Genomic DNA, 72,089 nt, shown 5'->3' with positions numbered 1-72,089 from the left:
CGAAATTGTCATGGATCTAATCCTTCCTTTCGAGTGATCGACTTGGGGTACTATTAGTTGCGTCTAGCCACACACTAGCTTAATCAGCAGGATTTCATGCTCGAGAAACAAGGCCTTGCACAAGGAAGATCCCCTTCTCGAGACAATAGAGCCCGAACACAATTTCACACCTTTTCGAAGAGCACAAAACATAGTACGCACACCTGCACTTCCCACAAGGCTTGCCTGAGGGAGACAGCTAGAACATAAATGTAATTGCCAATTTAATCACATGTGGTGCAATGACAACAAGATGCAAGTGAAGAAAATTATCAACATAAACTAACTGCAGAACTAAATAAGCATGCAGGACATGGCGACCACAAGAAACATGTAATTTCAAAGAAATAAAGACAAGTAAAGAACAAGCCATCACAAGTCATAATCATTTATATGTACGCATGCATGAAAATATCAGTTATTCTTATCTTAGGATTCAACTACTTTATTTAATTTATCCAAAGTCCCTCGTGCAACTTTTCCCTACCTCGGGAGGTTTCGTCACTGCATGCGCATACGCGTGTAGGTGATGCAAGGCTCAGGCCGCAGAGCACGAACGGGATCCATTGCACGAACTGCAAAAGTGTGAACACTATTATGCCATAGTTGTATAAAGAACAGATAGGGCAGTGGTAGGGGTTGCCCTGTCGGCGAAAAGCATGAGCGGCAGGGGTCGAGGCCTCTGTCATACGAAATTTGATAAGTAGTAGGGTCCAAGGCCTCTGTCTAACGAAAAATATTGAAAAAAAACATCAAATGGCAGGGCCCGAGGCCCCTGCCGGATGAACCTCGAATGGAAAGGGATGAGGCCCCTGCCAAAAAGAACTAAACAAATGGCAGAGGCCAAGGCCTCTGCTTGACAATATAGCAAACAGCAGGGGCTGAGGCCCCTTCCTGACAAAGCTACTCCAACAACAGGGGCCAAGGCCTCTGCCTGACAGACTTTAGATGGTAGGGGCCTCGACCCATGCTTGACAAACTTCAAATAGCAGGGGTCTCGGCTTCTGCCTAACAATATCTTGATCGACAGGGGTCATGGCCCCTGCTTGCCTGAATAAAACGAATGGCAGGGGTCAAGGCCCCTGCTGTCGGACATCGAATGGCAGGGGCTGAGGCCCTGCCTGTCAAGAACAGTGAAGAAGAGGGAGGGAGAGCATGACATGGGCCATTGACCTCCTGTCAGCCTTCCGCCAGAGTAGAGAAGAGGGGGAAGGCGCGGCAGGGAGCCGTTAGCCTCCTCTCGGCCTTCCGACAATGCCAAGAAGAGGGGAAAGGTGCGGCAGTGGGTCGTCAGTCCCTTGCCGACCTTTCGGTAGGCACAAAGGGAGAGGGAGGGCATGACAGGGGTTGTCGACCTCTTGTCGGCCCTCTAGTCAATAGAAAAAAATGGAGGGGGGAAAATACAAGGGGAGAAGGAGGAGGGGGAGGTGCGACAGGGCCGTTGGCCTTTCGGCGAACACAAAGAGCGAGGGGGAGGCGCGGCAGGGGGGCGACGACCTCTTGTCGGCCTTTCGACAAACAAAAGAAGAAGAACCTGAGAGGGGGACGGTGGCGTCGATCGGCATCGTCGATGTTGTCGCACGCCATGAGCGAGAGAGGAAGAGAGAAGGAGGAGCGTAGGGAGGTGAGGGTGTCCCCTCCCCTTGCGTGCTCTTAAAGGCATGGGGGAGCGCCAAATCGAAAAACCCCAAAGGGGTTTCCATTCTTGTAGAGGGGGAAGGTGCGGAGGCTCGCGGCTGCATGGGAAGAGAGACGACAAAAAACAAGTTTTAAAGGGAAAACCCTTAGGGTTTTCCTTGGACTCGGTTCGGGTCCAGGTCCCGTCCTGGTCGAGCCCAAATCCTACCCGAATCCGGATCTTTTTTTTTAAACGTGGGTTTTACACTCTGATTGTAACCAGATGTGGTTCCAATATCAGCATCTCAAATCAAGTATGAGTCTAATTTTACCAGAATCCGAACCAAAGCCGACCCATTGACACCCCTACCCAAACTCATCTCTATCTTCATACCTAGGGCTAGGGTGGGCAACAGGCCGGAGCAGCCCAATCAAAGTGTGCCTATTAGTTGACGGACGGGGCCAACAACCCGGTTCGGACTGGCCCGTTGGGAAAACCCCATCCCACAGACCACCTGTTAGGCTTGTGGGCCTAATAAGGTCGGGTTGGGCCCATTATATAATATATAATATGTATTATATTATGTATAATGATATATTATATACATAATGTATATTATTTATAATGTATTACATTATATATAATGTATTATAAATTTATAATATATAGAGAGAGAGGTTGAACCAAGCCAGTCTGACCTGTGTCAGCCTGGTTCGGACTGATATTGGGCATAATTTATAGGCCCGATCCCACCCCTACCTAGGGCTGCACAATGGATGGTTTGGCAAGCCTGACCCGTTTAGTGGGCGAGCTTGACCTGGCCGGTGGTCAAGCCTGACCCATTGACCAACTGGTTTAGTCTCGAGTCTAATGCAAAACCCACAGCCTGCCCAGGGCCTAATTCGGTCTGGTTGGGTCAGGTTGCAAGTTATAGTATATTCACAACATTTCCTTGAATACATACTTCTTTTAATGGAAGTTTGAAAAAATGCAAAAGAATATATGGAGTCCAAGATGGATCGATTTTTTGAATCATATACATGACCCTATTATATATATATATATATATATATATATATATATATATATATATATATATATATATATATATATATATATATATATATATATATATATATATATATATATATATATTGTGGGTAGCTCGTTAGTCTACTACTCGACCTGTTTGGGCTGGGCCACTCAAGCTTGTTGTCCAGCCCTATTGGTAGCCCTCCTTGGGATTGCATTGATTATTTTAATCAAATTGGACTCTGCAAATGTGACCTACACCATTAATTTAGCGAAGATCAACATTTAAAGAGCCAAAATCCATCATGTGTGCATGCTTTTTGGTGATTCAAAAACCAACATATAACACATCACAAAATTTTATCATTTAAAAAACATATTTTTTAGTTGAAAAATAAGATCCAAGGGCCGCCTATTATTACATCAGTCATGTTGATCCATCTATAGTGTCACATTTGATCAAAACAACCTGCATCATAAGTAGGGGTGGCAAAATCTGACCTGACCCGCCAACCCGCTTCTTAGCCGGGTTAGGGTTTGGCTTAAACGGGTTTGTGCCGTAAACGGGTCGACCCGCCTAACTCGTTTATTAAATGGATCATGTTCGTGCTAGGGGTATGCCAACCCGCCAACCCGTTTGACCCGTTTAATAAACGAGTTAGGCGGGTGGGTCAACTTGTTTACATGAACCCGTCAACCCACAACCCATTTATATATATATTAACTTATCTAACCCTAACTCCTAACTTTACACTTTAGTCACCCACCTAACTCCTTCCTACCCTGCCGCAGCCGAGAGCCTGAGATCTCTCCTCTCCAGTGGTGGTGTGCGCATGTGCGGTTATCGTGTCTATGTTATCGGTTTGACCCATTTAATAAACGGGTCGCCGTGTCATGTAATCATGTCATGTCAACCCGACCCATTTATTAAACGGGTTAACTGTGTCGTGTCGGGTTACCTGCTTAATAAATGGGTCATGTTTGTGTTTGCCACATCTGACCCATTTAATAAACGGGTCGTGTTTGTGTTGAGGTATTCTGACCCGCCGACCTGACCCGATTGCCACCCCTAATCATAAGACACCTACTTGTGTCGCCAGAGTGGTAGCGGGCTTTGGGAGAAGTTGCTAAGCCTCTCTTCCCAAGTTTGTCATCACCGATTGTATAGGTGCCTTTCACTGGTGGGTTCTGTAAGGGCTTAGGTGTCGGTGACCCCACCCAGAGATTATCTGCTTCGACAGAAAACTTCTTCATAAAAAAATACATCATAAGATTTAAGGATTTAAGCTGTGGTGTATGGAGATAAGGGATAACTAGAACGGAACTAAATCCAAATTGGTTTCACTCATCCCTATCTTCATACCCCTCCTTAGGATTTCATTCATAACTTTTGATCAAATCAGACTCTAAGATATTATGTACACCATTCATTTAGTGAATATCAACATTTAAATAGTCAAAATCTGAGTTGTGTGAAGGATTTTTTGGCGACTCAAAAATCAAGTGTTGACAAAATACAAAATTTTGTTATTTAAAAAAAACATATTTTTCATGAAAAAATACAATCCAAAGATTTTTATTAAATCAACCATGTTCAATCCATCTATAAGGTCAGATTTGATCAAAACAACTTGCATTATAAGACTTGAGAGGATTATGAAGATGGGGGATGAATGGAATCCAAAACTATTCCAATACTCGACCCATATGTCATTCATATTCTCACACCCTTGGGATTTTATTGATTCAAGTTGTTTTTATCAAGTAGGATTCTACATGTGTGATTTATATCATTCATTTAGTAAAGATCTAAATCGCCAAAACCCAACTTGTGTGCAGGAAGTTTTGGTGATTCAAAAATCAATGGTTGACAAAACACAATTTTGTGATTTGAAGTTGTATTTTTTTTTGTCAAAAAAATACAATCCAAGGGTTGATGTTTTTTAAATCGACCAAATCTATCTATAGTTTCAGATTTATTCTAAACTACTTGCATTATAAGATTTAAGAGGACTATGAAGATGGGGGGTGGCATAGGGGATGAGTGAAACCAAATTGAATCCAAAAAGGTTCCTCATCCCCTATGCTATCCCTATCTTTATACCCCTCCTTGAGATTCCATTGATATAAGTTGTTTTGAATAAATTGGACTCTAAGTATGTGATCTACATCATTCATTTAGTGAAGATCCATAATTAAATCACCAAAGTCTAACTTGTGTTCAGGATTTTTTAGCGAATAAAAAATTAATGGTTGACAAAACACATAATTTTGTGATTTAGAAAAACATATTTTTTGTTAAAAAATATGAAGCAAGAGTGGATCCTTATTAAATCAACCATGATAAATCCATCAATAGGGTCAAAATTGATCAAAACCACTTGCACCATAAGATTTAAGAGCATGAAGAGGAGGGTGACCTAGGAGATGAGTGGAACCAAACTAAATCAGATCCTATCCTCTATCTTTTTTTTCTTTTCATGCAATTTACATATATGTGCTTGGTGTATGGTGAATTTATGTTTAACTGCATAAAAAGACTTTTTTTTTCAAAAATGGTTCAAATGACCTCCTTGTTCTACTTTTACATTTGAAAGTATTTATTTAACCTATTGTAGCTAAAAAAGTGAGGAATACAGAAATGGCATTCTTTATATAACTTAAAGAAAAGAAATGCTTAAAACTGCCATTTTAAAGAGCTAACAAATGATATAAAAAAATTACTCAAGCGGTTGTCTAAGCAATTTCTTGAAAATATAAGCATTTATCTTAAATATTTGCTTATTTGGAATCTGAACTAATTAAACGTAATATTTGCCAATTACCCTTTTATTTTTATTTTTTGCCTTTGGTTGGTTTGGAAATGAATGGGAATTTCATAGGTAAAGAAAAGGAATGTATTTGTAAAATAGGGAGACGTCTAGTGGGTCCGGAAACATGCTACTTGGGGAGTTGCCAATTATATCCATTAGAAAAAAAATTGTATGGAGACCCAACTCTTACTACTTATTTGATGAGAATACCTATGTTTCAAAAATAGTGGTTTGCTCAATTTTTTAAAGGAAATAGACATAAAAGATCAGGAATGAATTTCACTAATAAGGCTTTATGTGTTTTAACCTTTTGTTTCGAAAAACAAAGGTTTTTATCTTTTAAAAATGATGTAGATACTATTGGATCTGATCAAGATACAAATGATGTGCAAAATCATTTGTCCAGCTCATCAAATGATATGCGGGATCATTTGTCCAGCTCAACCACCTTATCTCAATCCATTCAAAATAGTAACAGTGTGAATATGAATAGCAAGCAAGATCAATTGGCCAACTCACCTTATCCTACAGAATTCTATCAAAGGAAGAAAACAATTAATCAGGGAAGGAAATATATGTATATATGTAACAATACAAAATCCTATCAAAAAAAGAAAATGGTTAGCCAAGCAAGAAAAGATAAGCATATCCGTAACAGTAAAGATGACCTTATAAGATGCAAACATAAAGAGATAAAAAAGTGAGAAACAAAGGTTATCGTTACCGTGAGAGTGTCAAACCATGTATCTCTTGTGTTACTCTCATTGCTCTCTCTTTTCCTCATATTTACTTTTGGTTTATGATATCAGAGCTTTCAACCAGTTTTTTTTAATGGCCACCCAATCCAACTAACCAAGTATCCTTACATTGCTACACTCAATGTGGCAAATTTCATCTTCATTAAACTATCCCATACCAATTACCTGATATGGAGAACCCAGTTACTTAGCCTAATTGAGAGTCAGGATCTACAGGGTTCACAAACGACAAATTTTTGGTACCTTTGCAATTCGTCATTGACAGCGATGTGAACCAAGTCCAAAACCCAGATTGTATAGCTTGGAGAAAGTCTGACAGGCTACTACGTGGATGGATAATGGGAACATTGTTCGAAGAGGTACTTGGATTCCTTGAATCTGCAAGTCAAGTATGGTCAATACTTGAGGAAACATTTGCTTTAGATTCCCAAGAAATGGAATGTTACCTTAATTTGAAGATGCAAACCCATCGTAAGGGAAATCAAAGCATATCTAAAGTCATTCCATCGCTAAAAAATATATGTGATAAGTTCAAGGCAGTGAGTGATGAAAAAAGGGTTTTCTCACTGTTAAATGGACTCTAAAGTAACTACGAGTCATTTGTTACTGCTATGATGAAACCTCGCATCCCTTCCTATAATCAACTTGTTTCACTTCTTCAAAGTCATGAAACAAGGAAATCTTTGCAAATGGTGGAAAACACTGGTCATGTTGATCAAAACATCGCCTTTTTTAACCAAAAACAAGGAAGAGGCTATAACAAAAGGGGTGGACATCATAATCAATTCACATTAAGAGGACATGGGTTTACCCAACTTGGGCAACAATCTTCTTGACAGATGCATCAAAATAATCAAAAAGCTGAAAATCAAAACAATCACAACAATCAAGGAGGTGGACGACAAAATTCTGGACAAAATAATAATAAGAAAGCCAAAGGAGTTACATGTCAAATATGTTTCAAACCGAATCACACTGCTCTTAAGTGTTACCATAAGTTCAATCAAATGTATCAATTTGGAGACATCCCACAAGTTCTCGCCACGATGTCCATCTCTGACAACCAAGACAACTCATGGTTTCTCGACACCGATGTGAGTTCTCACATAAGAGCTGATCAAGGTAATCTCAATCAAATCATTTCCTATTTTGGGTCAGAAAAAATTATGGTTGGTGACGGCAATAAACTCAAAATAACCCATATTGGGTCAATGTCTATAGTGTAAAGGAAAAATATAACTTGATAATGTTTTAGTTGTGCCGAAAATAAAAAAGAACCTCATATCTGTAAGTTAGTTGGCTACCGATCAGGATCTAACCTTTGAATTTTGTGTTGATCATTTCATGATAAAGGATAGGAGAACTCAGAATCTACTAGCATTCGGTCATAGAAGAGGTGATCTATATGTCCTAGATCAAAGAAATAAGGAGGTGTTCTTCTCCAATCATCAACGTGTTGTGAACCTTGATACGTGGCATCGACATTTGGGACATCCCAGTATGAAAATAGTTGAGGTTTTGCAAAGAAAAAAGTTTATTCCAAGTTCAGTTAATAAAAGCAATGACATATTCCTTAGTTGTGTCATTGCTAAGTCTTGTCGTCTTCCCTTCTCTGAGTCTACATCTATTTGTAGCGAACCATTTGAAAAGGTGCATTGTGATCTATGGGGTCCAGCCCCAGTTATTTTTGTTCAAGGTTTTAAGTACTATGATGTTTTTGTTTATGATTAATGAAGATTCTCATGGATTTATCCTTTGAAATCAAAATCCAAATTCTTTGCTCAGTTTTGTGAATTTCATAAGATGATTATTAACCGTTTTCAGAAAAATGTCAAAAATCTTTCAATCAGACAGTGAGGGTGAATTTATTGGTGTTAATTTTCAAAGATATTTAAGAGAACACGACATTCATCATTGAATGTATTGTCCTAATACTCCCAAACAAAATGGCTGGGCCAAAAGGAAACATCGAAGCATTGTTGAACTTGGCCTCTCTATGATGTTTTACACAGGGATCCCTCTTAAATTTTGGGTTGAAGCATGTTTCTCCGCCACTTAGCTTTTAAATAGACTCCCTACAACAACTCTATGAATGATCTCTCTTTTTGAAAAAAAAATAATCAGCGACCTTACTACTCATACATGCACATTTTTGGATCTCGTACCTTCGAGATTATGCTAAACATAAATTTGAACCAAGGTCATTACCTTGTGTCATCATGGGATTTAGAAAAACCTATAAGGGTTATCACTGCTTACATCTTGAAACTGGACGCATGTATATCAATAGACATGTCCTATTTGATGAATTCCATCTGCCATTTTGAAAGGATAATCAAGGCTCAAGTAATAATGGTGAACCAACTGTGTTTTCTAAATGGGTTTCAAGTCTTGAGAATGCTGATAATCTGAACCAATCATAGTACCAGTCCCCTACCGTCAGTATTGATTATTGAAGCCAAACCTCTATTGACTCTAATCTCATATCCTTTACCACCCAGGATGATAGGAAACAAGGGGAACTTGTTCAAGGAGATCAAAATGATGTTGTCGATGGTCTCGAACAACATATCAGTTGTACTGGGCAACACGGTCCTACTCAAATCGATCCAAACATTATCGAATTCAATGTTGTTTCAAATGGTATTACTACCTCACCCTCTAATATTCATAACATGGTGACTCGTGAGAAGCTTGGGATCATGAAGCCCAATCCCAAATATTTCTTGGCCAAGCTTGACATTCTCACTGAACCTAGGAGTGTCAAAATTGCATTACAACATCCTGGTTAGCGTCAAGCAATGCAAGATTAAATGTCTGCTTTGTAGCAAATGCATACTTAGGAGCTTGTTATGAAAGGTCCTCACATGAACATTGTCGGATGGAAATGGGTTTTTAAGACCAAGTTACCATCTAAAATTCTGCCTTGTCACAAAGGGCTTCACCCAGTTGCCTGGCATAGATTTTCTTGAGACATTCTCACCGGTCATTAAACCCACCACCATCAGAATTATTATCTCCATAGCTCTAGCTAAAGGGTGGAAAATCCGACAACTTGATATAAAAAATACATTCCTGCATGGCTCTTTAGATGGACCCTTTTTGATGGAACAACCACCCGGTTTTCGAGACCTGAATCATCAAGATCATGTGTACCAACTGAGACGTGCCCTTTATGATCTTCAACAATCTTCCAGAACTCTGTTTGACAGATTTAGTATATTCTTATTGGCTATGGGATTCTAACGTAGTGTTGATGATTCATTCTTTTTCATCTTGATGAAGTTGTTAAAAAACTCAATCACGAGTTTGCTATGACAGATTTGAGAATCATTCACCATTTCCTTAGCATCCAAGTTCAGAAATTCAACAAAGGTCTCTTTCTGAATCAAACTAGATATGCCTATGAAATTTTAGAAAAAACGCATGCATGATTGTTTATCCATATTTACACCTATGGTTGGACGGCCCCACTCACCTCCACACGATGAGCCATTTGAAGATGTTAAGTTTTATCAAAGCCTTGCTGGGAGTCTTTAATATTTGACCTTCACACGGCCAGACCTCTCCTACAGTGTTAACTTCGCCTGCCAATTCATGCATGCTCCCATAAAATATCATTTTCAATTGATTAAGCGGATTCTACGTTGCATCAAGGAAACTATTCACCATGGCATTTGATTTCTTGCTCGCAATCTTTTGATCTTGTATAGATTTTCTGATGAAGACTGGGCTGGCTGTTCTATTACTTGATGATGCACTATTGGTTATTGTATCTATCTCGGAGGAAATTATATTTCATGGAGCACAAAGAAGCAACCTATGGTTGCTCGATCCAGCTATAAAGTTGAATATCGTGCTTTGACATCTACTACAACTGAACTAACTTGGATTACATTCATTCAACAGGACTTCGGTCTATCCATACCGCATGCCCCCACCATCTTCTGCGACAACATGTCAACCCTTCACATGATTGTTAATCCTATTTTTCATAATCGATCCAAACATATTGAGATTGATTATCATTTTGTTTGCGAAAAAGTGGCATAATGACAATTAGAAACTCGGTTTGTTCCTTCTAATGCTCAAGTCACAGGCATTCTCACAAAACCCTTCTCTAAGGCTGTTTTCCATAGGCTGTTTTCCATTCTCTAAGAACCAAGCTTAGGTTGTGGATTTCCCTCACCCTCAGCTTGAAGGGGGTTATTATGGGATCTGATCAAGATACAAATGATGTGAATGATCATTTGTCAACTTATCTCAATCCATTTAAAACTGTAACAACATGAATATGACAAGCAAGATAATGGGGCCAACTCACCTTATCCTACAGAATTCTATCAAAGAAAGAAAATGATTAATCAGGGAAGGAAAGATAGGTATATATGTAACAGTACATAATCCTATCAAAAAAAGAAAATGGTTAGTCAAGCAAGGAAAGATAAACACATATGTAACAGTAAAAGTGGCCTTATAAAATGTAAACAGAAAGAGATGAAAAAGTGAGAAACAATGGTTATCATTACCGTGGATGTAGGCTGAGAGTGTTGAACCACGTATCTCGTGTTACTCTCATTGCTCTCTCTTTTCCTCGTATTTACTTTTGGTTTAGTAGATGGTACTCACTTTTGACACCATTATTTGTTTTGGGAGAGTAGAGAAATATGTCAAAACATGGCCAATTCACTACCCAAAATATGCCAAACATGGTCACTTGACCTTGTTTGTTGACAGTTTACTGTTTTTATCACCTAACAAGCTAGACGCCTTGGTCATGTAATTGTCACCTGAAAAAATCAGGCGCCATGTAATTGTTGCCTGAAAAAACTAAGCACCATGTAAGTTGCCTGAAAAAATCAGGTGCTATGTATGTTGTCGCCTGAAAAATCAGACGCCTAAATTTTTAAGGGACAAAGTAAAAGTTGTTAAGTAAACAGTAAATTGTTCATGTTCGTTATATTTTCCAACATGCAGTTAGCAATGATATTTTCAATAAAACCACCGCTACATGTCGGGTATGCAGTTTTGCTTCTGAAGTTCTCTCTACATGAACACCAAGCCTATCACTAGGACAGAACACTAGTCAGGTTCGAGCTGAGCTTGGGCTGGTTCGGATCGGCTCAGCTCATTAAGAAAAACTGGTTGTCCAAGCTTAGCTCGAGCCAAGCTCGAACAACCTTTGTTCATGATCGCCCAAGCAAAGCTCAACTTGACTCGAGCTTAACACCTTTAGCTAAAAAACTTTTTGAAATCTGTGTAAAAAGCCTGTGGAACAATTGAAAAAAAGTGGGATTCAAACCCACTCCATTTCCTAGGCGACCAATGACTGTACCATTAAGGTAATACCTCTTTTTGTGTATATGAAGTCGACACACACACACACACACACACACACACACACACATATATATATATATATATATATATATATATATATACACACACAAAGTCTAATATCTTTACATATATGACTCCAGCTTAATTAGGTTTATCAAACTTATCCAAGCTAGATTGCCTATTCAAGCTCGGCTCGTCTATATGTACTGAACATGTGCCCTTGCTCAAGCTCGGCTCATTTATTTTCTCGGATGAGTTTGAGCTGATTTTAAATGGGTTGAACGCGAGCCGTTGTGCAAACCCTACCCGTCACCAGCAATGTTATGATTAATGACTGTTAAAAAAGTGGTCTTTAGTTGTATACTGGTAGGGGTCTGCCTAACCCCAGCTTGCCTTTCAAAAAATAAAGCATATAAAAAGAATGAAAATTTCCATTTGAGGGCTAACCTTTTGCATTTATTTCTAAATATGGGCCAACCTTTTTGAAATTTCTAATATGGGCCACAGTTCTCTTTAAAACTACCAAACATGGAGCTCAGTTTAACATCCATCAATTTAAAAAATGTGATGTATTTTGGTTTTGCATTCTGTCTTGCAGATTTTAGTACTCGTTCATCTTCAATCACATTTTGAACATTTGATTGTAAAGGTTATTATAGCAGTTTTACTTGTACTTTAGCGAAAGTTAGTAAATGATAATAAAGCTAAGCCACTTGTTTGTCAATTTTCCAGAAAACAGAGGCTCACATCAGTATTTATAGAAACGTGAGACCCATATATGAAATTAAGGGCAAAACTTGACCCCTAAATAGGCTGGTAAAGCAAGCTTTATGAGACGAGCTTGACTTGTTCAAGCTTGGCTCGTTCTTATGGTGAGCCCAGCCAAGTTCGAGCTCAAAATCAGCTTGAGTTAAACGAGCCGAGTTCGAGTCAGCTTGTTTATAGGAAAAATACATTGTTTTCTAGCTGAAAGGAATATGATTACAAAATAATGCATGTAACTTATATTTAAAAGCTCTTAAATTCTTACTGCCTAACGAGCTTATTCGAGTAGAGCTGAGCTGAGTACCTACTGTTTATATTCAGCTTGACTAGCCTACTTTACGAGTTTGAACGAGTTTTTATGAGCCAAATATAATTTTTTGGGGTCTATAATAGTTTGGATTGAGTTTACATTCAAATTGTGTTGACGGCTGATAAGGAAGCACTGCGCTCAAACTCAATTGAGAGAGTTAAGCTTGACACACTATAAATTTTAAGTAACTAGGGTTATAAAATTTTCAGAAAGATTTCGATATAAGCTTCATAAAATTAAGGCATACACGTATATTTATGAATTATGAGGTAATTACCGTTATAAAAAATTCTGGAGGTTCATAATAAGGCATACTTATATATCCGGAGAGTTTAAATCTGCGTGGGCATAAATTTATCTGTTGTTTAAGCCTTTTTATATATATATATATATATATATATATATATATATATATATATATATATATATATATATTACTGTTCAACCAAAGGAAGGTCCAAATCTACAACCGATGAGTTCCATCTCTAATGATCGAGTTTTTCATCGATGGGACTTTATATGTTGGATTTTTATCATTCATTTAGTGAGCAACATGTTTTGAATTATGAATTTTCGATGTGGCCCACAATGTATTGTGAAGTTTTAAATGCATTGTGAGCCAAGGTTGTTAAATGTGATGAGGCGAAGCGAGGCATTGAGCCTGCGCTTCGCCTCAGAGGCGTACGCCTCTCACAACTGGTATGGAAGTGAAGCAGTGGGAGGGGAGGTAGGGAGCGGCGGAGGAGCAGTTGGCCGGCACGTGGCGGTGGATCCACCGGCACTTGGGTTTAGCACAGCCGGCGAATCGGGCGGAGGAGGAAGACTTGGGGATGAAGGAGGGGATTCTGGAGGTTGATGAGGGGCAATTTGCGCATCACAGTGCGCCTCGCCTCTGAGGCATACGCTCCAGGTACTGAGCATACGCCTCTCACAACACTGTTGTGAGCTGTTGATTTTTCATGTTTCAAAAAACATGCCTATATGTGGTAACGTCTCGGTGTAAAGCATATTTCTTATTAAATAAACTATAAAGAATAAATATATGAGGTCTGATCGATGAGATGCTCAAGGATAGGAATCGTCATACAAATTACATCCATACATATGTTTGCAACACCTAGCTCAGTTAAGAAAGATTTTTTTGTTTTCATTTCTTTGATCAGATACTTAGATATTAAAGGATTAAGAAGAAGCCAGTAAACAAAACCAAGATGAGCAATACAAAAGTTTAAATAAAAAATCATAAAAGTAAAAAGAATTTAAGAAATAAAAAGACCTTTTCAATTGCAATGTAATTAGAATAAGTGAAGAAGTGAATTTACTGCAGTTTATATCATGAAGATTTCAATTTATTGTCAGTATTTGTGACAATGGGCCAAACGAAAACATTAGAGACAAGAGGGAAAAATAAAAATAGACAAAACATAAGAATCAAGAACCCTGGTCAGAATTAACATAACACAAGCTTGCACATGGAAAACAAAAATAACAAACATAACGGCTAAAAGATGAGTTACCTATTATTCTATTATAAATGGAAATGTTAGAATTCACAAAAACTACAACTATGTTCTTTATCAACCCTCAACTATTAGGCCTCCGTAGCAGAGACTGCTGGACTTGAGCCAAATTGAGCCTATTCAACTAGAATCCAATTATGGACTAGCAACTCAAGACCCTGAGAAAGCAACCTTTGTCATCAAGCTCAAACATGGAACCGTCATGGTAAACTGTCTTGGCCAATTTAAGATCATTTTTCTCAGTTCTTGCTTTCCTCAACATGCACACCTCCTTTTCAGTCAGATACAGCTCCCTCATTTCAAACTTTGCTTCTTAGCAGACGTGCTACGTCCTCTGAACCCTACAACCTGAAGTTTAGATGGTGTCGAACTGGGTTTCTTTGTTACCATGCTCTTCTTCACTTTTGGCAGCTGATGCTTCACACCACCTGAAGAAGCCTTTTTTGTTGCCACACTTGATGCAGTTTTCTTGGCTTTGGCGGCTACAATCTTCTGATTTCGAGACTGGATCCCCTTATTTTTTCCTTTTGATGACTTGGCCAAGGAGGCATTACCTTTCTGTTTTGTGCTTTCTGCATTTTTGGTTATCTTGCCTTTGTGAACGTTGGGTCGCTGAGTTGAAATCTCCCTTTTAATGCTAACCAGTGACAGTGATTCCAAGCTTTCATTCTTCCTAATTGCATCCTCAATTCTGCTTGCTAAAATCAAATCCTTCTTTGCAACAAGGCTTGTCACTTTTCCTAGAAAATAGAGAGTGAATCATTGTCTACACATCATATTAGGAATACTCCATATACTTACAAAACCATATTCCTATTTAGTACTAGTTCAAAAGCTCCAGCGGATTAAGCAATGTAAAGCAGAAGATGATCATAAGAAAAGAAAAGATCAAGAAATTGAAAACCAAACCTTTTGCTCCCATTCTGGCTGTTCTCCCTGTGCGATGAAGGTAATCGATCTACAGAAAAGTAGATATATGATCTTACTTCTTAGTTTACTCAGAAAACATAGCACATCACAGAAAGGGAGTGGAGAAGGGAGGGAAAACGCACTATCGCTCATTTCAGGAAAAGCTACAGTAAAGGAAAAAGTGGCAAACTTACAGAGTTTGAAGGGAAGTCAAACATGATAACATGATCAACATCCAAGTCCAGTCCTCGGGCAGCCAAATCAGTGCAAACTAGTGTGGGGCAATCTCCATCATCGCTCTTGAACTTTTTCAGATTTTCCACTCTGCAATGAAAAGGTTAATCAGAAGTATCAATAATCAACAGAATTAGAAAACACATATCAAAGCAGAAGAACAAGAAAAACTGCCTATACATGCAATCAGAAACTGATTGTAAGGAAAGATCATAGGACCAGAGATGAGAACCCATGCCTTCCAACTCAAAAGATCTGGCACAGACTTGGCATATTATGAACTTCAACTAGTGACCTACTACACTCAAGCAATTGGTCATAATTAGGAATGTAAAATGAATTAGTTTGAACACATATTTTTCAAGCTCTAACCACAACGGTGGATTCTATAAATCCAGAACCTAGAAGGATGAACTTTTGGCATTCAGTCAGTTAATGGAGACCCATGCATGGAAGCACAGGAAGCCATTCATGGGTAGCAGATCATTACTCCTATCAAATCCATGTCTAGCAGCAGAATGGAATTTCAAAAGCAATGAAGATTACCAGCAAGGTGTTTTTCTGAGGGAAGCAGCACTTTCATCAATATGAGCATTGATAGTGTGTGTGTGTGTATATGTGTGTGTGCATGCTCTTTTTCTAAAGCATCTGAACTCTCTATGTGTACATGACACATAGATTCAAAGAAAAGAGCTTCCCTACATCAGTAACACGGCTCATCATTGCTCACGAGTTACTAATGCAGTTGAACTCCTTCCACAAGATATTCTTATTAAAATGCCCCACATAGGTATTTTAGTTTTGTGAGATTAGCAAAATACCACCAAATCAAGGATGTCTTATTTGAAAAGTTCACAACAAAAAAGGTTTCCACTCTGGATGTACATAACAAAGACAAGGGTTATGCTTACAATAAAGGTGCAATCCTTTAGGGTGTGTTTGAGAGCTTCAGTTCTCAAATCCCAGGGATCGTACTCTGAGATCCTCGGATTTGAAAACTGAGAATTTCTAGCCCGAAACCCCCAGGTCAGGCCACATAACCCTGTATTTCCCTTTATATTGTGCATCTCAGATCCTCAGTTGGTATTTGAGATAAGTTGTTTGTTAAACCTCAGATCTGAGCATGGGCCCCATGCCACATCAGCAGCCACAAATGCCATGTCAGATCCAGGGCTTTCAAATGCAACGTTGAAAAGTTTTACCTCCTGGTAGTCCTGAAAGCTATAGAAAATTACATCACAGAGGAGATGATGATGGAGTAAAAGATATCCTTAAACTATAATTACATGGAGATATGACGCTAAATAATTATACTTCGGACCCATGGTTTTTTTAGATGAAAGTCTCCAACCAATTACAACTTATCATGTTGCAACTGAAAATTGAGGGGGCAACCTATGTTTACAACTAAAATAATGGGCATTAAGTTGTTTTGCAGACAATTCTTAGCTACAAGTGGCACATTCCAATCCATTGACAGACTCAAAGGCACAAATTAGCCGCTTATTTGAGTCATGACATGTTTCTTGACAATTTCATTGTGAGCTTTGTAAACTAAGAAAATTGTCTCTAGAATGAGTGAAGAATACCATACCTTTGTTCTGCTGGCACCTCCCCATGGTAGTTAACTGTATAGATTTGATTTTCACTAAGAAAGTGGTCCACAGCTCGACTGGAGTTTAAGGTATTACAGAAAACCATCACACGGTTCCCTTTTGCAAGACTTGGCTCGAGAACCTGCTATGAAAAGAACAAAGCATGTTTAATATAATTTCAAGGATGAGTAGGACAAATCAGTTCTTTCCCAGGATTTGATACATTATTTTTTACTTCAATTTTGGAAATCAACATTCTTTTGCATATTTTATATAATAAAATAAATTAAAATTTATTTTCATACTTCCTGCAAATATTTGTTCACTTGAAAAGGTAGATTCTGATCATTTTCACTATTTTCAAACCCAAAAACTTTCAAGAAAGTTGCAATAAATACATGAATGACAAATAGAAAATCATCCAAAAGGCCCATCAAAGCAATCAGGAATTCACCTGCAACAGTGCCTCTAGCTTGTTTTCAGAACCAGATAACTTGATGAAATCATGTCGTGCAGATGCAATCTTCTTATGAAATGATGATGTCCGCAGATGAACTATCCCTTGAAACTCCTCATCAATCAGCTTCTGAACTGCCTGCAATTATTTTTAACTGTCACATATAAAATCCCAAAATAGGACTTAAAAGGGGGGGAAAACTCCATTGATGTGACATCCTCTTCATGTCCAAAATCTTGATTAAATATAATGATATATTGGATAAACCACCATTTTACTTCTCTATGAGAAATATGCACATACAACTTCTTAACTGGAAGAAGACAATGCTGGAGCAAGTTAACCAGGCAAATAATCTTTCTAACTTAGCTCATAGCTGAACATATATAGCACCTAGGTGTACAGTTCAGATGAAATGGCCAATATCATACCTTTGTCAAGGTTGCAGTTACCAAAACCGTTTGGTACCCCTGATCATTGGGCTTGGCTGCACGATTCTTCAGTGGGCTGAGAAACTTGTGAATGTCAGGACCGAACCCATGATCAAACATGGTATCAGCCTCGTCCAAAACCTGACATGAATGAAAATAGTTAAAAAAATAAGGATATTGATGAATAATAAACAGGACATAAAGAAATATGGTGCATAAAACCATCAAACTCTTTAATTTTAAAGAAAACTTTACGAACTGAAAGTTAAACCCTACCAAATATTTAATATCACCATAGACCATATTGCCCTCTTCTATATGTTGCAGAATCCTCCCTGGAGTCCCAACCACCATGTCAATTGGCACATTTAAGGAATCCTCTTGGGGCCTTATCCGTCCACCACCACTTATCATGGTTGAACGAAATCGCGCATGATGACTGATGGATTTTGCCACACGAAAGACCTACACATACCCTCTGAATGGTCACAATAAGAGGCAAAGGAAAAAAGAATAGCAGAAAGATAAAGATTTTAATCATTCCAACTACAGCTTTGTATAGAAAGAAAACCTGATCAGAGAGCTCTCTTGTGGGACACATAACAACTGCTCGAGGACGCCTAGGCTTCATTAGCATACCCAAAGTAGTCTCATCTTGCCGCAACAACTGTGGAACAATCAACTCTTTTGTAAAACCTTTTTAGATTATAAACGATAAAATGCTTGTTTAGATCAGATGGAAACATGAATGACCAACTAAGCAAAACATCCCCTATTCCCTAACATAGGAAACTTCAATCAGAAACATAAGAATCAATTCGTTTCGAGTCCCATAGAAGCATGTGAACAGTGTCTTCGTTGTTCATTTATACAAATGTGAATGTGAACACCGAATCATATAGTTGGTCTGGAAAGAACTGAAAGATCAGTTAGCGTTTCCACATGTAAGTACATAAGCACATAAGCATGTACTCATGGAAGTAGCAACTACATAATTATTTACACGACACAAAAAATTCAATAAATCCAACATACGTCATAAATGACAAGATAATATCAGAACAATCACGCCAAGAATCCAAAATTTTCTCCTTCCTGTTCTCTTCCTAGAGCCTTCTAAGAATGAAAAAGAAAGACAAAAAAAACTTTATCTTTCAACTACATGGTACATAGAGAAAACACGCATTCCATGCATATGAAGCCACAATTAGCTCAGAGCAGACGGTCAACAAGAATACAATAAAAATTGACAAACAATTCAGAAACAACAGTATCAGAAAAAAAAACCAAAAAATACAAAAAATCTTTTCCTTTATGTATTTTAATTAATTGGTACCTGAACCAGGGGAAGCATGTAAACCAAGGTCTTCCCAGAGCCAGTATGAGAGCCCAGCACCACACTTTTCCTCTCCAGTACAGCAGGTATTCCAATGCACTGGATCTCAGTGGGAACCGAAATCCCCATCTCATTAACAGCACCCATAACCTCCTCACTCAGACCCAACTCTGCAAAAGAAGAAACAGCAATACTCCCACCATCCTTCCCCTTCTTGGTCTCTTCCACAGGGAGAGATGGCCTCTTTGGTGGCGTCTTGGACGCATCCTTGAGGTGTCTGATCCTCAGTTTCTCAAGAAGAGAGTGGCGCTCGGTTTGCAGAAGCTCGTATGATGGTTCTGCGGTGGGAGCGGCGGTGGTGGTGGAGCAGAGAGACCTAAACCCTAGAAAAACCCCAGTTTTTGATGGCTGATACCTTCGAATCTTGGATTGGAGAAATGGGTAGGTGAGAAAATATCGGGAGGATGAGAGATTGATGAAGGCTCTACTTGCACCAACCATGGCTGCCGGCCCCGTGCCTACTTTGCTGTACTGGAAGAATGAAAGGCTTATCGGAACCATCTTTTTCGTGGGGTGGGCTTCTACGCCTGCTTCCCATCTCACAATGACACGCCACTTTTACTTGTCATAGAGACACGATCCGGACACGATATGACATGCCAACACGTTCCTATCCCATGCAAATAATAAGTTAACTTTTTTAATAATCAATAAAGTACATTTATATATATAATACCAAAAATTATTATTATTGATTAAGCAAGCAGTATGATCTGATTTGAATTTGAAGTGTGTCTTCCAACTCTGAATCCGAATCCAAAACAGAATAAGATTCAATGAGCCAGGATTTGGTACGGATCTGATATATGTGGTAATACTGGATCAGGTGAAAGAAGAGTGAAAAGTCTAAACAAACAATTCACACGTAATAAAAAGTGCAAACAGATCAGACTTCAATAGAATCCAAACATGGATCCATCATAAAATATCCATATGAATCTGATCCAAATGTACATGGGGTTCATGTTTCAAGAATCTATATTCAAAAGTAAAGTGTCAGATTAGGATCGGTAGCTCAGGCCGATTGGGTTTCAGCCCGCTAACGGGTCAGGACCTAAAACCTTAACCCAAACCCGACTCATGACAGGCTGCCGGCCCATTGCCCTCCCCTACACCCAATCATGTGGGTGCGTGTTTCTATATACACACACATGCAAAGTTGATACATGTTAAATGGGTTGGTCTGTCCTTCCGGTGTTGTTTTGGCAGTTTCAACCCCATAAATGTGTTGGGCATGATCAATTTACAAGGAATCCACCTAGATCATATGTTTTCAATGAAAAAAATGATATTTGGAACCTACAATTTTTTTAAAGATTTTAGACCGTTGATTTTTTCAAACCTTTTAAAAACCCACCCATGTTTCAAAATCACTTCAAGAGCTGATCCCTATAAAATCAAATACATATATCACATCTGAATGGTCAAAATTTAAAAATAAAACAAAAAAACTTTGAAAAGCTCATTTAGCACCTATCGTTTCACACCTACCCATTAATCTCTCTCTCTCTCTCTCTCTCTCTCTCTCTCTCTCTCTCTCTCTCTCTCTATATATATATATATATATATATATATATATATATATATATATATATATAGAGAGAGAGAGAGAGAGAGAGAGAGAGAGAGAGAGAGAGAGTCTCTCATAAGCTGGGCTGAACACCCCTATGTTCGGAATTTACTCGTTTAAGCTGGATGAGTTGCGCTCTTGACGAGCTTAGTCACGAGCTGCTCAGTTCCTTTACCAGTCTTAGTTGTGGAAAAATACTTTTTATTTTTAAAGCGAGGAATGGCTCATTGCTACCCAAACCATTTTGCAAAAATGTTTGCATCTGCATTGATTCTCAAAACCAGTATTAAGAGCGTCATCTAAATCAACCACAAAGGGTTGCGATTCCACTTACTATTAGACTCGTGACTGCATCTTACATCTAACAACATTTCATAACATTACATCCCAATAAAAGGTGCCCCAAAGGTGGTCACAGAAAGTTTGAACGAACGTATCCAAAATTTAAATTCGAACTTCCCCTCATGATGACAAAGCCCTAGTGCTTGATTGAAAGCTAAATATAACATGATTAATGTCAATCAGAGCAGGACATGAGCAGTGGATTGAAGATGGAGCAATAAAAGATTCTGTCCAATGTCGCAACTCTATAGAAAATTTTGCCAAGGATCACCAATTTATTGTTCCAGAATGGGACTTAAGATGCCACCATAATGTGCGATAATTTATTTCTTTAGCGGACAAGGCCATCAACAGAGGAGCCAAAAGTACAACCCTCCGAAAATTACACAGAAAGGATCACTTCAGGAATCATCAACTCCTAATCTTGCTAAGCCTGGAACTTGCTGCTCACAGAATCATAACTGGGGACATTGATTACTGCAAAATGATTTTACAGAATCAGAAAAAACAATGAACATAAATGTATAGAAGAGCAGATAAATGCTCAGTTCAGTAATTACCGTCTCCCCATGAGGCCATTGTCAGAGGTGATGAGACGATCTTCTCTGAAAGGGTGGAGATATCTTTCAAGGTAACTGCGTCAACAGCCTTAAGAAAATGATCTACGGGCTTCCTGCAATGAAGTCATGAAGTTCCTGTTTATTAAGTGTAATTTCCATAAATTAATATTTGGTGAATCAACAAACCAAGCGCATAAGCAACCATCACCCAAGCTGCTGATAACGCATGCAGTAGATGATTTTGACTCAAATAAGTGAGCAAGCAAGATCACACGCATGCACGTGTTTCCACAGTCCAGACCTGACTACTTCAAAACTTCCCTCAGGTTAAAAGCACAAGCACAATATAGGATTTTCACTATATTGAACGAAAAAATTCCATTTTGGGATACAAATGATAATTCTGAGGTTCTTGCAAGACCATGACAATTTTCACGCACACATACATATGATGTCTAATATAAACTCTGAAAGCTCTGTTATATTCTCATAAAGTCTATGTTTTATTTATCCAACCAGTGAGAGCTGGGTTCATGTTAAACAGGAAGCACATTGATCCCATCCTCAATGACGAGTACAATTTGAAAGAGACGTGATTCTTATTACCTACTAAAATATCAAATGACAAGGCAGAACCTAAAGCATTAGCATAGAGATAACTTGTAGATGTGAAGCAATAAGATTTCTAGAATATGTAAAAGGCATTAAACATAGTGATTGTACGACTAAATTGTGCTCACAAATAAGAAAAACATGTGATAACTCATGTGATTGATCCTCGAGGGAGCCCAACACTGCATGCAAGACATGATGGTGATTATCCGTGACAACCCGTTGAGATGCATGATTGCCAACGTCTATAAGAATAGTAGAAAAACTAAATTGCCAGAGAATACACTACAATCATTATGAAATTGGTCATCTGTAAGCACTCAATACATTGAAGAAAATTATGTACTGTTCTCTCTAAGGGTGCAAGAAGATCAGGTTTTGGTCAGACCTATCCAAACCAAACTTTATTTCTGGATACAGATCCTTAAAGTAAGATCAAAAAGAGTATTCGGAGTTTACAGATTTGGTTCGGATTCAGATAAACGTTTTAGATTGGATTTGAGATAGGATTCAACCGATCTTTTTTTTTCCGATGAGATATGCTGGGGGAGTGGGGCCCCATCCCTTTATTGATCATTTGTACAACTGTACAGAAAACAACAGAAAAATATGTACAAATCAATAATCAATGATCAAAGCCTCCCTCAAAGGCCCTAAACTCTCTAAAAGTCCATCCTAGTCCGGAGGCTTATACTCTCAACTATACGAATGATTTCCCCCTCATAGGGAAAAGAAGTAAACCAATCTCAAGGGAACTACCATAAGGGCATATGCTCAAGACTTCTAAGTGAGAAGCAATAGAAGAAAACTGGGCGCCAAGTCTTCTCCTCCCCAAGAGCACAGCCTTCATCCAATCCACCCATCCTCTATTGTTAGACGTCACTCAACACCGGCAATTACCAATATTGACCAACTGCAGCAATTGATCCAACACTAGAGTTTCAATCGTAAGTCCCTCTCAAATAATCGCACACCAATTCAAATAAATCTCCCACTTCCACCTTGAACCTCAAAAGCCAGCTTAGTATGCACTCCCCTAGATCAGATCACAAGCTGAATCAAAAGACCATCCAAAGGCAAAGCAGGACCAGAAGTCAGATAATATCTAGTTAAAGCCCATAGCTTAATTAGCCTTCTCCAATCCCTTGGCCATTCCAACTTTAAAAAAAATTCTGCACACGCATGTCACACTTCATTTTTAAGCTTCTGAATCGAAACACTTTCCATATCATAAGCAACCTGATTCTGAAAACCCCAAACTTTCCAGATGACAGTATGAAAAGTCTGCTACCGACATTTCAGCATCCAGTCGTCTCTAAAAGTCATTCCAAACAACGATTTTAATTCTTGAATCACATTTGTGCAAGGACTTCATCGCTATCTAAATTTCGCAACAACAAATCTCCAAACTGAACTGACTACAGAACAGGATATAAACAGATGTTGACAGTTCTCTTCCTCCCTGCAGCAGAGAAAACATCTATTAGCTAACGCTACTCCAAATGGCTGCAATCGGTTCAGGGTTAGAATTTTGTCTTCACACACCAAACACAGCATCCAAGCTGCTCTGGGCAAGCAGTGACTTCCCCAAATGAACTTTCTCCACTGCTAAACATTATCTCTGCATCTTAATGCATTCCAAAACACCTTCCTCGACACAGGAAATGGTTTTCTTTCATTCCAAAACAGAGTATTCTTATTTTGAGAAAAACAGAACTGCATGACATTCATAGTACTTGGAAGAAAAAGCTGAATCTGAGGGATATGTTGAATAGCCTCCTAAACTTGCTTAACAGAAAAACTCAATAAACTTTCAATGGCTCCAAAAACCTCTCCTTGCACATTAGATAGCAGATTAGAGTGCCCCCACCAGTCTGTCCAAACACGTACTCTATTCCCATCCTCCACTTTCAAAGAGACAAGGTGTTGTATGGTTCCCAACCCCACCGAATACCCTTCCATACCCAAGAAGGCAAGAACCCTTCGAACTATAGCCAAGAGTCCATAGACTATTCCTTCAAAGACATTTATACCTCATGAACTGACCCCATAGTGAATCACACTGAAGAAGAGAGCATGCCAAATCAGCCAAATTTTCTCTATTACTCTCTTCCAAAACCCAAATACCCACACCACCCTCTTCATGGTCGGCATAAATTCCCCCACTTAATCGAGGATAGAATTGCTCATCAGGACTATTCCAAAGGAATCGGGCAAAACATTTCTCCACAACGCATAGTACCTGTTTTGGAAGCCGAAAAATCAACACCAATAAGTCAGCATACCTGATAAAACATATTTAATCAAACACAAATGACCCGTATATGAAAGGTTGCTATCTTTCCATCCTGCCAACTTGTTGGAGATCTTCAACACAGGGTCTTGAGTCTTGACAATATTGAGAGAACAATTTCCCTTGAAAAAGCGGAGCCCTCAAATATTTAATAGGCAAAGAACCTGCTGCCAACCAAGAATAACACATAATACACAGCCATATTGATCATCAATACATAAAGGAATGAATAACGATTTATCAGCATTCACCAACATTTCAGCATGGGCCTCAAATTCCAGAAGTACTCTTTTGATGGATACAATAGAGCACATCGTAGCCCTAGACACCACTAAAGCATCATCGGCAAACAAGTAGGATACACTTGGACATTGACGATTAAGAAACTTAGGAACACCAATATTACCTTTATCCACCTCAACCTGAATTCTTCTTGTTAAGCACTCCATCACAAGTAAGAAGAGATAAGGAGAAATGGGATTTCCTTGACAAATGCCCCTCAAACTCTTAAAATGCCTTCCCGAAGAACCATTCACAAGGACGGAAAAAAGAGGCCGTTGAAACACATAACATAACTTTTTGAACCCAAGAAACATGAAATTCAAACCTTAATAAAGCCTTTTTCCAAAAACCCCAAATCAACTCTATCATAGGGTTTGAAAAGATCAATCTTCAAACAAACCGACGGCTTATGATATCTAATAATAGAATCAATTACCTCATGAGCAATAAGAATGCTATCATATATGGTCCTTCCTTGCAAAAATGCTCCTTGATTATGTGAAACTATCCGAGAACGAATATGCCTCATCCTATTAACCATCACTTCAGTGATGATTTTAAAAAGGAAATTACAAATGGATATTGGCCCCAAATCACTCAAGGAAGTAACACCAACAACTTTGGGAATAAGAATATGATTTATACTATGGACTATGGACAATCTCACCTTTCACGAAGAAATCTTTGATAGCCTTAGAGACACCTCTACCCACAATCTCCCAATAATGTTGGTAAAAAAACCCGGAAATCGATCTGGCCCCAGAGCCTTCTCACCACTGCATTGAAATACTGCAACTCTAACCACATAATCCATAACTGTTCTACACAATACCTCATTCTCAGCTGAACTAACAAGAGGACCTTCACTAAGCTCTTGGAACATGTCTCCGTCAGCTCCTTCGCTTGACAAGAGATGCAAAAAAAATTACAACCGATTTGTTCAAACATTTTACATGTAAAAACATTGATTTCAATCTTATTTTACCACATCTAGTATTACCATACATGTTTCAGATCTGGATTCAACTTTACATCATTGGATCTTGATCTGGACTTGTATCCTGATGTACCGTACAAAACAGACTCATATTCGGATCAGGTTGCATCTGGCCTGTATCTGATCCATTTGCAACCCTATTTCTCTTTCAAAGCTACCAAATGGAAAAGCTTAAAAATGATGATGAATAGATGTAAATACTTTCCCAACTTCTGCCTAAAATAAGCCAAACAAAATTAAAATTTTGTGGAAGTAATTAGAATTGCATTTCTTGAACCTGTAAATGAATGATAAATTCATCAAACAGTATTACAAAAAGCATAAAGCAAAAGGATCATGAGTTCAAGAAAGTATTGAAGACACTAAATGTGTGGAAGAAAAGACACACAAGAAATCAAACAATAATATCACCTTTCTCCGTATGTCAAGATCTGGCGACCAATATCTTCAGCAGCTACAATCTATAAAAGAATAAGTATACCATCTGTAATTGGCAGGGAAAACGAGATGTGATTAGTAGAACACATACCCTTGATTCCAGGTTCATCAAAACTGCAGACTTTGTGGAGGTTTTGGCACGATCAAGCTGTACCTGATCAACTGCCAAAAGAAAAATCAAAGAGAAGTATAAACATGCAATTTCTAGGTCCCCAAGGAGCAATTACTTGAGAAGTTTCACATACCTTCTCCAGGAGTTGCTATTGCTAACAACTCTCTTGCAGCTAAATCAACAGCCTTGGATACAAAGTCTGAACTCTGTATGAGAGAAAAGAAGTCAGAAGCCTGAATTATGACAAATTTTAAGAAACTAAAAGCATGCACTAACGTCCAGGAAGAAGAAAAATTTCCAAAATGTTTTTGTAAATAATGAGCAACAGCTATAATTTCCATAGACATAATGACAGCCATGGAATACCATGCATGACCTTGAACTTTGCAAAACAAACACAAACAAGAAATTAAATGAACATCTGCCACATTCAGGCAATTTTCAACCATTCTTTTCTGGGAAAGCAAGAATCATGCCACAAGACAATGTTTGGACTAATGACATTTGTAGACACCCATTTTTTTTTACGATGCCCAAGTGCTAATATTTTGGAAAAACACTTTCTCAGGTTCTAAGGCAGAAATCCCGAAAACCTAGTCGTTTCCTATCCTAGTTTAAGGAAAACCCCAAAAAAGTTAGGTATAAACCTTAGAATTTTAGGAAAATCCCACCAAAATAAAGCAAATTCTCCAATTTTCAGGCTTTGCCGTCCAGCAAAGGTTTGCCATCCGGCATGTTTGTTGTCTAGTGTGTGGGACGGCAAACCACGTTTGTCGTCCAACATCAGCCCTCAAGTGTGGGACGGCAAACGTGGTTTGATATCCACAGTTGGGACGGTAAACCTGGCTTGCCATCCATTGTTGGGACGGCCGTCCAATCTCATGACATGTTGTGACGGCTAACCAGGTTGGTCGTCCAATGTTGGAACGACAAACTAAGTAGTGTCGGGAGTCGGGACGATAAAAGGTTTTTGTCATCGCATGTTGGGACGGCAAACCATTTTGGCGTCCAGTGTTGGGATGACAAAATGTCTTTGTCATCCATGCCATCGAATGGAGGTACTCAAAGAGGCGTGTCCCTGTCGCATCCAAACTCCTTCTGCGAGTTTCCAAGCAGGACTCTTCGTGGATGAGCCTTATTCCCCCATTGGGATAAGCACAGATCCGTTTGGGTTGAATTCAAATCCAAAAAAACTATGATCCGTATCCCATCCATGATTCTTATAAATAGAGAATTAACCTCTAGAACCTGAATATCTGGAAATCCCACGTCTGACTGTTGGCCCTAGAGAGAACGCCTATCCTAGCCTTGACCTCACTTTGCCCCTCTTTCAATCCTTAAATTGTCATACCCTAAGCGGAGGTGTTGCTGATCGGGAAAAGCCGGCCGAAGCCCTAAAGAACTAACAGACTCCAAAGTCCGAAAAAGGTGATTTTTAGATTGATTTGCTTGTTTATTCTTTTATTCATTTTCTTTTATTATTTGTTTTGTAAGGTCTTATATGTTCCTTCTTAATTTGATCCGCATATCTCATATGGCAGGGAATTGGAATCCAAACCCGGGCGGCTTTCTCGATAGTAAGTTTCGAGTCGCAGAGATCAAAACCTTCCCCTGCTTTACCTTCTCATGGAGGATGGTCGAGGCTTGAAACGACTGTCTCCCATCTTTAAAAGAATTTGGAAAAGGTTTTGCGAAATCCAGGTGAGTCCATATATCTTTTATCGCAAAATTTTTGTTAACACTATTAAGAGTCCATGGCAGATCATATGTTACTTTAATAAAGGGTAATAATGCATGGTTACATTTTTTTTTAACAAACACTAATGATGCATGGTTGGACAGAATGAAAGTGAACAGCAGATCAACCAAAAACATCAGGAAAAAAAGAAGTGCAAAGATGAGGAACATCATTTAGAAGAACATTGGGACTCATAAGCAGAAATCTTGTCCATGCACCAAGTTTATACCACACATCTCAACACTATCTGAACATGGCAAAGTACAAAAGAGATTAAACTTACAGGCTCAGAAGAGTTAACCAAAAGTACATGAAAATATATAAGAAAAGGTCCACAGGAAAAACTTCAAAGGATAACCACAAAACATGGATTCTAGCTACTTCTGTATAAAAAGTATGTCACTCTTGTATTACTCGCCGATTGTGAATGGTTCAGCATGTATGCATCTCTTTTTAGCATAACTCAAGAAATTGCATTGGCACTAGATCTGATACAGATCTTGTGCCCTTTATAAGACAAAGAGTAGCACATGGACCTCAAATAAACTCAGACACAAAACCACCCCATGCATTCTGCAGGGATATGCTTTAAGCAAGCGGTCCTTAAAAGATAAGATGACCTAACCAACAGTAATATGGCACCGAGAACTTCTGAACAGATCTACTAGGATATGTAAATTATGATCTCATTTTTATTTGACTTTAATAAATCAATTACTTTAGGATGAAGCTTCCTTCTAAATGTAGTTAGCTGCTTTGCCCAAGAAAAAAGAGAAAAGTAATGAAAACAGACTTGGATGGACATATATATACAGGGCCACTAGAATATGTTAACTGACAATATGTGTACTGGAGTATGAACCGAGATTTTCAAGGGTTTTTTTTGTTTTTTGTTTTTCTTAAATTTCACCATAAGAATGTGATCTAAAAGATTGGTTTTATAGAAACCGACTCTTGGATCATTTGATTATGAAGCATAAGAAGGATCTTTTAAGGGTTGAAGATCAACGGCTCAGAATTTTCGTAAATATTCAAGCATCCAAAAATCACATTTTTCATCGAAAATCAAGGTTGCCAGACTAGGAAGCGGAAGTGGGAAACGATATGGGAAGCGGAAATGAGATGCGATGCATTTTAAAATGTATAGGAAGCAGGAAGCGATAAATAAAAAAAAGCAATATAAGAATTGAATGTGAATTGGAATAAAACACAAATAAAAACTAAAATAAAAGTGATTATTCTTAAATTTCATGATTTTTTAGTGTAAGAATTAAATTTTTAAAAAAATCTACAAATGATGACTACCAAGTTAGAGAAAGCACATGAAAGTGAGTGAGAAGTGCGAGAGGAAACACATAAAATACATGAAATGTAAAGAGAGAACATATAAGAAGAATAGATGAACTATGTGGAAAGCATAGGAGAAGTGTGAAAGAATCGAGATTCTCATCAAGTTTCGAAAACAAGGAATATCGCGCTTCTGAAGCGGACTTCCCACCTATCTAAGAAGCTTCTGGTAACTCTATCAAAAATACATGATCCAACAGTTGATTCCTAGCAAATGGACCATGTTGAATGCATCTGCAGGGTTGGATTTGCAAAAAAAGCATCAGAAAAGTCTAGTTCACACTCTGATTCACATATTTCAAGTTAACATATTCTCGTCCGATATCGGTCAGATGCACCTGGCGCATTTGATCTTTTTTTGTTTTGTGCTATTTTGACCTTTAACGGTGGTAATGACTGCCACTAAAGGTCTGGGCGGAAAACCCGCCTTTAACGGCAGTCCACAAACGCCGATAAAGGTTGTTTTTTACAAAAAAAATGACTTTTCCGCCACTGATCTTGCACGATCAGCGGCAGAAACGTGTTTGATGATACTCCCTTTCTCTCTCTCTCCATATATATATATATATATATATATATATATATATATATATATATATATATATATATATATATATATATATATATATATATATATATATATATATATATATATATATATATATATATATATATATATATATATATATACATACAAACTTGACCTACGTGGTCATAGTTGACATGGCCCATCAAACCGAACTAAGTAGTTCTGGTAGCTTATCTATCAGAACTACTCAGTTCGGTTTGATGGGTCACGTCAAATATGACCACATAAATCAGGTTAAGTTTGGTAACAAACTTTAAGGTCCAATAAAATCTCTCTCTCTCTCTCTCTCTCTCTCTCTCTCTCTCTCTCTCTCTCTCTCTCTCTCTCTCTCTCTATATATATATATATATATATATATATATATATATATATATATATATAGTAACCCGGTGGACGGGAAAATTGTCCACTGTTGGGTCGGATGCACGCCCGCAGCTGATCACGCGCGCGATCAGCGGGGGGTGTACGTTAAGCAAAAATGCAGGCTTTAGCAGAGGTCGTGACCGCTACTAAAGCCTGTTTTTCTGCCCAGCGCATTAGCAGCAGTCAAGGACCGCCGCTAATTTCTTGTTTTTGTGCAAAATCAATGAACAAGCACCATTCGACGAAAACCCATCCACTGTTATAGGTTTTCGTGTGTGTGTGTGTGTGTGTATATATATATATATATATATATATATATATATATATATATATATATATATATATATAACAACAACAACATACAAGAATGTAAAGGCAATCTTTTATGCACCTCAAAGATGGACAAAAATGATCCCACATAACAGGTGACAGGTCAGGTCTGTGGACAAGGCCAGATCTGAAACTGATCTGACCTGTACCCAAGAAGTACCAGTACCTGTGTCTGACATAGTTGACACAGAACACACCTTTCCAGAAGTGTGCATGGTACATAGTGAGAACATAGATGAGGCAAATTTTCAATAAATCAGCATTTAAAAATTTTAGAAGCACAAAGCATGCACCATCCATTAAGAAAAATAGAAAAAAAAAAGCAAGAAACAATATATATATATAGAAATAGATGAAAAAATCAAGCAAAAAACCTTGATTTTTTCATCAAAATAAAATCCTAAGGCATAGAAGCAATACAACAAGTTCACAAAGTATCAAGATTTTCTCTACCATCATGTCATAGGAAGTCACATACCGTGGTTGCATGAATACCGAAAATGCCAGTATTATTGTAAATGCTGTTGAAGGCAGAAAATGACTGAATTTGCTGGAACTGATTTAAGATCCGGAGATCTGTAGAGCGCATAAAGAAAAATAATCAATTCATCTAGACAGATACACAATACATAAAAAATGAGAAAGGTGCAGGTAAGAGAATTAAATAAATAGAAAAAATTAGGACATTAATCTTGTAATTCCACAACTCACAGAAAATATATGGATGAGCGACAGACATGAAAATTTTAAGGGAATGTAAAGCATGCAACTTACACAGCCGAGAATACATCCCTTTCCCAGGTCCACCTGCAGAGAAAGAACCCCCTCCTCCCATAAGCATCTGAAAGAAGAAGATCAAACATGTGTATGTCACTAACTCTAATCCACATAAATGATGAAAGCGCAAGTAAACAAAAGGAAGCAGAATGATCATCATCGAAGTTGAAAATGATGAAACATCCTGGAAGGGCAAGCACACGCTGCAGCACCTGAAGCACTGTCAATGTGATGGCTTCCTTCTCCTTATGCCAGCCACCAGGAACTTCAAAAGCAAGAGCAACATGGGTGTTCTGCTTCCAAACATGCAATACAAAATGAGTATAATTGAAGCAAATTAAAGAAGGGATGAAACAGTTTGCAAACAATAGATACCCAAATAAATGGTACATACTGGTGAATCTGCTTGACACCGAAAATCACCTCCAACATATACGGACTTTGGAGCCTCAGGTGGAGGAACCTTTCGCATATCAGACAAAAGAGGCTCTGCAACAGCTAACAATTCTTCATGGTCCACACCAGATGCTGCCAACACCATCCGTGGAGCAGTATAATTTTCCTACATGTTCAGTATAAACAACTGATGACTCCAGGGTTCAGGCATAAACTAAAAAATGTATAGCAAAAAGGAAGCAAATTTAGCAAGTAAACAGTCTTTACAGAAACAAATTCTTCCAAAATTGAACTATTCAATCGGTTTATTGCAGATTCAGGAGCCAATAGAGGATTTGCCAAAGCACCAGAATACCCAGCTGAATGAATTGCCTCCAACAGCAAACCCTGCGGGTTGTTAGAAATTTCAGCAATCTCCGCCTTCACCTTCTGCAACTGCAGCATGAAACACAATACCACATTAACTCATTTGGCTATAATACCTAAGGACGGGGTTCCTCAAAATACTCCAAAGATGTACCTGCTCATCAACCTCCCAATCAAGGAACACTGGATTTCTGACACTATCTATTAACAATTCAACCATCTCAGGTACATAAGTTTTCAGAGCATCATAAGAATATCCCATCTGCTCTCGAGAAGCAGAAGTCGTAACATTGCCCCCTATCGCCTCAACCTCCCGAACAGTTCGTAGATGGCTGCGGTTGGTTGTGCTCTTGAAAGCCATCCTTTCTAGGAGGTGTGTAGCCCCAAATGAAATAGGTGTTTCATAAATAGAACCACAATCAACATAGAGGCCAATGGAGGCTGCAGGACTCTGCTTGATAAACCACCAAATAAAAACCAATGCAAGAAGAAAATAAGGCCATTTCATAGAAAAAAGAAGGAATTAATCAATTTTGAAACAATCATACTGCAGATGTCTCTGAAGCAATCTTGACACCATTTGAGAGAGTGGTTATTTTTGTCTTTCCTGGTTCTACATAGTCTGGCAAAGGAGAAGGAAGTGTAACACCAGGAAGAGGAACATTCAGGGGAGGAAGAGGATTTGACCGTTCCCCAGTAAGCCAGCTAAAAAGGCCTCCAGATGAGGACTTCTTTGCTATGCTGGTACTAGCATATCTCGCTGCAATTGCACCATGAGCCCCTGAACCACCAGCGCAACTCTGGAAATGACCAAAAATAGATGTCAATCACATTAATGATGTTTAACATGCAAAATTAAAGCAGGAACACAATAGCAGTGACACTCGTTATCCAAAGATGTTGAAATCACTGAGCAGATGATCACAAGCCCTCATGGGCTGAGAAATTGGCTTCAGAGGACATGTAAATCTTGTGGGAAAATTTCAATGTAGATGAATGGAGAACAAGAGAATCAGCTACAAGAGAAAAAACTAAAAACCTGCAGAAAAAAAAAGTGACAATTCTTTTGGAAAATTAAAAGAGGTACTACATGTTCTGGAGAACTTTGGCAGGCCAGGTTATAAGCTCTACCTAACCAATGAAAAGTATGGTTGGAGTTCCCAAACTCCAAGAGAGTACCGTAACAGGTCAAGTATTCCAACTTTCAAGATCAGTGTTGTTAAAAATGTGCCTCAAGAAGCAAAAAGTGTGTCTCACCTCAAGGCGAGGGCCTTTGTGCCTTGAGGCTCAACAAAAAAGCGTATATGTCATGAGGCATACGCCTCAAGACGAGGAGTGCCCCTTTAATTAATGGGTCAAATGAGGGTCAAAGCCCCTATTTGACAAAAAATTGGGGCTAATTATCAAGCCCCGACCCTAATTAGGGTTGAGGGCCTCCCTTAGTCTCGCTCTCTCGTCTCACCCTTTTCTCTCGCTCTCTCGTCTCACCCTTTTCTCTCGTCTCCATGGTCTCTCACTCTCCCAGATCTCTCTCTCTCTCTCTCTCTCTCTCTCTCTCTCTCTCTCTCTCTCTGCCGAAAGGAAGAAGAAGAAGAATCAACCCAAGGTAAGCATTTTTTTTCCTTTTTTCCTCTTTTTTTACATAAAGTCTATGCCTAACCCCCATGGTCTCTCGTCTCCATGGTCTCTCTCTCTCTCTCTCTCTCTCTCTCTCTCTCTCTGCTGAAAGGAAGAAGAAGAAGAATCAACCCAAGGTAAGCATTTTTTTTCCTTTTTTCCTCTTTTTTTACATAAAGTCTATGCCTAACCCCAGCTTGCCTTTCAAGACAAAAAGGCTATCCTCTCTGTGCACCCTTTTAAAGATTATCTTCAGACTTCAGAGGGAATTCAACACATTAATATTTGTCCTCTTGGCTTTTTCCTCGCTAGTTCAATGTGCTAGCTGGGCTCATTATTGTCATATTTAAAAATTTTATTTTATTTTTAACTAAAGGTCCCAAAGATAACGCAAACCACATCATTCACCAAGCTCATTAAATATAAAACCCCAAACCCTTTTTCCTCAGTCTTTTTTTTTTTTTGAAAGGCAAGCTGGGGTTAGGCAGACCCCTACCAGATATCTCTTAAGCCCCATCTGGCAGAGGGATTCGAACCTGGGCCTTCAGCTTGGCACAGGACCCCGCTTACCACATGGGATACCACCTCGGTACTTGGCTTCAGTCTTGCGACAAAGGATACACACCCCTGGGTTTTGAATTCGTAATGTCCATCTAACTTCTTGGAATGCATTGCTGCAGCCCATTAAGGGCCTACTTTGCGAGCGTGTTGTGCTCAAATGGCCCGGAACATACTTCAGCTGGGTTGAGCCGGATCAACTGCATGGTGGACCTACTTTTGGCGACTGCTCGTCACCTGTTCCTACCTCTTGTTACTGTTCATTGTTCTACAAATGTAGTTGCATTTTCTCTCAAAAAAAACTTGGTGACATTCAACCAAGTCGCCCCTACCAGATGAGTGGAGACATCATGGTACCTAAGTTGATGGGGCCAAAGAAACATGTTATTTCCAACTTTATCAAATCCACTAACACTAGTGTCTAGGCCCAAGCCCGAGGAGAATTGAGCTCGAGGTCCATTGGATAATTGGCTAGGACACCACAGACCCTGGACATTATGAGTTTGATGTCATCTGAGATCAAACTGTGACAGGTATAGAGCATCACTGTGGAGCTGGTCTCCTGTCTCAATACAAGATCAGGTCAGGCACCTCTAATGGTAAACAGTGAGGCGCCTTGGATGTTGTCCATCCACGTGATGAATGGCAGTCAGAACACCATCACATTTGCTTTATTTTTAGCCATTCATCCACGCGGGGCCTGCAATGCTGTCATGTGATTGACTGCGTAGTCGGGGTATTTAAGCGCTCCCTCGATCTCCTCGGTCATCTGAGCAATTTCTTAAAAGGGTAGGCGTTCATAAAAAAAATTGAAACCTGAGCATTTAAACTTAAATCACCGTGCATCAGGGTTAGTAATACTAGCATGATTCTCGTTTAGTGGGGGTGGGCCTTGGCTGTCAGACGAGCTGTCAAGGTTCGATTCCTACAGGCATCAACTCCTGCAAGCCGATGCATAGCATAGGCCCTGGGAGTGAGGGTCCTAGCCTTGGAGTTCTATGCTCCTAAGAAGGCGACCTGAATGTGGTTTCTCTGAGTAATAAATAAAAAAAAGCGCCTATACATAAGCTCTTTAAATCATATCTTAATGATTCAACTTGCAAAGGACTTACATAAAAGCACTCCAGCAACTGCCTAACTGGGTCATATTCCAATCTTTTTATTTTCTTCCCCCAGGAGGAACATAGCTTGCATGCCTAAAGTTTGACTTGTAGACCAGGTAGAGGAATCATAGATTTAAATAATTTCAGAAAAGAAAAAGTAACATGTCAAATGCCCACCAAATTTTTACTAATAAGATCCACCTAAAGAAAATTTAAATACATGTGCAGTTATAAATGAACACATATTGAATTAAACTTAACAAAATTAAAATCCCTAACCTTGGGAGGGTGCCCTAGCATTTTGGGTTCGAACACTAGCATGATTCTGGTTGAGAAAAGGATTACCAACATATTCACTACAAGTTGCTGGCCATAATCTCTTACAGTAGCATGCTAAATACGAGATCCCACATTTGTTGACTTTGGAGTTGCATTTAACTATCCACGACTCTGAGGACGTGTTAAGGTTAAATTGAGACATTCGCAGTTTTTTTGCAAATCTAACACTGCAGATGCATTCGGTGTGGTCCATTTGCTAGGAATCGGTCGTTGGATCATCATAATCGGATCAAGAAATATGATTTTGTATGCTTGAATATTTATGAAAATTCTAAGCCATTGATTTTCAACCCTTAAAAGATCCTTCTTATACTTCGTAATTGAATGATCCAAGAGTCTGTTTCTATAAAACCAAGAGTCTAGATCACAGCTGGTAAATTTTTTGAAAAAAAGTAAAAAAACCTATGAAAATCTTGGTTCATACTAATAAACATATTTGGTTGGTAAACATATTTTAGTTACCCTATATATATAAGATTTAATGAAATATATATGTGTGTGTGTGTGACCATATAGATGCATTAAACATAGTTCATTTTCTAAACATCAAACCTCGGATCATGCTATATACAAATATGATATTTTGAGTATTGAAATTTTAGTGCATTGTTGGCAGTTGACTTTTGAAGTCCTTAAAAAGTATAGTTGCATGTCGCAGTCACAAGATTCAAAACTTCTTTTATACTGAACAAATATTATAAATCACATCCATAAGGTTTGATCTAAAAAAAATTAACAATATGAAAAGGCGATTTATATTTTTATACTCAACAGAACTAATTTTCAAAATTAAAAACAACCCTTTAGATCATGTTCAACATTGTTTTTACTACTTTCATGTGAACACATCGACACTAAACCATCCTTATCTTTACATTGTGACCCCTCTATTTTTCACCATCTTGGTGCATGTGGCTCATGGACTAGGTTGTAATAACTAGATTTGTGGCAATGATTTGGAGCATAATGGAAAAAAACTTAGAGCCAAAAATTTCCAACCATGAATATCTCATGAGATTTTGAAACTTTATATTTTTTTCATGTTTTTATCAAAAATCTGCAAAATATAGAACAATAAAATACATAAATAAATATAAAAACCAAAATAAACACTTTTAACATATTTTAAGCAAAAATATCACTGTCTCCTTGTGATGGGACGTTGTAGGTTCAAAACCCAGTGGTACGTTGAATAATAACGAGTGGGGTCTGCCTAACCCAGCTTGCCTTTCAACAAAAAAATGCATTACTACAACCAATCACCACAGTTCAACGTGCGCAATGGGCCTTACTAAACTGATGATGAAGATCTTCATTTCACATTTCCCAAAAGAAAGAAAAAATACAACTGCCATAAGGTGGCCTATAATTCTATAAAAGAACTATTTCCGCTCAGGTGGCTAGGCACAACAAGGGATTGGGGCGGGGCAGGGGACAAGGTCTCTACCCCCACCCCGTCTCAAAATTTTGCCCTCCATCCCCGTCTCAAAATAGTTGTTTATCCCCATCTTCATCACCGTCCTCGTCGCCATCCTCATCTCTTTCTCCTTACCTTTTATTTTTATTCCTGTTATTTTTTTCCTCTTCTGAGCTCTCGCCCAGCACTCTCTTTGTTTTTCTTCTTCTTCTTCTTCTTCTTTTCCATTTTTAGTTTTTGTTTTTCAATTATATACATACATATTTTGTGTTTGGACAGGTGTATATTACATATATATTATATAATTTGTTTTTTCTGTCAATCTTATTATGCTTATAATATGTTTCTAAATCATATAATTAGTTTCTCAATCATATAATCAGCTTCTCAGTTATATAATTAGTTTCTTAGTCATTTGTATGTTATATATTTAATTAATTATATAAATTTGTGTGTATTTATTTGGAAAACATATATACATACACGTTAGGATGTTATATTTTACTGTCAATCCTGTTATAATGTGTAGTTTTTGACATCTATATAATCAATTTTTAAGTCATATAATTAGTTTCTCAATTATATAATCAGTTTTCTTAGTTATATATATGTTATATATTTAATTAATTATATAAATTTATGTGTATTTGTGTGAAAAACAGATATACATACACGTTAGGATGTTATATTTTGTTGTCAATGCTATTTGTTTCTGTGTTTCATAGTTTTTTTTCATAGCTATATAATTTGTTTCCAAGTTATATAATTAGTTTCTCAATTATATAATCAAATTCTCAGTTATATAATTTGTTTCAACATGCAATTCCTGGTGGATGTTTATTTGGAATTTCTGCGTAATATATGTTGATTCTTATTGAATATGAATATGAATATGAATATGAATTCATTGGATTATATAAAGCATTGTCTTAGTTTTTTTTAATTCTTTGAGTTTTTATAAATTCGTGTGTTAATATATATTTTCTTATATGCATTTTTACAGTTGAACAATGTGAAGAGATGTAGGATGGGATCATGGAGCTAAAGTTTCAAATCTCACTAAAGATCCCAAACTCATAGGACATGTAATTTGCAATTACTATCATAAAGAGACTACAGGAACCATCAACAGGCTGAAACATCACTTAGCTGGCACGAAACATGATGTAAGCTTGTGTGAAGCAGCTCCACCTGATGTGAAAAGGTTTTTTCAGAATCATTTAAGAGATCAAAAGCAAAGGAAACAAGAAGAGGAACAAAACAAGTTAGAAATTGGGAAGAGTGTTTATTTTGACGATAATGTGAACAAAGAAGCCAGTGGATCATGTAGTGTTGCAAAAACAAGCAAAACTGGTCCCATGAACTTCTATATAAACAAAAAAGTACGACAAACAACAATAAACACTGCTTTCAAAAGGGATGAGAAAAAATATATATATTGTGCCATTGGTAGATTTTTTTATTTCAATGCTCGATCATTTAATTTTTGCAACAGTCTATATTTTGGTTCAATGGTATAAGCTATTACAAATTATGAGTGACGGTTCAAACCTTCTTACCACGAAATCAGAACGTGGATTTTGAAGGATGAGGTAGATTGTACTCATGAAATTTTAAAAGATTTGAAGCAATTTCCTCATTTGCTCTATCTATTATCTCGTACAAAAATCTCATAGCAGGCTCATCTGCATCCACTAATTGCAACACTTTCATGAAAAGCAGCATAGCTTTAACTGATATGATATGACAACCAAAAAACTTATGATCATTGAAAACAATATAAGAAATGTTCTTAGCATCAGATTTCTTATAGTAATTAGATGATCTAAAATTTGAAGACAAAAATAACGGCTTCAACTCTTTCTTGTAACATCCAATACTATGAAGCGTGAGATATGTTGTGGTAAAACGAATGACAGCTGGACGTAGAAGTTCTTTATTCTTTATGAACTTTCTTATCAAATTTAATATTCATGCATGACTATAGATATATTTTGTAATTTTTTTTGCTTTTTCCACTGTATCTTTAAAAATTGATATATTTTCAATACCTTCTAACATCAGATCCAAGCAATGCGTCACACATGGTGTCCAAAAATATATTTTTTCTACTGTTAACATATTCTCAGCTGCCATATAATTTGATGTATTATCTGTAATGAATTGCACCACATTCCCTTCACCAACTTCTTTAACTTCTTCAAAAAAACTTACACAAATTTGCATCAGTTTGTTCCATGTCGCTGATATCAACATACTTCAAAAATATTGTCACAGATGAGATGTTCACAAAAAAATTAATTAAGTTTCTACTTTTTTCATCTATACAACCATCTATCATAATGTTGTAACCAACTTTTGGTCAATCCTTTTTTAACTCTTTTAAAATTTCATGAGTATAATCTACCTTATCCTTCAAAATCCACGTTTTGATCTCGTGGTAAAATGTTTGAACCCTATGAACTGTTCAAAGATTAAATGATCGAGCATTTGAATAAAAAATCTACCAATGGCACGACATACACTTTTTCTCAAATCCCTTTTGAAATGGGTGTTTATTGTGATTTGTCGTGCCTTTTTGTTTACATTAAAGTCCATGGGACCAGTTGTGCTTGCTTTTGCAACACTACATGATCCACTTCTTTGTTCACATTATCGTTTATTGATGATCCAAAATAAACACTCCCAATTTCTAACTTGTTTTGTTCCTCCTCTTGTTTCCTTTGCTTTTGATCTCTTAAATCATTCTAAAAAAACTTTTCACATCAGGTAGAACCGCTTCGCACAAGCTTACACCATGTTTCGTGTCAGCTAAGTGATCTTTCAGCCTATTGATGCCTCCTGTAGTCTCTTTATGACTGTAATTGCAAATTACATGTCCTATGAGTTTGGGATCTTTAGTGGGATTTGAAACTTTAGCTCCATGATCTCATCCTACATCTCTTCTTATTGTTCAACTGCAAAAATGCATATAAGAAAATATATATTGACAAAAGAATTTATAAAAACTCAAAGAGTTAAAAAAAAAACTGAGACAATGCTTTATATAATCCAATGAATTCATATTCAATAAGAATTAACATATATTACACAGGAATTCCAATTAAACGTCTACTAGGAATTGCATGTTGAAACTGATTATATAAATGAGAAACTGATTATATAACTTGAAAACAAATTATATAGCTGTGAAAAAAACTACAAAACACACAAATTTACACAGAAACAAACAGGATTGACAATAAAATATAGCATCCTAATGTGTATGTATATTTGTTTTTCACACAAATACACACAGATTTATATAATTAATTAAATATATAACATATATATAACTGAGAAAACTGATTATATGATATAACTGAGAAACTGATTACATGACTTAGAAACTGATTATATAGATGTCAAAAACTACACAGCATAATGGGATTGACAGTAAAATATAACGTCCTAACGTGTATGTATATATGTTTTCCAAACAAATACACACATATTTATATAATTAATTAAATATATAACATATATATAATTGAGAAATTGATTATATAACTAAGAAACTAATTATATGATTGACAAACTAATTATATGACTTAGAAATAGATTATAAGCATAATAGGATTGACAAAAAAAAAAGATTATATAATATATATGTAATATACACCTATCCAAACACATAATATATATGTATATAACTGAAAATGAAAAAAAGAAAAAAGAAAAAAAAGAAGAAGAAGAAAAACAGAGAGTGGTGGGCGAGAGCTCAAAAGAGGAGAAAAAATAACATGAATAAAAATAAAAGGTAAGGGGAAAGAAAAAGAGGAAAAAAGAAAAAAAATGTGTACCTTGGGTCAATTCTTCTTCTTCCTTTCGGCAAAGAGAGAGAGACGAGAACAGAGAGAGAGAGACGAGAGGAAGAAGAAATGAGACAGGGAGAGACAAGAGATCTGGGAGAGGGAGAGACGAGAGAGTGAGAGAAATGGGAGAGACAAGAGACGGGAGATCTGGGAGAGCGAGAGACCAGGGAGACGAGAGAGTGAGAGAAATGGGAGAGACGAGATCTGGGAGAGACGAGAGACCAGGGACAGACGAGAGAGCGAGACAAAAGGGAGAGACAAGAGAGCAAGACTAAGGGAGGCTCGACCCTAATTAGGGTCCGAGCTTGATAATTAGCCCCATTTTTTTGTCAAAATTTGACCCATTAATTAAAGGGGTGTGTCTCACCCTAAGCCGTATGCCTCAAAGCGTATGAGGCGTACGCCTCAGGGCATATACTCTTTTTTGTTGCGCCTCAAGGCACAAAGGCCCTCGCCTTGAGGCAAGGCGCGCTGCTTTTTGTACCTTGAGGCGCGTTTTTAACAACACTCTAATTGACACAATAATTTATTATTATTTTTGGGCCGATACAGAACAATTCACTTGAGTATCAATATCGATCGATACAGCTGAATCAGTAGCCAAATGATTCAGGGACAATACCGATACTGACAACATTTGTATTTGTATATTTAAAGGCAAGAGGGCATCCTATCATCATGGTTCTAGGGTAAGGGATATATGCAAGTTGTCAAAGTTGAACAGAATTCCAAACATTTTAGAAATATCCACTTGGAATGAGGTGACTATCAATACTAATGGTAATTTAGAAGAAAATAAAATATCAAATGAGCACACTGGACAAATGGACATATGGAGTGTCAAATGAGTAAAATCTGTTAAAATGTACCTATTATATATATATATATATATATACATATATATATATAAATTTTGTTTATTACATCAATACCCGATAGGGGTATTTTTGTAATTTCACAGTTGTTTTAGAAAACAACTGTTTTTCTTTTTTGAACAAATGTAATTTTTATTTTTTATTTTTTCATTTCTTTTTTTATTATTTTTGAGGACCTAAAGGGGCTCCAACATAGAAGTCGTTGGAGCCCCCAACGGTCACAAATGTGACCGTTGGGGGCTCCCAACGACTCTATGGGAGCCCCCTTTTGGCTCTCCTTTTGAGGCCCTTTGGCCCTCCTTTTTCCTCCTCCTTCTCTTGTATAAATAGGGGTGATCCCCTTGTGTATTCTCATCTTGGAGAGCTCCTCTCTCTTTTCAATAAGAGGCTTTGTATATTGTTGTCTTATTAAAGGCTTGTGCTTGTATTGTCCCTTCGTGGACTTGTGATATTTTCTCTTTTATTCATTGTTGTATGTGCTTGCATGCACTCTTTATATTTCCGCAATATCTCATTACATGGTATCAGAGCCACTCGATTCTTGAAGGAAAGGTGTGGTTCGTGTATCTCTTATTTTGGTGGACATCTTCTCACTTCTTGGCAACATCATGGAGACAAAGATTGATCTTTCTTTCAAACTCAATGGAAAGAACTATATGATGTGGGCATCGGCAATGGAGAATAATCTCAAAGGGAAGAAGCTTTGGGGTTATGTCATGGGGACCGTTCCGGAACCTAAGCTTATGCTCACAAAAATGGAAGAAGATCAAGAAAAAGCTCTTGAGGGAGATGCTCGTCTCAAGGCCATTGAAAGTCATCAAAAGGAAGTAGAAGATTGGGAAAGCAATCACGCAAAAATCCTTGCGTGGTTTATGAACAATGTGGAGCTTAAGGTATGTGCTAATATAGCTAAATTTCGTAGAGCCAATGAGGCTTGGTCCTTTATGAGGGGTATGTATACCCAAAAGGATCTTGCAAGAGCATACTTCTTGCAAGAAAAAATTAGAACCACCAAGCAAGGTGATTCTAGCATTCAAGACTACTATAGTGCCCTTAACCCACTATGGGATGAATTGGCTCTTTTAGAGCCAAAGTGGGTTTCTATGGAAGATGTTGATTTAAGACAAAAACAAATGGAACAAGAGCGATTGTTTCAATTTCTTTTTGGGCTACGCCCCGAATTTGAGCAAGTGAGATCCTCACTTTTCCATAGATCTATTTTTCCTCCTATTGAGGATGCTATTGCCGAAATCACTCAAGAGGAGACAAGGCTTGGCATGAGTAAGCATGTTGATGAAGTCCTTGCCGTATCCAAACCGGGTAACAATGTTAGAACCTATAAGCCTCCTCATTTTGGGAAACAAGGGAACTTCAATGGAGGAAGAAAAATGATTGTTTGCCATTATTGCAATGAGCCGGGTCACATTAGACCCGTTTGTCCAAAGCTTATGGGAGCCTTCAAGCCTAAAGTAGCCTCTCTTAAAGAAACCACCTCCAAAGAAGATGAAGGCAAAAACAATGACATTAAAGAAACTCTTGGACAAATATCTATGGCTCTCCAACAAATGCTTAAAGTTTCTTCCTCCACATCGGGTGCGGCCATTGCTTCAACATCATCACCCGGTACGTATTCTTGGATCCTTGATTCCGGAGCTTCTTTTCATATGACCCCTCATGAGAATGCACTTAGTGATGTTTGCATCAATTCAAAGGACTCTTGTGTCTCAACGGCCGATGGAACCTTTTTGAAAATTTCAAGTATTGGCTCTTTTAAAGATTCTCAAAAATTTTGTGTTCCAAAAGTAAGAGTTGTTCCCAAATTAAATTTAAACCTTTTTTCGGTTTCTCAAATTGCCGACCATGGATGTGAAATATCTTTCTCATCTAATGGTTGCTTTGTGCAGGATCTCCGGTCCGGGAAGCGGATTGGGCAAGGCCATAGAAAGGGAGACCTCTATTATATGGACCATCTTGATCTCCCTACAAACTTTTTTTGTTCTTATGTCCAAGAAAAAAATATGGAAACTTGGCATAAAAGACTTGGTCATCCAAGTTATTCCAAAATGTATCTCTTTCCTTTTGGAAACAAATTTTGTAAGGAAAAAGAAATCAATTGCAAAGATTGCATTTTTGGAAAAATGAAGTCTATTCCTTTTCCAACTAGATCTTTTCTCATCAAGGCCTTTTGAATTGGTGCATTCGGATGTTTGGGGTCCTTCTCCGGTTATGTCTAAAGGGGGTTATTCATATTATGTTACGTTTATTGATGACTTTACTCGGTATGTTTGGATTTATTTCCTTAGTCATAAGTCGGAAGTATTTACTTTCTTTAAAGATTTTCATAAAAAGGTTCAAAATCAATTTCAAAGTAACATATCTATTTTAAGATCCGATTCCGGTGGTGAATACTTATCTCACGAATTCCAAAACTATTTAAACCAAAATGGCATTTGTCATCAAAAGTCATGTCCTAGGACTCCTCAACAAAATGGCCTAGCAGAAAGGAAACATAGGCACATTATAGAAACCGCTAGAACATTGCTTGTGTCTAGAAATATTCCAAAAAAAATTTGGGCAGAAGCCGTTCTTACCTCAACCTATCTAATCAATAGAATGCCCTCTTCTAAGTTAAAAAATGCTTCTCCCTATGAGAAACTCTTTAAGTTTTCACCCGATTTTAATCGACTTCGTATTTTTGGTTGCAAATGTTTTGTCCTACTACATAAAAGGGATAAGTTATCTCCCAAAGCAATTGAATGTGTATTTTTTGGATATGGTGAAAATCAAAAAGGGTATAGATGTTATGATTTTAAGAATGATAAACTATATGTTTCAAAAGATGTAACATTTCTCGAAGAAGAAAACGGTTTTGATAAAATAGAAGAGACAAATGAAATCGATTATGTATTCTTATATGATATTATTGATGACATACAAGAAGATTCTCTTGAAAACATAGATGACACTCCTGATGTATCCCCTCTTGACATAACACTCTCAAATGATAGTAATTCAAATACAAATGTTCATGATAGCAATGCCAATATAAATGTTTACTCAAGAAGAAATCAAGAAAAACCTATTAGTGCCCTCGAAAAATACTCTCAAATTTCCGAATCCATTGAGGAACCACAAGTTAGGCATTCTTCTAGAATATCAATACCCCCAAATAGGTTTGTCTCCTATGACTCTTTAACTCCCAACTATCGGGCATGTTTGATAACTCTACACTCTTATTTTAAACCAACTCACTATAATCAAGCTAAATCTATACCTCATTGGGTTGAAGCAATGCAAGTTGAACTAAATGCTTTAAAAAAGGCCAATACTTGGGAAGTAGTTGATCTACCCTCACACAAAAAACCTATTGGTTGTCGTTGGGTCTTCAAAGTTAAAACTAAAAGCGATGGCTCTTTGGAACGATATAAAGCAAGATTGGTGGCTAAGGGATACTCCCAAGAATATGGTATTGATTACGAAGAAACATTCGCCCCCGTAGCTCGTATAACAAGTGTCAGAACCTTAATAGCTGTCGCATCAACCAAAAAATGGCCTATTTATCAACTTGACGTAAAAAATGCTTTTTTAAATGGAAGTTTAAGTGAAGAAGTGTATATGGATCCACCACCCGGAATAAATATTAAGCAAGGTCAAACACTTCGGCTTTTAAAGGCATTATATGGTCTTAAACAAGCTCCTAAGGCTTGGTATGATCGTTTTAGTGATATCATGATAAAATTAGGATTTCATTCCTGTTATACTGACACTGCTCTTTTTGTTAAAAATGCAGGTTCTAGTATCGTAATTTTGTTGCTTTATGTTGATGATATGATTATCACTGGAAATGATCAAAGTAGTATTATTAATGTTAAAAATATGTTAAAAGATAATTTTGATATGTCTGATTTAGGTTTTCTCAGATATTTTCTTGGAATTGAGGTTGCATATTCTCCTAGAAGATATATTTTGTCACAGATGAAGCTTGCTGCAGATATATGTTCTAAGTCTGGGATTTCTGATGATAAGAAGGTAGAGACTCCCGAGGTTATTAATGCCAAGTTGCGGTTAGAGGATGGGGTTCTTCTGGAAGATCCTACACCGTACAGACAACTCATTGGGTTTCTTACATATTTAACCATCACCAGACCAGATATCACTCATGCGGTTCACTCAGTCAGTCAATTTCAGCATGCTCCTACAACCGTGCATATGAGTGCGGTTCTTCGAATCATCCGCTACATTCGGAATACCATCAATAAAGGGCTATTTCTATCCTCCTCTTCCCCTTTGAATCTTCTTGCTTATACTGATGCAGATTGGGGAGGTAATCCCAATGATCGAGTCTCAACTACTGGTTTTTGTGTCTTTTTAGGGGACTCATTGATTGCCTGGCGATGCAAGAAGCAGCAAAAAGTTTCACTATCATCCACTGAAGCTGAGTACCGGGCAATGGCAACCACAACAATGGAACTTGTATGGCTTCGCAGTTTGCTTAAAGATATGGGAGTTGATATTACTGAAGCCTCAAAGCTGTGCTGTGACAATAAGAGTGCTATCTATATTGCCAGCAATCATACCTTTCATGAACGTACGAAACATATCGAAATGGATTGCCACTATGTTCGTGACGAATTTTTACGAGGAACTATTGCTTTGCCATATGTCACTTCAGAATATCAGTTGGCAGACTTCTTCACTAAAGCTCTTCCGGCTCCTCGGTTCATGTTTCTTCTCGGCAAACTTTCCGTCCTTCCCCCGTAAAGTTTGAGGGGGGGTGTTAAAATGTACCTATTATATATATATATATATATATATATATATATATATATATATATATATATATATATATATATATATATATATAAATTCTGTTTATTACATCAATACCCGATAGGGGTATTTTTGTAATTTCACAGTTGTTTTAGAAAACAACTGTTTTTCTTTTTTGAACAAATGTAATTTTTATTTTTTATTTTTTCATTTCTTTTTTTATTATTTTTGAGGACCTAAAGGGGCTCCAACATAGAAGTCGTTGGAGCCCCCAACGGTTTGAGGCCCTTTGGCCCTCCTTTTTCCTCCTCCTTCTCTTGTATAAATAGGGGTGATCCCCTTGTGTATTCTCATCTTGGAGAGCTCCTCTCTCTTTTCAATAAGAGGCTTTGTATATTGTTGCCTTCTTAAAGGCTTGTGCTTGTATTGTCCCTTCGTGGACTTGTGATATTTTCTCTTTTATTCATTGTTGTATGTGCTTGCATGCACTCTTTATATTTCCGCAATATCTCATTACAAAATCAACCTTGAAAAACATCAAGGTTGCATGTGGTAACATGCATGTCAGAGGGTGTCAAGGAAGGAATCGAGGAAGTACAAGACGGCTCAATTCTGCACCTTTTACCCATTGTATCACTGATAGTTAGAACTTATCATGACATTCAAAAAACTGCCTTTTTAATATATCAAGATTTTACGCCAATTGTAATGACTTTAAAGTTTTCATATACAATTTTCATCTTTTAGTTTTAAATATGACATGATTTTCCCCATAATTTCCAAAAGAAATTGCAAATCATCATGAGATTTTCCCTTGCTGAGAAAATCCTGACACCAAGATTCATCTCTCTACCAGAAAAACGGAGAATAGAACTTAAAAAGAAATTGCCTCTTCAGCATCTGGGAAAGACCTGTCCACAAACCATAAAATATATTTAACCGACACCCTGTCATAGTTATGATGCATTATTGCCACTTGGTAAGCAGCTCAAAGTTTTCAATCCCTATCCTTTTCCTCCCTTCATCCCCTAAAACAGAACAAGAATTGGCCATTTGTAACCAACTGAAAGCATCCTTTCCCCAAAACACTTTCCTTGCTACCCACCCCACATGGTCCCAACTGCAGACTAATAAAATCTCTGATATGTATCATCCCCTGGTTCTGCATGTTATATAATGTATATCTAGCAAACTATGGAACCAATACATTTAAATATTATTGGATAAATCTGTCAAAGAAACTGATGAAAATCAATTTGAATCATAATATGCAAATATATTCAACCAATCTGTAATTGAAACTTCTGGAAAAATTATAGATTATATTCTTGTTGAAAGCAGTACTACAATGTTTCAGACAACTGTTTAGGACCTGAAAGGAAACCAGAAGAGTGGCCCAGAAACAAGCTTTTTTTGTGAATAGTGTTAGCTTTTTAAGATAGAGGAAACAATAGAAGCGAAGTGACCAAGGTCATAGGAAAACAAATCAGAAGCAATCAAAAACTGGTGGCAAAATCAACAGGCACCGGATCCAGATGCAAATGCAAAAGGACAAGTTTTACCATAAAGGTCATCTGGCTATTGGACTTATCATGGTCAAGGCTTGATCATAAGAAAAAGGCAGCACATTTAAAGGCCAATCATAGTGCAGCTTGAAACTGATTTTCCAATGTTTCATGCTTGCAAGAGCATAAAATGGCAATTGATGAAAAGAATCTGGTGGATGACTTAATCAACAAATTGTTTCAGAGAGGAGCAAGATGGCAAAGGGGTCACCAAGGGTCAAAAGGCCCCAATACAACAGGTTATAAAAGTAGTCAGGTCAAGATGAATCGAACACTTGCCTCTTGCTTTCTCTTCTACTAGTAGATTTTTTTTATTTTTTTCGAAAAGAATTTGCTCTTCCTAACAGAGATTTGATACTCTTTCTTTCACCCTTAAATATTTAATTTGCACCTACTCCTTTCCAGTTTCGCATTTTCTAATTTTCCCTCAATGAATTGCACTATTACTTCTCTTCATCAAAAGTGTAGGAGCTAAACAAGGCAAGAGGTTTGCTGAAACAAGAAAATGTCCGATCTCCTATACAAGAACTGGATTTCTGCCAAATGCAATAAGGACCCTGGAGTAATCTAAGTTGGCAAGGGTTTGTAAATAATACACATTTGCACAACTAACCTATCCACCAAAGAATAGCAAAGTGGTGTCATCGTCAGAAAATCCACAAAGCTGGGCGAATCAACTAGAGGGCATAAAAAAAAGAAACATATCCCTACTTTCCATAGGTTAATCGATCACAGGTTGTAGCTAATGGTAGAGAGCAATAAACTCAATGATTTTCTTGCCAGCATCAGAACATGCTTGAATTTAACAACGTTATTCCTCCGATCAGATTATAGTTACAAAAACAAGACAGAAAAACGTCATACATCGAACCACTCGAGCGCTTCATTTCTCTCATCCAAAAGATTCCACCACAATAATCAACCTTGTAAGATTATCATAAACCAAAGCAGTCGCACGCGACATAAAACACCAGAAATTTCCATAAAAAAATCGTTATCAGTCGAACAAAAAGCGCGAAAAGAAAGAAACAAAATCAGATCAAAACCATATAGTATCTATAAACAACAACGAATCAAGAGAAAAGAAAACGATGAAGAGGAAGAAAGAATTGCAGATTTAGGTCGAACGAACAGAAAACGGTTCAACAGAGTGAATCGAAGGCCCTGAACTACCCGGAAATCGCATGTAAAAATGCGAAAAAACTAACGACATGGACCGGAACGATTCTTGTTTGGAATTAGAATCGGAAGGAGAACGAGAAGGAAAAACTAGGGCTCGTAGGGGAAAAAAACATCTCGAACTCACCTTCAGAGCCCTGAGCCCAGAGGTCGCGTTCCTGTACATGGTCGAAATGGAGACGACGAGCAGAGGAGATGAAAGCTAAGTAGTGGCCGTACGGACGCCTCTCTGCATCCACTGCACGCTCGCTCGATGGGGGGAGGAAGGAAGAGAGGAGAAGAGGACAGTTAGGGGTGCAAATGGATCAGAATAAGTCGGACCTTTATCCGAAATTCGAAGAATTATTCTCGGATATGGGTCCTAAAAAAAGATCCGGTTGTGGGTCTGAATTGCGTTGGGATTTATGGGATCGGGTTTTCAAGGATTCCCATTTGGATTCAACTGTTTTCTGTCCAATCGATGTTCATACCCTCATCTAATCCAATTCATAGTCACAAATCTCTTTATCGGAAAAACGTTAGCTAAGGACCAACAAGGCTCCGCTTGTCTGGCAGGAGCAGCTAGTGGTAAGGGTCTGCCTAACCCCAACTTGCCTTTAAATATATATATGTGTGTTCATTAAATAAAATACAATGATATTTTGAAATGCATTGAAGTGCATGTTTTTCTATGAAAAAATATGTGTATATATATATATATATATACATATATATTTATATGAGAGATGCAAACCTATTTTTAAGTATTAGAAATCATAGTTGTAGGTTGTATCTTTCTCAATTAATCCTTATAGATATACTCAACATAGTTTATTTGATAGGAATCAATTGGATCATGTTTTTTTTTTACATAAAGTAGGATTTTTTAAGTCATGAAATTTTGATACATAATGAATCGATAATTTTTAAAGGTCTTAATTATAGATCATATCTATATCCAAAACTTATTTTCTACTAAATAATGATTATAAATCATATCTATAAGGTCTGATCAACTAAAAAGTTTAAGAAATTTAACAATCCAAAGCTTTAATTAGGTGGGAATAGGTATTCTGGGCATATCGTTACTAAATATATAGAGAGAGAAACAAGTAACATGGACTAGTTAATCGTCATACCGCGTCAGATGCGCCATGCGCATTGATTTTATGGAAAAAAAAAGTATTAGCGATCACCATGACCACCGCTAATGCTTCCAGCAGAAAAAATAAAAATTGACCGTCCCTAATTCTTTTTTTACTTAAATTGCTCACCCACTGTTATGAGCTTGAGAGAGAGGAATAATAATTTGACGAAGCAAGTTATATGTTCCCCCCGAAACACGCAGGTGCATGTTCTCGGGTCTGAATGAGCGCCACGTATGTAAGCACGTGGGGCTTATTTTCCCGTGTGTGTCTGCATCACTTAGCATCGAAGTCTGGTGCGTTTACAAAGACTTAAGTACCATTTCCTGCCATTAGCGCCATGAAACAACGTTTTGAGTAAAGGACAAAAATGTCCTCCCGCCAAAGTTTGCAAATACTTAAGTACCCTTTTCCCACCATTGGCGTTATAAAATGATGTTTCGATTAAAGGACAAAAATGTCCTCCCACCAGAAAGGCTTAAAATCATCATCATTTTCGTCCTAAGGAGTAAACTCCTCTGCTTTAACAGGAGCTCCTCGCAATATGTCACCCTAAACGTTCTGGATCACCCTTTGACGATGCACCATCTACTGTAACAGGAGCTCCCTTTGACGACATAGCCTTTGCCATCGTCTGCTGCCGCCGAAGCGTAGTTGGAGCACCGTTGCTACCATCGGTTGCATCTACCTTCTAGGTATTTTTCTCCTCCATTGTAAGATTAGCAAAACTTGTGTCCTAGCAGGTGATTTTTGTGCAAGTTTTTGTTATGTAAACAAATCGATTTGTAAATCCGAATGCTAAATCTTACAAGTGGTTGTACTATACATGCTAAATAACACCTATTTTCATACTCAAACAAGAGTCGTGAAAGGCAACGATATATACTTATGGAGGCTAAATTTCTACAATGATTTGCAAGTTTGAAATTAACAAAGAGTTATACATTTAATACAATAGCGATTTGTTCGATGCAACAATGATTTATACGTTTGAATCAATAGCGATTTATGATTTATGATTTATGATTTATGATTCATGGTTTATACATTTAAAGCAGCAATGATTTATACCTTTAATGCAATAGCGATTTATGATTTACAACAATGTGTACTTATAAAGGGTTCGATTTCTACAACGATTTGTACGCTTAAAGGAGCGTTTTGTACGTTCGATACACCATCGATTTATACATTTGAAGCAATAGTCATGTGTATTTATGATTTATGAAGTTACCATGATTTGTACTTAAGTTTGCTAAATTGTACTACGATATTTACTTAAGAAGCAAAAATGTTACAACGATATGTACTTATGAAGGGTGTAATTGGTACAACGATTTATACGTTTGAAGCAGCAACGCTTTATACGTTTGATGCAGAAGATAAGCTAAATCTCAATCCCTCTCTTAAACCTCATCAAGATTGTTGATGCCAAAACATGGGACTGAGTCATCATGTCTCCTGAATTCCTAGTTTCCTTACTCTTGGCCGTAGAATGTAGTTGATCAAAGGGGGGCTCTGCGTGGTTGGTAGGAGTTGTTAGTGCACGTCTCCTTGTGTTGGGATGTTTCAGGTTCAAAACCCAGTGGTAGGTTGAATAATAACTGGCAGAGGTCTGCCTAACCCCAGCTTGCCTTTCCAAAAAACAAACATAAGCACATGGAATAACCGGGAAAAAGCACCTCACTCACATGCAAGCTCATTGGTGTAAAAACCCTAGGTCTCTCTTGCTCACTAGAGAGTAAATGTATCTTCGGGCCTCACGGCAAGAGATGTACTCCCCTGGGTTTCGAACTAATGATCATCCCTTCAGCTTCGTGACGTTCACAAGTCGCCCTTACCAGATGATTGGATCCCTATTCAGTATGTTGCAGACTGCACTATAAGAATAGAATCCAAATGGTAAAATGCGTTTGGACAAACTCTAACAAGATTAGGGGTGTCAAGGGGTCGGGCGGTCCTTCACTGGGTCCTGGTAGATCCAGCTCCAGATCTGACTCCTAAGGTGCCAGTACTGGATCCAACTCTGGAAGCGGCCAGACTTAGCTAAGGTAGAACCATATCAGGGTCCTAGTTTACCTTTAAAGACAGGATATAAGGATGTGAATCATAAAGTACGTGGAATGTGTTTTTTGTGAGAGAGGCTCTTCAACTTCAACAATCTAAGCGAGCTTCATTTGCCATGAAATATGTTTTTCTCAAATCATTGCGGTAATTCAAGACGGCCATTGCTTAGTACAGTGATGAAAGTGCCAGTTCAAATAATGAGGGTGGCCACCAAAGTTGTTAGAACCGGTTCACTAATCCAATCGCTTAAAAAAGTATGAAATCAGTCCGAATTGAGTCGAATTGGATCATTTTCAAGTCCATTTCAATGTATATTCTTTTATTTAATTTTACTTTTATAAATATTCTGTAAAAATATGTAAGTAAATCAATTCTGGGTAGAATATCAGTGATTCTGCTGGTTCCACTGCAAAACCATTCAAATTCTTGAAGGGGAACGAATCAACCCGTATCATTTCAAAGAAAGGCCGACTTGATCTGAATCAGCAATTCATTGGCGACCACTTTTTGAAAAGACTTATATAAAGCTTTGCTACATCGTGGGCATGCAACAACCTGCCTAACAACGATCCATCTTGCCATTTCTCGAGATGAACATCTCTAGAAATGTTGAGATGGATGGTCAGCTGTAGTGGATCTGCATGCTTAGCATGAAGCACCACTGTATAAAAAATGACCTCTTTTGAAAAAGGCAAAAGAATAAGATCAACCCCTGTAAAACCCTAAATTTTATATCCCGAAAATCATGTGAATTTTTTTTTGAAATACTTTTACAAAATTACAGCAAAAAACTCAAATGGGATACAAACTTTGGCGTATTACTTCTCGATTACATCTTTTTCTCAAATACACAACAAATTTTAAAATCAAACATTCATAGTTAAATCAATGTCCATTATATTTGAATTTCAATAATAACAGTCCTTTCAAATTAAATAATAATCAGAGTCTTGAGCATTCATAAATGCTCACAGTCCAAAACTATTAAAAAGTAGGAAAGGCTTGGCTCGGTCCCCGTCGCAACCTCTCACCATCACTTGATCCCTTATTCACTACCTGAAAACATTTAATTTAAAAGGATCAGACAATTAAGTCTTCAGTAGGCTAAAGTTATTTGGTATACATAATTTAAAACAAGTAAATATGAAATAATCCGATATACACACGCCCAAACATGATTAAGCACACCAAAGTGTACATGCATGGAATTCTTTACAGACATTCAAATATACATTTACACAATTCTGTTAATCAAAATATTTACTTAACTATGAACGATTAAATATGCATGAGCAGGTAAAAATGCATGCACTTACCATTGCAGAAGTTAATCTGTATGCATGAGTGAATTATTATCTTTAATTAGGTTTTCTTTTTTAGATAATGCATGCTATGCCTATCTAAATGCACAATCGCTTTAAGTTTCAGTTCTTAGTCCTATGAGTACTAATGGAGGCTTAAACCTAGATCAGAGCCATGATGCAGACAGTGTTTTCATACAATTGTAGCTTTGGTCTGGCCGAACACCTTTCACTAGTTTTGCGGGTGAGGGATAAGCGTATCGAGAGAATGCTCTCAACACCGTCATCCTGATGCATCAGTTTTTCACTCATAAGTTTCTATCCATTATGCTGCAGTCTAATGCAGAGGTTTCTCCTATCTTCATGATTGGAGAGGAGCAATCTTCCATGCTCAAAACAATGCCTATGAAGCTTATAGTATCGTTTGCCCTCTCTTTGCAAGCATCGATCTTTAGTGTTATATGGTTAGACTTTTTAAATTAATTATTTTTCATGCAACAATCACATGTGAATTCACTTCAGGGATTTGGCCACTTCAGAGCCCATGGATGCACACTTTTAAAACATATGTTTCAAGTATCATTGCACATGCTTTTCTTTTCTTTCAAACTTAAATACATATGCAAAGTAAAGTAATGATTTTTAATGACTAAATGCATCCAACCATTTGCATCATCACGTACATGTCATTCATATAAAAACAACATACATGAACCATTAACAAATTACATTTGATTTATAAGGCAAACTCTATTAGTCTCATTTATTAGCGAAATGCCACAAAGGCAAGCTAGTGCATAAGCACTTTATTCAATGCGTGCCTCACACTTGTCACTTAATTCCTGTAGAAAACTTATCTTAACAGTTCATAGGTAATATGATGTCCATTCGTAAAAGCGCACATGAAAAAACATTGAAATTGCAAGTACATGCTAACTGGGTCTTAAACTGGTTTAGAACTTGTAAAAACTTAATTCTTTTTTATTGTTACAGAGGTTACAAAAAAGTGTACAATCATCAAATAGAGCTAAAAATTTTATAAGTTAGAGATAATTTTGTGAGCTTTCTGATGCCATAAACCATTCATAAAAATACCTCCGAATGAGAGAGATATGACTAATTTAGTGCACACCTATACGTTTTTTTTCTGACTCTTAGGGTTCGGTGCTCTGTTCGAGAACACAGCTCAAAGCTGTGAAATTTTGTTATCTTTCTAATACATCAAATTGTTTATAAAAACTTTTCTAGATGAGAGAGATACAAATGATTTATCGGTCAGGTGTTCTGCTAAAAATACACATTAACATACAATATGCATTCGGGTGAGCCAAAATAGGCCATCCGAATTCATATTTTCATTTTTTTCACATGATCCTATCAAATGAAACTTCTAAAATAACATTATATGATTTTTATATAACCAACTGTAGAGAAATCTCATTTTTGTAGTTGTTAGGCCAAAAAATCAATATGTCTCTCTGAACCCTATTTTTCATAAATAGTTTCAATATTTTTGCAATAACACACATAACATTGCATATATTTTCACAACAAAAATGATGAAAAATATGCTAACCATTGCAATACTTGTACATGAACATTAAACCATGATTTCTGACTAAAAATCTTGCAAGAAGTCAATAGCCATTACCAGAAATTATGATTTCTATTTTTGACAAAATTAATAGCATGCATTACAGTGTTTTTGTTCGTTTTTAAATTCAGCAATTCGACCACTTTAGGGGTGGAATCAATTTCTTCTTAGGGAAATCAGAATCAACCCCTTTTCATTAATTAAATTTATTTTTTTACGAAAGAACTTCCTTTTTACAATATCTTATTTCAAATTCAAAAAACTGTTTTTGATAAAAATGATTTTTGAGAGGGGTTTTCTTCTGAAAACCCTCTCTATTAAACTTTTTGACAAACCCAACACCAATCCCATGCAATGGGAGGTGTGGTACAGGGTTTGTTTTTATTAAAAGTCAGAATAACTCATGCTTACGAGTTTCGATTTACGTGTAGAGAATAGAACCCCCTACCTTTTTTACGAAAACACCTCTTTCAGTTGCGAAAATGAACTCCACAAGCGAACCGGTTGTCCGCTTCATATGGTGACCACGTCAAGACAATCTTCACACTCCAATCATGTACGAAAGTTCATGTCTTGGTTAGCCAAGAGGAAAATCACAAGAGAATGGAGGAAAAAAGAGGAGAAGGAAGAATGGGCAAGAGGAAGCAAGAGAGAGAAGAAGGGAAAGAAGAAGAAAATGGAAAATAAGGGAGGGCGTGAGCCCTTCCTCCATTTTTATAATGTTTAGGGATTAGGTCAAGTGTTGGGCTAATCTCAGCCCTTGAACTAATCTCCTTTCTTCTTTCCTATCTTCTAAAACTATGTTTCCTTTTCTCTTGTATATTATGTGTATTATTTTTTTATATATCTATTAGACTTAGATTAATACTTTAGTATGTATTATATGTATAATATATATCATACAACATACTAAATGATATGTATATGGTTAGTCGACACCATAGTGACAAATGTTTTTATTGGTAATTTCTCATTTTTCAAAAACTTGCAAGAAATTTAAAAAAAATCATAAATCTCACATTTTTTGGCAAAATCTCAGCAATAAAAAAATAAATTAAAAATGTAGAAATTATTTTTTATAAAAAATATTAATAAAAATTATTTAAAAATAAAAATACATAATTTTTTCATGATAAATAAATGTTTAAAACATAAACATCATGCTTAAATCACGGTATTTATGCTTTTTTCATAATTCCCGCGATATTTTGAAAATCTCACTAGAAATTACCATTTTAAACTTTTAGGCAATTTCTCACTATATTATCATGAGATTTTCATAAATCTCATGATATTTGTCACTATAGTCGACACCCCTCCCTTGGGGTTTCATGTAAAATCTGAGATTTTTCTTTGATAATTAAAATGAATAAATGATGAATTATTTGTTCATTTATGAATATAATTGTGAATTATTGATTTTCTTGATTTTAATTAATAATAAACTTTTGTCTAAAGTTATGAAAAATATTTCAAGAATAATTGAAAAGCTAAAGTATGAAGACAAAATGAGTTAGAGTGGTTTTAGATCTTAGACTTCGCTTCTGGATCTAAAATCGATATTTGGATCCAATATGGATCTGAGGTGTTATTTGGATTAGATCCAATTTAAAATATTAATTGGATCCAATGGTTATGGATTGGACCCTCATAGGGGACATCCTATGTGGACCCCCATTTGGATTCAGGAGTCCATATGAAATAAAATAATATCTAGTTTTAATTTAGACAACTAAATAAATAAATGTGATAATTAAGAATTTTAATTAGAAAATTTAATTAAATCATTAATTAAGAGATTAAAGAGGGTGGGACATCCCACACCTCTTAAAGAGTTAATATTAGTTAGAATTGTTAATGGTGTTGTTGAATAGTCAAACCTCATAATCTTAATTAAATAAAATTTGAGAAAAATCAAATAACTAGAAAGGATAGAGTCTAGAAGATAATATTTTATCTAGAAATGACTCATCTTCCCCTCTACACGATTTTGGAGAGGAGAGACCTATATCAAATAGGTTAGGGATTTATGGAGAGGGCTATATATACCCCCTCTCACACGCCCCTCTTATTGTTCATAATTTCTTTTCTCTCTCTCTATCCTCTTTTTCTTTTTTATTTTTCTTCTTTCTCTTCTCCCAAAACGTCTAGGAGGTATGGAGTAGTGTGTGTAGCCATTAAACCTACACAAACTTCGGTGATTGTGGTGGTGTAGAGATTAGACTACCCGATTTCTTCTGTCTTAAGGATCTATCGATTTTTCAAGTAAGATTTACGTAATAGATGCATTTTACGTATATTAAGCATGCAAATATGAGTTATATTTATTTTTAGTAGCATATTTACATGTCTGGATTGGTTATACACATTTTTATTTATGAAAAAATCATTATTTGGATTTGCAAGAGAGAAATCATGAGTTTTTCATAAAAATGATTTTTTAAAAAAATGCCTAAATAGGTTTCTTTGTTGATTTGGGTTAGATTTAGTCATAACTTGATTATTTTTTGTGATATTCATAAGTTAACCTATATTGTATCTGATTAAATCTAAAATATTGAGATTTCAAAGGTTGTATGGCCTCAAGAAGATTTTTAACAAAAACGTTTTCTAAGAAACCTAAGTTTGAATTGTCTGATAAGTTGTTCCCAACTAGTTTCAGAAATAATTTGATATCTCTTTGAATGTCAGTCCAAAAAATCTAAATAAAAATATTAGGTTAATCTACATATCATGATCTTGATTTTAGAATCTTGCCTTACCTTATTTGAATTCATACTAAGGAAGAAATGGCCGTTTTAACAGAACTCGAGTTTTATGCTCTAGTTACCGGACTATTTTGATCTAACTCTGATGAAAGGTATAAACGCCCAAACAAAATCACTCAGAATATTTTATAAAAAATTTGGGTGAAGTCTAACATATAATAATCAGATGTGTATAAATGGTTTTGCCAAAAATATTTTATATAAATTCTAAGAAAAACATTAATTTGATAAAAATCTTACAGTTTACAGATTTTAGATTGAAATTCTGTTAGAACAGGGTTCCATAAATGATTTTTAATTATTTTTGTACTAATGATTTTTGAGATCAGTTTATTGGTTTGTATTCTTGATAGGTACAAGTAGCCACAATAAAAATATGGTCATTTTATATATGATATGTTATTTCTGACAGATTTTGTAAAAATGGGTCATTAGGGATCTAAATTTTTCTGACAACTTGTGCTTGTGATTAACTAGTAACATGTTTAGATCTTGTGGTTTTATTGTTTTTCTGATATATACTGTGTGTTATTAGTGTTAATAAACCCTATTTAATCATAAAAAAAGGGCTAAACTTTTAGAAAGATCTGAGTTTGATTTTGTACAAGTTGTAATTGAAAGATATTAGATTGTCTTGTAAATTAACTATTTTGGTTGATTTCAAAAGTGAGTACTTTTATTTATATGATTTTGTTCAGCATATTTAGCTTGTTAGATATATGAATTCATGCTTGACTTAATAAAGATTCAATGGTTTGTATATAAGAGAATCAAAACCCCGATTTCTCAAAAATTGATTTAGGGTTTTGAGCTCTTTCTTGGATTTTGATTCTTCCAAATACATATGTTGTCAGGATATACTTTTTTCAAGTTATGTGCAACATGAACTGATTTAAGTTATGTGTATTTACATTGATTAAGCATGGTTACAACTGAACATAATTAAAAATATATAAGCCTTTCATATTTATGCTTATGGGGGCCTGTATCAGGGAAATCAACTTATGTGTTTTTGGTTTTTGGTTAGTTGTAATAGCTTCATTGATTCAATCTATTATCATTGATATTTTAATTAGGTCTGATATGATTTGGGTATTATAAAATCAAGACATTAATTGGAGTCATGTCGATTTGCTCGGTGAGAGTTTATAGGAGCTCTTATCAAGAAAGTTAAGGTTTGTGACTCTAATTATGTTTTAATATTTTTGTTAAAATTTTTATAAATGCCGTTTTGAATTATATCAGATCTGATATAAATATTTATGATAGAGATAGAGGTGAGTTCAATCACAATTGGTAAGTTATAGTTGTGGTGTAAGGATAACCTATTTCTGAGAAAAAGGCTCCTACAAAAATTTTATTTGAGATTTATGAGTAAATTCATTTATGATAGCCTAAATGCATTTATTTTCATAATAAATTGAGTATGAGCATGATTATATTTACAAAACATGTGAAAAGATGAATATAAACATGTTTATTGCATTGAAAAGTGGCAACTTGTTTTAGTGGTGTGGTTTCAGGCTACTCTAGCCATGTGACTTAAATAATTTGGCAGTGATGTTAGAATCGTGATTCTCAGATTGATTCATATTTATGATAATAATGCATGGTTATTTTTTATTATTGAAATTATGTGATACTGCATGAATAAATTATTGAATAGTATGTTGACATGATTCTTTGCTTACGAGAATGCATGTTATGCTCTGAGATGCATATTATGCTTTGAGATGCAATATTTGTGAAATGCATGCAGGATGATAGAAATCCCATTGGGTTGCATGGACACTTGGGTTTTCGATAAAATAACAATTTATGGTTATAAAGAGGGGACAATGAGATGACAATGCACTAACTTAAATGGTTGATGCATTTAACTATGGCCTAATTAATAAGATAACCCTGAGTTGGATTTTGAGGTATGCCTTTACCAAGGTATGCTGAACCAGAATGGATGGTGGTTTACCTTAGAGAGGGTAGGTAATATAAAACTCTCTGAGAATTTTCTTTCTTATTGTGCTGCGAAGGGCAATGCCTCAGCGGTCTCCCAACCCAGAGAATTTACGGGAACCAGGACTGTCTCTTATATCCTAGGCAAGCACATCCCTGATACTTGTACAAAAGTGAGTGATCATAATCATCGTTGTGGCACGAAGTCACGCCCTTAGGTAGATTCTCTTTGAGCACGCCACTACTTTTCACGACCTGACTCTGCTCGTGGGAGAGACGACTCAGTCAGCTACTCAAAAAATTAAAATATATTATATAATAAACACTCGAGTAGTCTAGTCTGTTTCGTGTTGGTCCTATGCATACCCGATAGACTTTTGGTAAAAGTAGAACATAAAATACTTGCTCACTTTACTTTTATATACTTTTATTTATGTTTATATGATTATGTGGATTCATGCATATTATTGAATGTTTTGATTTCATTTAGAATGCAATTATGTATGCTTGAAATTGTTATATCATGCTTGTATATATTTTTAGAATCATGTATGCATAAACTTCTCGTAAAATCATTTATCTGCTAATTAGATGTTGAATGCAATTCTTTGGTGATTGATGCATATTATGCAAGCTTTATATATTGTATCTTGCAGTAGCTGTGTGAATCTTACTGAGACTCTTTAAAGTCTCATGTTTTTAAAATAAAATATTTTCCAGGTAATATGTGATATGTAGAGCGAGTGTAGGATGCTGTAGGGGGTTATGAGGGCTGGTGTTTTCAAGATAACAAGGGCTACTTGGCTATTTGAATTCGTTATTCATTGACTATTTATTTACCTAATTTTGAACAATTGCTTGAATAGTTTAATATTAAAATGAAACTATTTCATATTTTAATTAATTTCTCTTATAAGTGATTAAATGACAATGCTTTTAAAATGTAATGTGTTTAAGAGATTTAATAAAAAATTCAGCTTATTAAATTGATTTCAAAACAATATTTTCTGCTATGTTTGCTCATATAAATAATAACTTAAGGATTTTGTCATTTAGACGCTTTATTCTCAAACTTTATTCTAAGGAGCTATTAAATATCAATGCATGCACAAGTTGACTTTGTAGAGCTTATTTCGGTTAAGGCAATGTCAATGATGAAATACTTAAATTAATAACTTCTTTTATGTAATGGTTCAATCTAATTTATCATCGGTAGTTTCGTACTGGATCTGGCACTAGGAGGGTAAGACACACTCATACTTGCACTCAGGCGGGCGGTCTAGTACTTGGTACGGTTGGAACGTGTCTATTGGTGAGACTGTTACATTATTATATATTAGAAAAGAAAAAAAAATAAATAATATGTTAACTTTAAAAAAAATCCTGGTATTTTTAGGTTGAATTTTGTCGGGTTGTTACATTTCAACCTTTCTATATTGTAAGGTTGTCAAACTTGCTTGCTTGGCAAGCAAGTTTGACTAGGTCAAATTTTATATATTTTTTTCTAGACTTTTGTTATTGTATATCATATATAATCTATATTATATATAATATACCTTATATGAATAGGGTGTATGGGATGACCGACACCCCCATGGGGTCTCAACCTTTTTCATATCCCAAGTTGTCAAACTTGCTTGCTTGACAAACAAGTTTGACAAAATTTATTTATTTGTTTGTTTCTTCTTCTTTCTTTCTTTCCTTTTCTCATTCCACCTTCCTTCTTCTTAATTGTTTGAGCCTTACCATCCTAGAAGTCTCTAAGATGGGACCCCCTCCCCCCCCCCTCTTGGGGGCTTACCTATATAATTAGATAAGTTTTGACTTTTGCTTAGGTTTTTGGTTTTTAGCAACTTTTAAATACTCTTATAATTTAAAATTTTAATTTTAATTTTATTTCTTAAATTTAAGAAGGAGGTGAAACATATGATGGGATGACCCACCTAGGGACTCCTACCCTCTTATTCAATTTAATTGAATTTTATTTTCCATTCCAATTAATTATTTCCTAATTAATTTAATTTATTATTTTGGATTTCAATTATTTTTAAACTAGAATTTACGTTTTATATAGAATAACTTTAAATGCAACTCAAATTATTTTTAAATATATAAGAACTTCTAAACCAAAATTCGTCTGTCTTAATTGTATTATTTTCTAAAATTCTATTTTTTCACAAATGTATTTCAAAAATAATCTCCACTAGGGTCGACAACACCCCTTGGCGTTTTGAATGTATTATATATATATATATATATATATATTATAAATTGGTTTTTAAACTCATGAAACTAAATTCAAATTTATTGAAGTTACATTATATACATATCAAACTATTTTAATTTTGTCTGAAATCATATTCGACTTTATTTTGATGAAATTTATCAATTATTTTATTAGATTCTATCTTTTTCATAAATTTGATTCTGAATGCGATTTTCACTAAAATCAACTCGAATCAACTTTAATTTTTTATAAGAAATTTTTTATAATTCATCTTAGGATAATTTGAATTTTTATATTTTTTTATAAAAATATTTATTAATTATTATTTTATTCATTAAAAATACTCTGAAGAATCATAGATATTATATCCGAATTCAATTCAATTTTGACAAAGATTCAAATTATTGTATAATTCAAACTTGAAATGACATTCAACTAAATCTTAAATTTAGATTCTAATCAAACCCAAATCCAATTATAATATTTAAGGCATAGTTATTAAATTCGAATTCAAATCCAAATCCGATCCGAATTCAATTTTCTAAATCAAAATCCAAATTCGATAAGACTCTAGAAATTTAAAGAGAAATCCAATGAAACTCCAAATTCAAATATGTACTCAATTCGAATACAGACTAATAAAATTCAAATTAAATTCTATTTAAGTTCAACTTAAATCCAGACTAAATCTAATTAAAAGTCAAAACCCGATTTAGAATAAATTCTCAGCTTGAAATTTATTCTGAATCCTAATTAATGCTCGAATTATAATTTAATTCTCATCCTAATTTCAAATAATATTTCAGCCTTAAATTCAACATTATTTCTCGTAAAAATATAAAAAAATTTCAGGTATTACAACCCCGGTAGCTCGAAGTGTGGGGCTTCATTGTTCTGCTTTAGAGCCACAATAGTTTTATTGTGGGAACCCTTTGCCACAATCTTTTGACTGAAAGATTCCCTTAGTCCATGCAATTTATGATGAAACCCAGAAACCAAGATCACCACTCAACTTGCACTGAAAAAGAAAAAGTACACAAGCCAAGACCTCTCGTGCTTTGTCTATGTTGGTTAATTGACAACAACCAAATGTAATATCTTTTTATTTAGAGGATCTAGGTATTAAATCTCTTAGATAGATATTGTCAACTGATCAAAGAATTCATTTCCCTCTGCTAGAGTAAAGCAACCAATATATCTCAGAGGTAGTCTGCTTTTGATGAATTGTTACCATTTGCAATGCTTGGTGCGAATAAATAAAAGGCAGCACCAAGGCCTTCTATGATTTTTTCTGAGCATTAATAAACTTAATGAATATCCTCTTTATTATTAGGCAAGCTTGGGCTACGCCCAGGTGGGGCTCAAAGCCTCAAACCCAAGATACTGTTTCTCTACTGATCCAGCATTTCGTTTGACACTAACTTAGTGAAAAAAAAGAAAATTCTTTTATTGCACATTCATTCATAAACATGGCAGCTGTTGGGGCACTCTTTAATTGGCAGTCCTTAAGTTCCCAAGTTCATCCTGCCTAGTTGTATTACCTAAAAACATTGTTGTCTTTCACATGAATCACATATTGTGTTTGGATATCAAGGGTGAGAATTCCTCATCCTGTGGAAGGCAAGGGCAGAATTCAAAATTACCACTTATTTGTTTGAAAAATGCAGCCAAGATTTGTGCAGATGATCTGTTTCATCCCCTTGTCCAAGAACATAAGAAAAAACCACTATGTGGGCACGTATCATGTTCTGTACAGGCATCCAATGTCAATCATGATGAAGTAGAGCACTAATACAAGCAACCAAAATGCTATTGCAAATAGTCATGCTGATTATTCTACTCTCCTTACAAGCACTATTCCCACTGAACAATTTCATCATAGAACCAACACAATTGTTCTTGTCTTTTAACTTCACTTTGGCATCTTAGTCCTCATGACTACACCTTTTCACCTGTCTCTCATCAATCAAGCTTCAAGCATATGCATATAAAAGGTATAGAAAATTTGCATACCTTTTTTATGAGCTTGGATGCACTCGCTTATCCAGATAAAACATGATTAGCTGGGATAAGTATCCTATTCTTGTCCCACATTTTGAACTCATGAGGTGTTTGGATGCACCTACCCAATTGAGAAAGTAAGATACACGGGGCTATAACTTTCTGCTCTGCAATGCAATACTGTAACATATCAATTGTCGAATTTGAAGTCTTTTCCTTTTTCTTTTGTATAAAAAGTAACTCAAGCGATCATCTGAGCAATTTTTTTAAAAAAGCTAGGCATTTATCTTAAATATTTGAAAACTGAGGCGGCTAAACATAAATTTTGCTATATGTTAAGTGCTAAAATGTAAACTGTCATTATATATTTGTATGCGTACAGAAATATTTATTTTACATACCCTCTCAATTATGTAAGTTGCATTTGGGAGGAAAAGTATTTCATGCCCATGTGGGTAAGGAACCCTTAGTTGGAACTCATAGTGGGAGGTCGTTTTGACCAAATTTAACCTCAGGGATGTGTTCAATATAGTCAAAATAACATGGGTTGTCTCTTTGATCATACTTTTTTGATGAAAAAAAACGATTTCATGATTGAAAATTTTGTACATTATAAGCCGTTGATTTTTCAACCCTTGCAATTTCTACTAATCAAACATATAAAATCACATCTTGAGGATCAGACGTATAAAACACATAAAAAAATAAAAAATATTGCAGTTTTCTGTTAGGGGTTTCCTTTTAATTGTATCTGGTTGGAGGGGGTTCCTCTACTTGAGAGTACTTTCTTTCTCTCACCTTCTCTTTGCGGATGATATATTGCCTTTTGGCTATACAAAACAATCTTCTTTCTCTCACCTTCTCTTTAAGGATGACCTTTAGGCTCTGAAAAGCAATCTGAAGAAGTTCAATTTTGAGTTTAATGTAGAGGACAGGGTTGAGGTAGTATGACAACTAAGCAGTAAAGTTTTTTTCTTTCTTGGGTTAGCTCACCAATCCTGACGTTGTTCTTAACCTAAACTCAATAGGCACTTGAGATCCTCAACTGTCTTATCAGTTTTTTTTTTTGACTTGGTGGATGCTTTTGAATCTTGAGTGACTGTTTCAGAAACGGGGTTAATACGAATTCTTTTGATCTCACGTTCATCTCAAAGGCATTGAGGGCAGTTGGGAGTCTTGGGGCAAATATAGTGTACCATGTTTCTGCATCTTTGGATGTGGATATATACCAAAGTGGGCTCTGTAGGAGCTGTCAGTGCGCGTCTCCTTGTGGTGGGACGTTGCAGGTTCAAAATCCAATGGTACGTTGAATAATAACTGGTGGGGGTCTGCCTAACTCCAGCTTGCCTGAAAAAAAAAATCTTTGTAATGTGGCTAATTAAGTTCATGAACTCCAAAGTTCTTGATGGCTATAGGAACAATATACCTCTGAATAATAGAAATGGTAGAATTGAAAGATATTCACCTTATCAATGCATTCTATTCCTAGGTATTCATGAACCTGGTTGCACTTGGCGCCATTTCAAGAATGGCCAAAGGCCAGGCTAACTCAAACAGCACAGCCAATTGTTACAGTGGACCAAGTCACATGGTTAATTAGCATTGCGCATGAAGCAACTCAAAGTGATTATTGTGTTGGAATTTGGGTAAACCGTTGAAGAACGTACTCAGGCTCAACTAGAACATCAAGATCAATTCAAGCAAACAACCACAAGTTTGTGTAGTTGCTTGCTTAGGATTGTTGATACTCTTGGTTCAAAGAAGTGTTTGATTAGCTATTTTCTTTCTTTTAGCCCTTATAGAAGCACATTAGTTGTAGTTACCAGTAAATTCTCGCAAACAAGTGAAGATCAGGTTATATTTTTGAATACTTGAGATTGGAGTGGGATTAATTAATATTTAAGCTTAATTCAAATGTCACATGCATTTAAATCTGAGTTAACTTTTGCTCCACATTTTTTGCTACTCAAATTTTTATGCTACATACCCCAAACATGGTAAAGAATCGGGAGTTGAAAGTCTGAATCCTTGAAGGAGTTACTTATGCTTCCAAACAATAGAGAGAGTCCACAATATAGGTTACTAGAAAATGAAATAGATGCGAGAAGCAGATGAGAAAAAGCGAGTGTTAAAAAGTAATATAAAGCCGGAAGAAAAATATGGTTGTGAAGTGATTATGCAAGTGCATGAAAAATGAAAAAGAAACACAAAGCAATATGAAGTATGGGCAAAAGCAAATAAATAATGACATAAATATAAATATAAAATAGATATAAAACTAACAAGCAAGGTTGTCAGAAAAGATTATAATTTTTTAATATAAAAAATTTAGTGAGGGGAAGCGAGTGAGAAGTGACAAGAAGCCAGAGAAAAACATTAATAAAGCGAAAGCGAATTGATTTGGAAAACGAGAAGAAAGTGAGCTTTTCACTAAAAGAAATTGAGTTTCCCCTATTTTGAGAGCAAGTTTCTCAAAGCTTCCCCTTCTTCCAGGGAAAAGAGGAGTTTTATGCTTCTAAAGTGAGTTTCCGGGGAAAAGAACTTTCTCATGTAGCAAGAAGCTTGTGGTAACTATGGTCCACAACTCCTTTAAACTTCCCTTGAAGTCCAGTAGTTGTACTTCCCTTGACTCATTGCAAATCCCTCTCACACCGGTTCCCAAACAGAGCCTGACTGGGATGGGTGTTGAACTCACTCTCACAGTTACCAAGTGAGATGTGTGGCACTTGAATATAACCGATGATTGGTAATATACAATATGACCCAATGTTCCTTGTTTATCTATTATATGTTCATGCAGAACTGTTACTGCACTTTTGCTGGTGGTCCCAAGACAAGGGAGATAACACTACTGATGGCTGACGAGGGCCTAAATGTAGGATAACTCGTCCTGTTGGGGATTGAATTACCTGAACCCAACTCAAGAAGCGGCTCAGTCTGTGGCCTGTGCTTCTATTCTTTCCTATATTTTGGCTTACCATGAATGTCTTATATTCTACAAGCTTAGAGCATCGAGCATTGGAAGTTGAAGAGCTCTGGCCTTGAACTTTAGAGGTTGAGTGGCACCCAGAGTTCCCCCAAACACTTCAGTAGAGCAGCCATATTTGAGGGAAGTTGCACTGAAGGGGTTGGAGGAACTCAAGGGGACTCCCAACATGCTGTGCCTTTCTCATTGATGGTTTCTTGTTTGGTTAGAATGAAGACTTTCTTGACTGCCATATTTATAGTTATCCACCATAAACTAATCCTCTTTGGATGTATGGTTGGATTTACCTGGTTCTAATATCTGGTGACTTTCATTCTTCCGGCATGTATACATTGAACCTGGTCAGTTTTGCGACTGTTGGAGGGGAGGAATCACTACTGTGTGGCTAAAAATTCTTGCAGATCCTTTTCTTGGGGATGTCATGTCATGATCTTTTCCCTTTGGCAGCCTTTGTCCTTTTCAATCAATTTTTGCAGTTTTGCCAATCATGCTTCTTTTGGTTTATTCTTACGTTTCAACCTGAGACAAGCTGAGGTTCGAATTGGACTCTCTCTCTCTCCCTCTCTCTCTCTCTCTATGTTGTGCTTTCTTGATTCTAGGAAGACTAACCAAAGCCAAAACTCAAGTTGAATACTCTCTCTCTCTCTGGCTCTGTTGTGCTTTGCTTGATTTTAGTTTGAAGATAAACCAAAGCCAAAACTCAAGTTGAACGAGTAGAATTCTCTCCCTCACTCACTCACTCTGTCGCTCTGTTGTGCTTTGCTTGATTCTAGTTTGAAGATAAACCAAAGCCAAAAACTCAAGTTGAATAGTGTGTGTTGTGCTTTGCTTGATTCTAGTTTGAAGATAAATCAAGGCCAGAACTCAAGTTGACAGGATTGGATTCTCTCTCTCTCTCTCTGATCCCCATCTGTTCCTTAGTTACCTAAAATTTTCTAACACATATTCAACCACCATAACCTCCCAACTCCACATAATTTGTTCCTTGATTTTACCTAAAATTTTCTAACCCATATCCAACCACCATGTATAACCTCCCAACCCCACATAGTAAAAGGAGGAATTAAAAATCTAATAGAGAGATCTATATCTGAATCTCTGTCATTCAACTTGCTCTCGTGCGGTTTCTGTCAACCACAAGCCGATGCTCTTTATGTTCTCAAATTGCTTGCTCAGTGCATAATGATCTAGTTACATGCTTATATATGTGTGTTATTACAAGCAAGCATGCTTAATTGCCTGCATGCAAAGTAGACACAAGAATGCATTATTGGATTCCATGTGTCTTGGATATATCCCTTCAATGATAGGAAAGATTCCAAAGATTTGAAGCTAAATCTTCAAGAATTGACTTCAAATGTGGCTGATTCATTAAAGCAAAGGCTTCATAAAAAAGCGAATTGAAGAGGAAAGGCAAGCACTCTAAAACCCACCTGACTGCGTCAGGTGGAAAAGATAAGTAAAAAAAAATAAAGGTGAGAGTAAGGAAAATGGTTCTTCAAATTGAAAAACCACTTTTTCCTCTCGACGGTAGGGGATGACGATAAACCTCACCTCCAATTAACCGGAGGGGGGTGAGGCTTATCCTCACCCACCGTGAAGGCATCATAAATAGCCCTAACTGTGAGCCCCTACTCCACCAATTGTGAGAGAGAGATTGAAGGAGAACCACCACCGCCGAAGCTTTGTCCCCCGAAGAGGTAAACCCTCTCATTTTTTGCTTCTTTTTTGTTTTAAGTGAGAGGCAGGCAACCATAGCAGTCGACGTGCCAATTGAGAGGAGGCCAACAATCATGGTTGTCGACATTGTTAAAGAGAGAGAAAGATGACAACCTGAGGTTGCCAACAACCTCTCTTGAAAGGGTGAAGGTTGAGAGGGTGGTGTATGTTCCCCCCCGATGATTCACTGAATCCCACGTCTGTGTTCGGGGCTTTGAATGAGCACCACGTATACAAGCACATGGGGCTCGTATTCCCGTGTATGTTGACATAACTTTGCATCGGACTCTGGTGTTGTTGTAAAGACTTAAATACCCTTTCTTGCTATTTTTCTCATAAAGTGATGGTTTGAAAAAATGACAAAAATACCCTTCATTAAAAAAAGAAAAAACAAACAGTTCAAAAAAAGGACAAACATGTCCTCCATCCAAAAAGTCGAGGATGATGTTGACTCTTCAAAGTCTTCTTCTTCTTTCTCCGTTCAAAAAAAGGACAAACATGTCCTCCATCTAGAAAGTCGAGGATGATGTTGACTCTTCAAAGTCTTCTTCTTCTTTCTCCGTAAAACACTTTAAAACCCTCTCTCTCTCTCTAGAGAAGAAATCAAGGGAGGCAAAGTGTTCTCCCTGGAAAAGGCCATGAACATCAACTCTCTCACTCTCTCTCCCTTCTCTCTCTACTTCTGTGCATATCCAACAGACGATCCTACATTGCTCCATCGCCATCTTCTTCTTCTTCCTTTTCCGTAAAACACTGTAAAACCATCTTTCTCTCTAGAGAAGAAATCAAGGGAGGCAAAGAGTTCTCCCTAGAGAAGGCCATGAACATCAACCCTCTCACTCTCTCTCCCTTCTCTCTCTACTTCTGTGCACATCCAACAGACGATCCTACATTGCACCATCGCCATCTTCTTCTTCTTCCTTCTCCGTAAAACATTGTAAAACCCTCTCTCTCTAGAGAAGAAATCAAGGGAGGTAAAGACTTCCCCCTGGAGAAGGCCATGAACATCAACCCTCTCACTCTCTCTCCCTTCTCTCTCTACTTCTGTGCCTGATTTAGAGTTTTTGCCCTTAAAGGTGGGGGGTCCGGGGGGCAGCGCCCTCCAGACCAAATTTTTTTGGGTCTTCCAACAATGATTTGTAGTATTATCGGGCTTTCCTACAGCAATTTGTAGTATTTTCGAGTCTCCAACGAAACGCTATAGTGATTTGCGGAAGACACTACAAATCGCTATAGCGATTTGCGGAAGACACTACAAATCGCAAATCGCTATAGCGATTTGTAGTGTCTTCCACAAATCGCTATAGCGATTTGTAGTGTCTTCCGCAAATCACTATAGCGATTTGTAGTGTTATTCAATAAGCAAATCACTGTAAATCGCTACCCGAATTAGGACAAACTTGTCAGGGTCATATCTCCCTAACCGGAGGTCATATTCCAAATCCGTAAAAAGTGGTGTCTTTATTATTGAGTCTAGTTTATTTTTGTAAATTTTCAGTGATTTCTATTGTCATTTCATTCCTCATTTTAACTAAAAATCAGACCTCTATTATTTTGTGTTATTTGAGTTGCACAACACTATTCTCGCTTGACATCCACATCTTGATTCTAGCATGCTCCTTATTGGATTTTCCATTGATTTCTTCCAACCTTGCTTGGAACAAAAATATGTCTTTCTCACCACGATACCTTGTGCATTTTTTGACCACGACACCCGGGACCCGTGCCGAGGGGAGCCCCCGGACCCCCCTCCTGTAAGGGCAAAAACTCTAAATCAGGCTTCACAACGAATCAAGTTGAACGATGCTACCCACGTTGGGAGGAGCCCCCAAACCCTCCTCCTATAAATGCAAAAACTCTAAATCAAGCTCCACAATGAATCAAGTTGAACGATGCTATCCACGCTGGGAGGAGCCCCCAAACCCTCTTCCTATAAGGGCAAAAACTCTGAATCAGACTCCATAACTCATCAAGTTGAATGATGCTACCCACGCTGGGAGGAGCCCTCAGACCCCCCTTTCTGTAAGGGTAAAAACTCTGAATCAGACTCCACAACTCTTCAAGTTGAATGATGCTACCCACGTTGGGAGGAGCCCCCAGACCCCTCTCCTATAAAGGCAAAAACTCTAAATCAGGCTCCACAATGAATCAAGTTGAATGATGCTACCCACGTTGGGAGAAGCCCCCAAACCCTCCTCCTGTAAGGGTAAAAACTCTGAATCAGGATCTACAACTCATTTAGTTGAATGATGCTACCCACGCTGGGAGGAGCCCCAAAACCCTCCTCCTGTAAGGGTAAAAACTCTGAATCAGACTCCACAACATTCAATGTGCAGGTCAGCCGATGCTTGATGGAGCAATGTAAGATCTTCTGTTGGATGTGCATAGAAGCAGAAAGAGAAGGGAGAGAGAGAGAGTGAGAGGGTTGATGTTCATGGCCTACTCCAGGGGAGATTTCTTTCTCAGATAATCTTGCAGTGCAGAGACTGAGTCTTAAATAATCATCTTCGGAGCACTTAAGTCTTTACAACCACTCCTTTTCAAGAATCGTCATTTTTTTTGGCATCAATGGAGGAGAGGCACTACAAGAAAATTGTTAATTAGCGACGGAAATTAGCGACGGATTTTTCCTGTCGCTACTTAGCGACAGATTAGCTAGAGATAGAATCTGTCGCTAATTTGCGACGGATTAGCGAAGAAACGACTTTTATCGCTAATCTGTCGCTACTTAGCGACGGATTAG

General features: G+C 36.8%; 2 protein-coding genes across 3 annotated transcripts; both read right to left on the bottom strand.

The window, feature by feature from the left end:
• Positions 1 to 14,172: 14,172 nt before the first annotated feature.
• On the bottom strand, positions 14,173 to 19,686 carry RH39. Its single transcript, XM_090010954.1, has 9 exons — positions 19,158 to 19,686; positions 18,393 to 18,488; positions 18,098 to 18,286; positions 17,822 to 17,962; positions 17,388 to 17,528; positions 16,933 to 17,075; positions 15,299 to 15,428; positions 15,105 to 15,153; positions 14,173 to 14,935 (listed from the first exon to the last, which is right to left on the bottom strand). The coding sequence occupies exons 1-9, from the start codon at positions 19,656 to 19,658 to the stop codon at positions 14,490 to 14,492; spliced, it is 1,836 nt and encodes a 611-aa protein (XP_089867080.1). The 5' UTR covers positions 19,659 to 19,686; the 3' UTR covers positions 14,173 to 14,489.
• A 1,668-nt stretch (positions 19,687 to 21,354) lies between these two features.
• LOC149833690 (mitochondrial-processing peptidase subunit alpha-like) lies at positions 21,355 to 49,903 on the bottom strand. 2 transcript variants are annotated; one of them, XM_090010953.1, is made up of 13 exons: positions 49,734 to 49,903; positions 32,878 to 33,129; positions 32,484 to 32,780; positions 32,231 to 32,398; positions 31,962 to 32,129; positions 31,780 to 31,860; positions 31,565 to 31,631; positions 31,269 to 31,366; positions 26,557 to 26,629; positions 26,403 to 26,473; positions 26,285 to 26,334; positions 21,690 to 21,802; positions 21,355 to 21,606 (listed from the first exon to the last, which is right to left on the bottom strand). In XM_090010953.1, the coding sequence occupies exons 1-13, from the start codon at positions 49,770 to 49,772 to the stop codon at positions 21,557 to 21,559; spliced, it is 1,527 nt and encodes a 508-aa protein (XP_089867079.1). In that variant the 5' UTR covers positions 49,773 to 49,903; the 3' UTR covers positions 21,355 to 21,556. The 2 variants fall into 2 exon arrangements, 1 of the variants encoding a protein (XP_089867079.1); XR_016432708.1 differs by lacking the exon at positions 26,285 to 26,334 and having other exon boundaries at positions 21,431 to 21,606; positions 49,734 to 49,902.
• Between the last annotated feature and the right edge of the window lie 22,186 nt (positions 49,904 to 72,089).

Source organism: Nuphar pumila, chromosome 6, assembly GCF_984573655.1.
Source record: "Nuphar pumila chromosome 6, dmNupPumi1.hap1.1, whole genome shotgun sequence".
Classification (NCBI taxonomy): Eukaryota; Viridiplantae; Streptophyta; class Magnoliopsida; order Nymphaeales; family Nymphaeaceae; genus Nuphar; species Nuphar pumila.
The sequence above is the reverse complement of the archived record's forward strand: the minus strand, read 5'-3'. Positions and strand labels throughout refer to the sequence as shown.

Bases quoted from the DNA above. Each gene is read 5' to 3' on its own strand.
- RH39 (XM_090010954.1), bottom strand. From the start codon at position 19,658: ATGGTTGGTGCAAGTAGAGCCTTCATCAATCTCTCATCCTCCCGATAT. The intron at 17,076-17,387 runs GTGAATTCCTGA...TTTTCATAGCAG, and splicing joins AGCTAGAGGCACTGTTGCAG to GTTCTCGAGCCAAGTCTTGC. The intron at 15,154-15,298 runs GTAAGTTTGCCA...ACTTTTCTGTAG, and splicing joins TTGACTTCCCTTCAAACTCT to ATCGATTACCTTCATCGCAC.
- LOC149833690 (XM_090010953.1), bottom strand. From the start codon at position 49,772: ATGTACAGGAACGCGACCTCTGGGCTCAGGGCTCTGAAG. The intron at 33,130-49,733 runs GTGAGTTCGAGA...GGTCATTTCCAG, and splicing joins CTGGGCTCAGGGCTCTGAAG to AGTTGCGCTGGTGGTTCAGG. The intron at 26,630-31,268 runs GTATGTGACTTC...TCTCTCATACAG, and splicing joins TCGGTATTCATGCAACCACG to AGTTCAGACTTTGTATCCAA.